This window comes from Amaranthus tricolor, chromosome 11 (assembly GCF_026212465.1).
Source record: "Amaranthus tricolor cultivar Red isolate AtriRed21 chromosome 11, ASM2621246v1, whole genome shotgun sequence".
Lineage (NCBI taxonomy): Eukaryota > Viridiplantae > Streptophyta > Magnoliopsida > Caryophyllales > Amaranthaceae > Amaranthus > Amaranthus tricolor.
The window spans coordinates 14,239,198-14,311,286 of NC_080057.1; the positions used below are offsets into that span (position 1 = coordinate 14,239,198).

The following is a 72,089-nucleotide window of genomic DNA, read 5'->3' on the forward strand; positions in this document are numbered from 1 at the left end:
CTCTCAGGCAAATAGACCTCCACGATATCGAAACAGGTGATACCACCGATATAGGAGGTACGTGGGTGCTCGTTCAATAAAGACCTATCATAAGTCATGTACGGAGTCTACTCCACCTGCTCACAACGAATATAATACATAATCAACATAACATCTCTGCCCTTGTCATGTACAATTAAGTTTGAGGTCATGTACAAAACCTGTGCCTCTGTCATGGCGTCTAGTATGCTCCTACAGTCTATTAGTCCGCTCAGCTCGCGGATTGGCTTCGGCGGGGACCACATTTCTGCCCTTATCTTGTTCGGCATGTCAGCTTGACGCGGATGGGGGCGGAAGGCTGGAAAGTACTCGTAAATCCATGTCTGCAACAGTGTCAGGCAACCAGCAATAGTCTTGCACCCAGTCCTTGTCGCCATACCCAGTTCGCGATACAAGTGAGCAAGTGTCACTGCACCCCAAGCAATGTCAGCCTGATCAACGGTAACAGTAACAACAGGGTGAGGACTCATTCCGACTCTAGTCTTACCCACGAGCAACGTGGAACCTACTATAGCCATGTAGTAGGCGGTACGTTGAGTATCCATAGACTGAGAACGGTGGCATAGCTGCAACAGTGCACCAACATTAATGCTGCCGCTTGTGAAGTGCCCCTTCGCACGCAGCTCTGACAATGGCATACCAAAGAGGCCGGCCAGGCCAAGCTGCCATTCACTATCAGACGGTTGCACGGGAAGTGAACCGTCAATGCCAATTCCTAAGATGCGTTGCACGTCGTGCAACATTATGGTCATCTCCCCCCACAGCATGTGGAAGGTGTTGGTGTCAAGCTGCCACCTTTCCACAAATGCCGTAATGAGAGCACTGTCGATGTGCTGGTGCATTATATACGGCAGACGACCAAGGGGAGTACCAGGTAACACCCTGTACAATTCATCAGACATGTCCTGAAGTCTAATGATTGAATCCAATGTTTTCTTTCGAGCACGACATTCCAAAATCGGAGGGGTGCGCTCCGATCCCTCAAATATAACCTTTGCTACGTGCCCACCGTAGCTGGGTATTAAAGTAGTATCAACAGGGCCCCCGGGCTGGGGTGATGTGATTAACCAGTCCGTGCCCGCGGACTGCGAGCGCCTCCTCCCCCGTGGAGCCGCATCCTCAGCCTGGCTTACTCCTGCCTGATTAGAAGTGCCACCCCAGCCCTGCCCTCTAATCCTGAACTTACCAGCATGGCCTCTTACGATCGTCCAATCAATAGGATGACATGCAGACTCATCCTGACCAAGAGACTCTTCCCGACTAAGAGACTCGTCGTAATCAGTATCATCGTCACCTGAGCCGACCGTATGACTATGTAGGCTACTCTGGCGCTCAAAGCGACTACGCACTTGCTCTAGGGTACTTGAACGTTGGGCCTGACTATGTATGGCCGCCTGTTCTTGCCTTGCTCGCCTTGCAGATCCCATAACCCCCCTCTCATGGGGATCACCTCTCAGTAAAGTAGACCTAGATCTATTGCCGCTTAATAACCCTCTAAAAAACCCTTTTCCTTTACCTTAATTTCCAGCCATTTACTAGAATTTTCATATTTTAAATTAAGACAACATTCTAAAGTTAATTTAATAAACACTTAGAATCAAATAAATTAAAAACAAGTAACACGAAAAATAATTCACATTTACAAACAATTAAACAATTATTATATTCATAAATATTTAAACAACTCAAATTTAATAAATTAATTACACTAAACAAATTCATTACAAATAAAAAATAAAAAATAAAAAAAAAATATTGAAAAACCAGTCGCACAACCCAGTTGCACATTTTGTGCGACTGGGTTGTGCGACTGGTTTCTAATATTTTTTTTTCTATTTCGAATATGTAAATCAATAACTACTTCTTACAATAACATTATCATAATACATTTTATTACAACATTTACTAAATAACATTAACTAACAACAAACTCTTTCGAAATTAAAAAAAAAAGAAAAAAAAATAAACTTAGTGGATTTGTGCGACTGTGCCGAACCCATTTTAATTTTTTTTTTCCTTCGATTGATTTAAAATAAAACTTACCTCGAATTTTTTTTGACGACTTCGATTCCAAAGTTTTAGCTCCGCTTAATTTTATGTGAAGAATTTGAGTTTATGGAAGTGATGAAAGTGTTATTGAGTGGATTTGAAGTGTTTTTATAGAAGTTTTAAGCTTAGTGGCATTTTCGTAATTTTTTAAATTCCAGGGGTAAAGTCGTAATTTCATTCGAGGGGGGGTGGCGATAAAATGAAAATGGTGGCGACAAATAAGAATCGGGAACAAATATGGTGGGCATGCGGCTACACTATGCCAAGTTTCTTGATGAACTTTCTTGGGTTTTGTTTAAGTATAGAAAATAATACGGAGTATATTAAAAGAAAGAGAACTATTCAAAACAGAAAGGCTAAATTTCATGTTATAACCAAGGGCTAATTTAATTTTGTCCAAATTTTCTATAAATTTTGTTAGTTTTATGGAGTAATGTAATTGAATTAGTTTCTAATTTGGATAGAATTTTGTGGTTTTCAATTTAAATTTTTATTAAAATGTTGAATGTTGTGAGGATTAAATTGTATGTTTGTGTGTTACTCCCTATTTTCATTTTGTTTTTGTTATTTTGACTTTCATGATCAACTTGTTAAAACTTGATTATATTTAATGCCGTTTTTATAAAATTATGTGTTTTTTATTTATGAAAATACAATGTAGTCCAGATTGATAAATGATACTTTATTTTATGTTTTATTACTTGATAGTTGATACATAATTGTTTTAAGATAATATTGATCAAAGTTTTATACATGTGACTATATAATAATACTTAAAATAGCAACAACAATAAGAAAAAGAGAGTATTATCTTGATCGATACGAATTAAGGAAACAAAAATAGTTCCTCCGTTTGAAAAATACATCTTACATCACTCTATCGTTTTACGAGTGATATATATAGCATTTATTAATAAATAAAGAAACTAGCTAAATATTTATCAATCAAGTTATGCAATCCGTAGTTCAATTCCTAGGTCCGTCACTACAATCATAATAATTTAATTTTTGTTTTAAATTAATAAAGCGAAGTATCTAAAAACATAAATTTAAAAATTATATAAAGAATATTATTTCAAAATATTTTGAATTAATTAATATTAGCGACTAATGACTATTTTAAGTGAATGCGAATTATCCTAAATAAAATTTTCTACTCCCTCCGTTATTTTTTTTTCTCATTTACTTTTTGCACAATTCTCAAAACAATCTTCAAAGTTCAATATCTTTTAATGCGTATCATAAAAAAATATAAAAAATATATGATAACAAATTCTAAATTAAAATGAAACTAACGACATCTTCTATAAACATATTTTATGTTCCATATATCTCTCAAAAACCTTAGTTAAATTTTCCTCTCTTTCATCATCATCATCATCATCATCATCATCCCACCTAGTGTATCCCGCTCATAGAAAAACTATGGATAGGGTCTGGGGAGGGAAGGACGGTGGCAACTCATACCCGTAAAGGAGAGCACGGCGAAAGAAATCCCTCGGCTTGAGAAATATAAAGAGACGTAACTACACAGGAAAGATAAATTAAAAGCCTATAAATAAAATAAATAAGTAGAACCATAAAATAAAAGAAAAAAAAAAAACTAATAATAAAAGAAACGAGAGAAGCAAGAGGATAAGAACACCAAAAGGTAATTTAAGAGGACATCAGTAGTCTAAAACATGGATATGGCGCCTCCAACTACTCCTATCCCTAATTAGATCCTCAGAGAGCTTTAACTCATGCAAGTCAACTTTTATTTGCTCATCCCAAGTTCTCCTGGGTCTTCATCGACTCCTCTTACCCTCTACTATAATCTAGAAAACACGGACACGCCCCTGGACCTGCATGTCGCGTGTTGGACACGTGTCGGACACGGACACGCGAAAATCCGTGTCCGACACGCCAAATGAAGTATCCAATATTTTAATATTTTTTCAAAACGTGGACACGGCAAGGACACACGGCGGACACGGCAAGGACACGGAAGGGACATGTGCCCCACGTTTTTCCTACTGTTGAACCCGATTATTCGCTGATGGGTTCCATTTTTCAACGGATCTTGTTGTGTCCGTCGAGAAATGAGACCCGACTCCACTTGCTATGTATAAGGATACGTTAAGTGATCTGGTTGCACACCATCTTCTGGGAACTGAGATGGATGGGCAATAAGTCCAGACCCGTGTAGATGGGTCGAATACCAAGGGTTTCGGTAAAGCGGGTGCTAGATGTTGCGTCGTACCCGCAACTACTGCTAGTTTATCACCCACTGCTACAGACTGAACAGGAAGGTCTCTCGAAATAAATGGCGGATGGCAGAGTAAGAGTGAGAGGGGTGGCGGAGGAGGAGGGAGCGATTCCCATTGAGAAGAAATTAGATCAAAAGAGGAAAAACAAATTGGGGTAAAAATTTGTTGAGGGTTTGAAGAAGATGAGTGGGTTAAGTTATCGGGAGTAAGGATAGTGTAAATGGAGTAAAATGGAGGATAAATTGTGGAGTACATTCATAACAATCTTAAATTTACCTATTTATTTGGTTTTTTTTTATTTGGTTTGTATGATTATTTTTAATTACTCATGTTGTTTATTTGGTACTTATTTGCATTTTATGTGAGTTTTATATTTTTAAAGTGTTTATTTACATATATCAAATGAAAGATTGTAAAATTATCTTTAATTTGATATATTTATTATATTACCATTTTCGTGTCCCCGTGTCCGCCATTTTTAAGTTGGCGTTTTCCCGTACCCGTGTCGTGCCCGTGTCCGTGTCCGTGCCCGTTTTAGTGCAACTTAGACTATAATGCTTTCTGCCCTCCTCACAGGGGCGTTGAAAATCTTTCTTTGCACATGTCTAAATCATTTCAATCTATTTTCGTGCATTTTTCTAGAAATAGGGGCTACCCCTAGTTTGTGCCTAAACTATTAATTCCTAATTTGATTCATCAATGTGTGTCTACACATCCACCTCAACATACATATTTCTGTAATTTTCATCTTATGTTCAAAAATCTTCATTAAGAAAAAGAAAAAAAAGATTTATGATAATGGAGCGGACCAACCGAGGTCGTATTTACCCTACCGTTGGCCAGCTGTTTTTTTTTTTTCATTTTTTAGATAAACTTTCACTCAAATCGATCCTCACCGTTGCTCGAAATCTAAAATTTTGACAGAGTCGTTTCTACCCTTGAAATTCAAATTTAAAAACCCTAAAATCCGTAGTATCCCCAAATTTAAACTAGCCGTTTCTCTCTATCTCTCTCTCCTCCCTATATAACTTTCCTCTTCCTCCTTTACTTTTCCCCACTTTCAAATCCCTAATTCCTTCCCTTCCTCTCAAACCCTTTATCTCTCTTTCCGCTTTCCAAATCAACTAAAGTAATTCAAAATGCGTGAAATCCTTCATATTCAAGGTGGTCAATGTGGGAACCAAATCGGGGCTAAATTCTGGGAGGTTGTTTGTGCTGAACATGGTGTTGATGTCACTGGAAAATACCAAGGTGATACAGATCTTCAGTTAGAAAGGATTAATGTTTATTATAATGAAGCTGGAAGTGGTAGATTTGTTCCTCGAGCTGTTCTTATGGACCTTGAACCGGGTACCATGGACAGTATTCGGGCCGGCCCTTATGGCCAGATTTTTCGCCCGGATAACTTTGTTTTTGGACAATCTGGGGCAGGAAATAATTGGGCTAAAGGTCATTATACCGAAGGTGCTGAGTTGATTGATTCGGTTCTAGATGTTGTTCGAAAAGAAGCTGAGAATTGTGATTGTATGCAAGGTATTTGACGAAATGCTTCTATGTATATTTTAGATATTTTAGTTTCTAAAATTGGTTATTTTTTATTGTACCATTTCTGTTAAAATTCAACCAACATATTTGCGTGATATAAATCAATTCGCAAACTAGTTTTATTTTTAAATTTTTTTGATCTTAGGAGTATTTGATTTGTCTCAAATGTTAATTTGCATTTTCAAATTATTATCTTTTCTAATTTTTAATTATATCCAACTTCTTACTTTAGTAGTTTTCTGTAGAGGTTAAGCCTGACCTGCAAAATAGAATGGTTGGATTAAAATGAGTTGTATGGAAGAAGCAATTTTTGTGCTGGGTGTTGATTTGTTTTTGGTGAATGTTTTTTTTACAGGGTTTCAAGTTTGTCATTCATTGGGAGGAGGAACAGGATCTGGAATGGGAACTTTGCTGATTTCAAAGATACGAGAGGAGTACCCAGATCGAATGATGATGACATTTTCGGTTTTCCCTTCACCGAAGGTTTCAGATACTGTGGTTGAGCCTTACAACGCTACATTGTCTGTGCATCAACTTGTTGAAAATGCTGATGAATGTATGGTTCTTGATAATGAAGCTTTGTATGACATTTGCTTCAGAACTTTGAAGCTTACTACTCCAAGCTGTAAGTTTCTGAATCCGGTGTTAAAGTCTTTGCATTCTAATTCCACGGTTGTTTAGATATGTTTTCAATTCTTCTGCTTATGTGAAATCATATTTAATTAAATAGTTGTTTTAGGGCTACATTTTTGTTTACTGCTGTTCTAAATTCTGTGTTTAGACTTTTTTGAATTCTAATCCTTCACCTGTTGCAGAGTTCCATGTTACTTTGTGGCTTTCTGATTTTGGGATTGTTATGTGAATGCATTTAAGGTCTATATTGATATAATTCCTTAAACTTTCATCATTTTGGCACTTGAAACTCAAATGTTCTCTTATCCAATTTCAATATTTGTTTTAACTTCAATATTTTCATTTGAGAGTTTGGTTAAATTTAAGCTTTAGGTCTTGATTATTGCTTGAATTTGACAGAAATTGTTGAAAATATGAATTCTTATGAAAGTTTGTTGGATACTGCAGTTGGCGATTTGAACCATTTGATATCAGCTACCATGTCCGGAGTAACTTGCTGTTTGAGGTTCCCAGGTCAACTGAACTCTGACCTTAGAAAATTGGCAGTCAATCTCATCCCATTCCCTCGGCTTCATTTCTTCATGGTCGGTTTTGCGCCTCTAACTTCTCATGGCTCTCAGCAATACCGCTCCTTGACAGTCCCTGAGCTAACTCAGCAAATGTGGGATGCCAAGAACATGATGTGTGCAGCTGACCCTCGACATGGCCGTTACTTGACAGCCTCTGCAATCTATAGAGGAAAGATGAGCACAAAGGAAGTCGATGAGCAGATGCTGAATGTGCAGAATAAGAACTCATCTTACTTTGTTGAGTGGATTCCCAACAATGTGAAATCCACAGTTTGTGATATCCCTCCAGTTGGTTTGAAGATGTCTTCCACCTTTATTGGTAACTCAACATCCATTCAAGAGATGTTTAGGAGAGTAAGTGAGCAGTTTACTGCCATGTTTAGGAGGAAGGCTTTCTTGCATTGGTATACTGGGGAAGGAATGGATGAGATGGAGTTCACAGAGGCCGAGAGCAACATGAATGATTTGGTTGCAGAGTATCAGCAGTATCAGGATGCAACAGCTGACGAAGAAGACGAATATGAAGAGGATGAAGATCAGCAGTATGAATGATATTAGCTTTTGCTCAAGAACCAAAATTTATCAACTTAAAAATGTTAGAACTTTGCTTAGCATTGGTTTGTAAGTGTAAACTCAACTTCCGGTTGTAGGAAACTTGATTTCGGTAAGCTGTATTGATACACCCCACAACAATTGTGATTTCTTGGGGATTTGCAGTAATGGTTCTATCTTTTGTTATATTTCTCAGTTCAGGTTGCTGATATTCTTGCTAAATGCCTACCAGTAGGGAAGTGTATGGAAAAAAACCAATTATGGAATCGACTCACAATTGACGAGAAAAGTTCTCTCGGTCCTTGATTTGAGTAGGTTGAAATTAGGGGGCGTTTGGTAGATTAGAATGGGAATTTAGGGATATGAATATGGGATTGGGATTGGGATTGAGATTTTATGGTTGAAAATTTATACTCATTGTGAATTAATTTAGAGGTCCCATTTGCTTGGGCGCAATTATTAAGGATGGTGTGAGGTCCATTAAAAAGGGTAAGTAGTGAAGGGTAGTTGAATAAGTAAGGTATATAGGGGTATATTCGTAATTACTTGTGTGAATTAAGGATATTTAGGTAAAAAAAGATTGACAAAAATAAAAATGAGACAATTAAAAAGACTTTGTCGAATAAGAAAATGGGTTCGGAGAGAGTATAATATACTTTTATTTCCTTATTTGGTATATTAATGGAAATGAGGTAAGAATTGTAGATATATAAAAAACTAAAATATGAATTTACATTTTTTACCCTATTAATATAAAAAAATCTTTTGGAATAAAGGGTATAAAAATCTTTTCTAACAATAACTCGATTCCTCTCTAATATTTGCCCCCTTGATATTTGACTCATAATCTCATTCCCAATTCCCATCTCTAATTCCAATCTCACCTATCGACATGGAAGTTAAGTTTATTAAATTTGGGTATTAAATTTCCATTTCATCTCATTAAAGCTGTTCAAAACAAACCCGACCCGAAAATCCGACCCGGAATCGAAAATTATTCGACCCGAAAAAATGTAAGTTTTTTAGGTTTACCGAACCGGAATTACCCGAACCGATACTTCACTCGAACCGTTTGATAACCGAAAAGGGCAAAATCGAACTCGAACTGCAATCGAATTTTATAATCGACATATAAACCTTAACCGATGTTACCCGAACTGAACAGTGATCGACCCGAGTCAAATCCGACTCGAATTATGCACGTAACCGAATGCAACCTGACTAAAATCGATTAAGATTGAATTGTTTTTAACCCGAATCGATTATTAATCGAAATGTTTTTAACCCGAACTGATACCAACCCGAACCGATTGTTAATCGAACTGTTACAAATCCGAATCAATTTTTCACCTAATTTTAGCAAATTAGGTCCAATTTCAGTTTTCTAATTATACATCCACCAAATATAAATATATAAATATTATACATCCATCAAATTAACATGTACAAATATCAAGTTTTTTGAATGTAACATATGGTTTTTTGAACAACGAAATGGGTGTTTGAATATCCAAAATGTTAATTTTAACTTACAAAATGACGTATTAAATATTAAACAACTTAAAGTGAGAATTTGAAGTACAAAAGTAAATGTTTTGATTAATTAGTTGAGCTATTTAGCTCAATTTAAAACTATCGATACCGTCTTAATGGAGAATTTGCGAAAAGCTAAGTTTTGTTAGTTTAAACCTTTTTTTTCTCAAATCAGAGTATCATATAGATAATCCCTACAATTAAGGAGAAGAGAGAATCAATTCATCTTGAAAAAAATTATATTTTATAACATTTATTTAAAATAATTATCTTCCATTTTTACTAACAAAACTCCACTTTTTTGAAGACTTGTTCTTACAAGAAGTTAGTAAAATGTGGTTATCAAATCTTCAACTTCTATATATGCTTTGATATTTTCTTATTGAAGATGCAAAACACATTAATCATACAAATATACAAGCATATTAATTAATAATCTCGTGAGTTCATCCAACTTCTAATAATAGGTTATGAGGGTAAGTGGCTAGAGTTAAGTCATTAATTTAGAGGCAAATTATTAATTCGAGAGAGGAGATCAAAAGAGCAGAGATGACAGAAAGCTTGGTAGAAGCTAGTGTGTGCGCAAATGGTGGTACTACGGGAGAACTTGAAGAAGGTATAAGCAAGCTGCATGAATTAGGTGTGGAGATCCGCTGGACGGAAAAAGGTGTGCAGAAACCATCACTAAATCCCAAAGAAATTTAATGTAAATAAAGAGTATATATGACAATGAGCGTTGGCATAACGACATCTCCTGATACAATCAAAGAAAACAAGGGTGGAGAAACATTGTAAAGCTTACGTAGCTGAACATTTTCTGTAGTCTCAACATCCTTGGCCCCTATGGACCGCCAAGCATTGCGGGAGCATCTCACCTTTTCTCATATTGAAGGTAAACATCAGCAGTTACAATCTTACAATCAAGTCTCTTATACCAATGATACTGTCTGGTGCGCCACTGCTACGAACTTCAGAAAAACAAATTAATACAAAACTATGTAGCAAAAACTTAAAATGGGATACCTCTGCATCAATTTAGCCTTATCGTACGATTGTCCTAACATTTACATCAAAATTTTCCACCAAACAACAGAGAAGTACTATAAGAAAAGATAAACATAATTGTAAAAAGTTGAACTAAGAAAGACAATATTCTCCAGTAACTCGATTTATTCTTTGTTCAATATTTTCTCAATGATGACAAAGAATAGGAGGTGAAAGAAGGCGCACAACAACAAATCGAAAGACCAAACTTTCTATAGAAGCACCACAAAAAGTGACAGGTTAATGTTATGGCAAAGAGGGATGAGGTTGCTTGTCTGCTTTGCCCCAATTAATCCTGCAATTTTTGCCACACCAAGAACATCTCCCTTGGCTAACTGATTTGCTGAGACCAAATCAAACACCGTCTTTCCCAATAACACTTTGCAGCTAGCAATGGTAGTTCTCTTGGTGGATTCCTTTAGAGAGACATCCACCATCTGTGCCTCGCCTTGTTTACCGATGTGTGTTAATTTACATAATTGTTCAGATTCTTGAGGAGAGGATGAAAGTTGAGTTTCTGAACTTGCGGATTCATGATTACTAGCTTCTGAATCTATTGGACCTGATGATGGAGGTTCACCAAAAATGTCTGCCGGAGATGAACGTGTTCTACCGGCCGGATTGGAGGAGAACAAATGAGATTGTAAGAGGGCCGCCGGTTTCAGTGAGAGGATGAAGAAGAGAGAGTTGAATTAGGGTTTATTGGAGCGGGATTTGGGAATGTTGCTGTTACAGGATGAAGAAAGGAACCAAAATCCTTTTTTATCAAATGACGGTGACGTGGCACGTTGTTGACCGCTGATCTGATATTAGCATTATAATCCAACGGCTAAAACACCTTATCCGTGTGCTATCCAAATAACCAATAACATTTTGTGCAAGTAATGTATCAATTGAGTAATATATTCATCAAATTGGACAATTAGTTATCTTAATCTAAAATAATTTATTTGAGTAATATAAATATTTTATATCAAATATTAAATATTTTTATTATTGAATTTGGTAAAATTTCATAGTTTAGGCTATTTAATTCAAAGTAACAAAAAAGGTGGAGTACTAGTTTCATTTACTATAAGTCTTTAATAGATCGAATTACAACAAGTGAATTACGATCGATTATTAATAGCCTATAAATTACTTTAGAGTATTCAATATTAGTATTAAGTAATAACTAATAAGTAATAGCATTGAGTTAACTGTCAATGATAATCTGTAACTGTAACTGTAACTATAACTCTATAAGATAGTTTGTATTAGTTTCATTCACTCCAATAGGTCTAGTTCCGAACATTATTAAGTTTTAAATTAAATACGATCAACTATTAGTGTAATAGATTTATTATTTTAAAGTATTCAAGGTCACTAATAAGTATAAATACATAATATCATATAAAATGGTTATGATTACTTGATTAATCTAATTCACTTTATTATATATAATAAGTTTCAATTATCAAACTTAGAAAAACAATCGATTATTAGTGTAATAGAGTAATGTATATTCTAATAGCCTATGAGATAGTTTAGATTATTCTTATTCATTCCAACAAATCGAGTTTCGATTATCAAGTTTTAATATTTAATCAATTATCAAAATTAGCAACATGATGCATTATTAAATAATAGTCCGAAACCGACCCGATGACCCGAATGAACACCTCTACATCTCATAATCCCACCTGCCAAACATCGGTATGGAGTATGGACTTAAAAATGTTCAAAACTCACTTAGAATTTTGATATTTATTTAATCATGTAACCGAATTATTTTGTCCGAACTTTTTTTTGAATCGTCTAATCACTAATTGTAACTTTCATAATATTAATTTTTTTATAATTTTAAATTGCGTTAAATTGCGTTAAAATCAGATATAGTAAGTATAATGAAATAGAGGAAGTATTATTAAGAGTACAAAAAAAAGCTGAATAAAGTGCAATTAATTTTTTGAAATTTTTAAGGGAAAATGCTTTTTTTCTCTCCATAAAATTTATCCCTTGACATTTCAGAATTCAAGATCACAAACCTTGTACAAAGCCCCCAAGAAATAACTTTGAACGTTTGAAGAAAATAATTATGATAAATTAAATCCTATAAAAAGATTCTTAGAAAACTTGGCGTCGATTTCAATTCAGATAAACTCAACAACCTTTGATTTTAATTTCGATCACAACATCATCAACCCTTGCTCAGGTCATTAGGCATCAAACGATAATAATTGTGCATTCTTAAATAGTTATCTAAATGAAGAGGTGTAACTAAATCAACCTTACGATTATGAAAATGAAGAATTTCCTAACCACTTTTTAGTTTAGATATAACCGTTTATGGTCTAAGACAAATTCTTACGCTTGGTATAAAAGACTTACAAACATTTTTATTTTTTTAACTGAATCAAGTGCGAATTACAGCCTTAAAGTCTAGGCTTTTGCGAATTACAGCCTTCATGTTTTTTTCTTGCGAATTACAGCCTCGAAAGTATCAAAATGACTACCATTCAAGCCAAGTGACCGTTGACCAACCTACATGGCCTATGACCAGCATAAATGACTATAATTCTTCAGAAAAAAAATTATTGAGGCTATAATTCGTAAAAGCCCTAAACTTGAAGGTTGTAATTCACAATTAATTCTTTAGGTGCTACTACGGATTTTTGATGGTGTTTTATTAGGTGCTATGAAGGATTTTTTTCGTAAGGCTAAGTTGATGAGAAAAGAATTTGAATTGAGCATGATGAAAGAATTAACATTTTTCCTTGAACTACAAATAAAACAAGAAAAAGAAGGTATAATCAAGAAAAATGTGTAATAGACCTTTTCTACGATTCTATCCAAAAACTATATCAAGGTGTGATTGATAATATCATGATAAGTGTTGCTATATGTGCTAGGTTTCAAGCTAATTCTAAAGACTCTCATCTCACCGCCGTGAAGAGAATCTTTATATACTTGAATGGGACAAAAGAGCTTGGTATATGGTATCGCAATATAATAATAATTTCTCGTTTGTTGGATTTCCGATTCAGATTTTACGGCTTACAAAGTAGATAGAAAAAGTACCACTGGGATATGTCAATTTCTTGGATCATTCTTAATCTCTTGCTAATCTAAGAAAAAACTTTCAGTTGCACTTTCAACTATCAAATTGTATGGCTACAATAACTAAAAGACCTTGGTTTAAGCTACAAAATTGTTCCCATTAAATGTGGCAACACATGTATTCCCATTACATAGAATTTGGTATAACACTCTCACACTAAGCATATACATGTGAGACAATTTAGTGGTGGACCTAAGATTTAATATACGGGGTTGCGAAACTTAACATACGTAGAATACTATCTAAAATAAAGATTGAGCAAACAATGAATATTTTCCCTTATTATTGCGATTTATATAAAAACAATTCCCATGGTGCATCGAAGGGAAAATCAATTCCCTGAATACAGTCCACGTAGGATGGCCTCTCTTTTTTTTTTTTTTTTTAAATGTAGTCAACTAAAACCGCTATTCTAGGAAGCGGTTTAGGGTTTAATATAAAACGCCTTTCCAATAAGCGGTTTAATGCTTGAGGTTTTTTATTAGTTTTTGAAAATACCAAACTGCTAGTTTAAGTGGCGGTTTGCCCTTGGAGCTACAATACTAAACCGCTACTCTTAATGGCGGTTCACCTTGGACCTGTATTTTACCTAAATCGCCACATTAAATGGTGGTTTTGATTGGAAAATTTACATATAAACCGCCACTTTGAATGGTGGTTTTGTCTGCAGGATTTTTCCAACTTACATCAAACTTGTGTACATTAAACGTTTCACAACCTGCATTAAAATAATTGAACACTCCATATTACATAACAAATGAACCAACAAGCACCTCCAATACTCAAAAGACCTCATCCACAGTTGCTTCAAATAAAAAAAGGACAAATGTACACATTAATTATGAAAATAATGCATATATATATATATATATATATATATATATATATATATATATATATATATATATATATATATATATATATATATATATATATATATATATATATATATATATATATATATATATATATATATATATATATATATATATATTACATAACGACCATCCAAAATAATACATAAGTTGAATATGTACACATTAATTATCGAAGCCAGTCTTGAGATGGAGCACCATCCCTAATCGCCGCATCTAGAGCTTCTCTTTTTTTCATCTTCCTCTTCTGGATCAGAATCAATATGCTCATCCTCCTGGTCTAGAGAGTCAACCTCATTGGCATTAATATTACCCACTTGAGCTGGAGAAGTAAACTCATCAAAATATGCTCATTCACTTCATTTGGGTTTGTTAACATGTCTATAAACGTTTCATGGTACACACTAGGACCTGATTCTGGAAGTTCCATGGTAGTCATGATTTCCCTCCCATTACCCAAGTTTGCAACCATTTCGACATAAATCTCCATTGCCGTTCCAAAGGCTTGTTATGCCGCATAAGCAAGACCACTTATGCTTTCATCATTCTTAACCGGGACTAACACATTTTTCCCAATAACCGGATATTTCATATCCATTTTTAATTCATAAGAGTTGCGATCACAACCAATAACATCATACACTTTGCTGAGAAACACCTCAAAAGTCGTATGTTGACGATGGATAAACATAACTGCATTCAATCCTCCATTATACACCATATCAACTCCCTTATGACTGATTTTCCCACCCCAATAAACAATAACGGGATAATGACTGCACACACAAGCATGTTACTAATATGATACAACACACACTTTTTTTTTTATACAAGCATGAATATGTGAAGTATCAATGTGTATTATTGATTGAATTACTTGAAGTATAACAACTCTAATAGGATGAGTCAAATCAATTACAACAAAACTAATAACATAAATATATACTAGAGACATTAAATTAACCCAACAAAGTGATAAACTTCTCATTCAAGCATTTCAACAAACACTTTATGTGCAACAAACTACATAATGTAATTGAACTCTAAAGGTATAAAACTAAGCTTAAACCAAGTAAATTAGCATAATGCCAAAACTAATAATTCATTACAAAACAACAAGCACAATCATAATCATAAAAATGAAATTGCAAAATTGAAAAACGAATTAGGGTTAATGTTTACCTTTAATTGATGAAGAAATGGAGAAGTAATCAAGAACTAATAATTAAAATGTAGATGATTAGAAGCAATTGGGTGAGTATATAAGTAAGTATGTGAGTGATTGAGATTGAGAGTGAATGTAACAGGGGCGCAATCTCGATACATAATTAACATTTAATAATAATGTTTAATACAAGAATATTGCGGAAGTCTCAAAATGCCGAACTATTAAAAACTTTAAATCATAAAAACTGAAACTGTTTAAAACAAAAGTAAATATTACATTTGATAAGAAAAATTATTTGCTAAAAATGGGAAAAAATACATCATCATTAAGTCACATAAAGATACAAAAAGCAGCTAAATTCTCGGTAAATAGTAATTGCTGCGTCTTGATCGGAACCTGAACTAAATCCTGCAAAATGCTGCCATCCATGATACAGATGACAGTCGATTGAATCGGTCAGCGCTTAATGCCGAGCATAACTTTCTATCCAGCTCAAAGTACGACATTACCTTACTATCAGCGTCATTCAATCAATATTCATTCACACAAGTACATCACTTTTTTATTACTACAATTTGACATTGACTTTGACTTTGATCAACTTAGGTGATTACCTCTTTTATTTAATAAAATACTAAATCATAACGTAAAATTAACTTTTATGTCTTTATACATTCGTTATTAAATTTTTACACATTAAATTTTTTATTTAAAACTTTATTTTTAATAGTTTGCTAAATTCACACTAATAACTTAATAATCTATCAATAATCTCCAAATTAATATTTTTCACAAGTAGCTACTAAAATCTATCTCTCTTTAAATAAGTTCCCAAAATTAACTTTTTCAACTTTACAATAAATAAAACTTTATTCTCTTTAAAAAAAAATCAAATATTCTAATTAAAATTCAAGTTTCGTGATTATGTCTTGAAATCAAATAACTTAAGCTTACCTTAAGGTTGAATTTTTAAGTCTTGAAATTAGTTTCAATGTCTTGAAGGTGATTATGTTTATAATAAGGTTAGTTTCGTAATTATCTTTGAAATAATAGGTCAAGGTTTATTAAAATTATCTTTGAAATATTTTAATAGGTCAAGGTTTATTAAAATTAACTTTGAAATATTTTAATAGGTTAAGGTTCATTAAAATTAATTTTGAATTATTTCAATAGGTTAAAATATTGAAATTAAGTTTGTTTATACGTTTGTTATCAACGTTTAAATATTTTATTTGAATTTAAAATATGTGCTTAAAATATCTGGATGATCATGTTTTGTTATTATTAGTACACATTAAGATTTGAGTTTAAAATGTGTTGTTAAGCTAATTAAAGAGTTTCCTATAAATAAGGAGATATTTTAAATTGATACTAAAAATAGAAAATGACAATTTAAATTAATGCTTAAAATAGGAATAATTTTGAATATAATTCTACACGTTATTTTATTTGGTTTTTGCTGAGTTTTCATTAACTTGTATGAGTTCTAACGTGGTAGCACAACACTGGTTATTAAAAACAAATTATAGCACACAATGACAAAAATAGATGAGCTGTCAGTGCAACGTCAGTTTGAGATAAAGCTCAAGGTCTTGAAGACTGGCATAGAATATCCAGATCAACAAAATTAACAGATGAAGCTTTTTTGCTCTTCAAGGATATGTTGAGGCGTAACATCTATGTATATAAGGCTTCATTTCAGAATTAAGGATGCACCTCTTCTTACAATTTTCTCTCTTGACTTAAGATCTAGTATTCTCTAAGTTTTTAAAAGAGTTGTAATTCTTAGTTCATCTAGCTCTTACAATTTATAATAGGCTTAAGTGTTAAAAAGAGTTAGATTATTTCATAGTTTAATACGCCCAACTTAGAATACTTTTCAAAGTGTTCAACTTGTAATCTCTATTGTGAAATTGAGATTTTCTTTTATTAAAGGGACTTGTAAGACATTTCTTCAAGGGCAAGAACGTGGTGAGAGAAGATAGTGAGATCTTCTAGTTTGTCTTAAAGTCCATTAATAAAAGGCATTGAATTCATACGGAGAGAAACCAAAGGCAAGGAGTAGGTTGTTTAGAACCGAACCTCGTTAACATATCGTGTGTTATTCTTTAAGTTTATTTTCCGCACACCCGTTATAGTTTTGCAAATCGACCTAAAACTGTCTCAGAAAACAATTTTGAAAGGTCACTCAATCTCTTGAGATATTTTTCTAGACAAAAATTTTAAACGCTCATACTTTCTATTCACCCCCCCTCTAGAGAGTATTCTACCTCCTATCAGCTTTCAATCATTTTACATAAATTTTGGTCAAATAGTTAGCAAATAAAATATTTTGTACTAAATAGTGCTTAAAAGTTACTTTTATTATGAAATTTCATGTATTCAAGAAAAACACTTCAACATTTAATAACTTATAAAAATTTCTCAAAAATATCTTTTTAAATTGTTATCCTATTATTATCACAAAAATAGTTGCAATAATTTAAAATAGTAAATCAAACTCTTTTTTTTTATTATATAATAATGGTCGAATGGCCTATGAGTGTTTAGGCCCTTTTCACATAAAAAAAACGACTTAATTTAAGTTATCATACTAAATCCTAGATTTAAATAATTAACATACCACTTACAAAAATAAAAACTATACGCAATAACATAGAAATTTACTATAACTTTAAGGATAAACTTAAATCTCAAAATAAAGTATAATAACAATATTCTTAATATAATCATACTTAGTAAAATACGTTCATAAAATAACTTACTACCTTATAAACTAGTTTGAAGGCTAACATAAATATTTTAATAAAAATTATTCTAACATAAAATAAATAATAACATTCCTAATGTAACCCTTAACTCATAAACATACTAGCACTAGTTTATAACATAAATCATGCTTAATATCACTAGAATATAATTTTGCACCCATCTTCCTAAACTTGTTCAAAGATTATTAAATTAACATACTAAAAATACTTTTAGAATACACATACTTAATATAATCTTGATCATAATTTCATTAAACTTCCTACTAAAATATATTAACATATTTCATACTTTGCATATTATAAAGTAAATATAATGTAAAATTCCACAAAAAGAGTAGGGTAAGAAGTTATACCATACTAACACCAACGATTAGTACTTAGTACTAATTAGGAAAATAATAGTAAGAAATAAGACCTTCCAAGATAAATAATAATGCTTCAAAGATAATTAATCCAAACTCCCAAAATAATGATGATCTTATAAGATCCCAAAATAATTAAATCCAAACTCCAAAAATAATAACACATTAAGTACCCAAAGTAATAACCCAATAATGCTCCATAATGATAATGATGATTTAGCTAAATAAAGAGTGTTCTAAGCTCCATCGTCTTGAATTTCTTCAACTAATAATAAAGGTATTAAGATATAAGATTTAAATGAAGTGAAAATATAAGAATTAATGTTAGAAAGATTTGATGATGGTGGTGTAAGTGATCTCATGGATAAGGGGGGGTATTTATAATGGGTTAGGACAACTTTGTAGTTCATTACATTGTATAAAAAGTATTTTAGGAGTATAGAAGAAGGTTAGCTTGTGTAAGTGATTTAGAGTGTGTAAGTGAATATGTATGAGTTTGGAGTGTAGAAGAAGGTTAGCTTGTGTAAGGAAATGGTAATAACTTGTGTAAGTGATGAACATCATGGGTTACTATAGAAAGAATTTTGGTTCATCAAATTTTTGTTCTAATATGTACAAGTAAATATACTTTAAAGTAATGGGTAAATTTGATAATGAAAATATGTAGTTTGCTTAGAAAATTTTGCTTAAACTATACTTAAAGTTAATAATAAAAATACGACTCATTTTTATATAAAAAATAATTAAATCAAAGTTTTAAGGTTAAAATAATAAGTAGTAATGTTCGTTTAAGGAAGAAAGTTAAAACGTAACGTTTTACAAAACCGTGAATATAATAACAAAATTTTACTTTTCGTACTATAAAATAATAAAATAATATTTTAGTGCTTATAAAAATATTTTAAATAAAATAACATTTTTTTAAGTTTAATATTTGAAAGGAATTACAAAATCGGAAAACGTTTAGGAATTAAAGATGGTTTGAAATGGATAACCAAAGGATTAGAGATTTGAATTGAAAATTCAGAATAATTAATCGGAAGATTATAATTAACAATTTTGAGTTTGTTACAGTGAAATTTATTTTTGACTCGAATGATGTCGAACAGCAAGAGAGGATGGAGTTGGGCTGTGAAGCAGTATTTAAAAAATATACACAGGCTAAACCGGTACTTAAAATGGCGGTTCTTTTAAATATTTTTAAAAATATTATTACTAAGTTGCCATTTCAAGTGGCGGTTTCATGGTGGAAATCAATGTAAACCGTTATTTGAATGAGCGGTTTATTAAAATAAAGGAAAAAAAAGGAAGAAAGGTTTGGTATTAATGAGGAGATTGAAGATCCTTCAAGAGCTGTTAATGATTCACCTAAGACACTAGAACCTACTCCAGCTTAGGCCTTTGAACATAAAGTAATCCTTTGCTTGACCTCCTCTTTTGTCACACAATTAAAAATTCTGTTTTTCTAAAACCTTTTCAAATTATTTGTTATGGTTGTAAGGTATTTTAAAAATGTTTTTGCCGAAGCAAATATAACATTTCTACTACCTTCTTCCACTAGTGGAAAAAATCTTGTTTGCTGCGGTTTTTTGGCCATATTATGCTGCGATTTAGACCCCAAGCATTAGTGATAGTAGCAGATGACCTATTTTAAATGCTGCGGTTTAAAGCTGCTGCATAGAAGTGCACTATATGCTGCGGTTTTATAGGAACCGCAGAATATAGTGTAAGACTATATGCTGCGGTTCTCCCAAAACCTCAGCATATAGTTTTTTTTTTTAAATAAAAAATACACTATATGCTGTGGTTTTGAAAGAACCGCAGCATATAGCATATATATATATATATATATATATATATATATATATATATATATATATATATATATATATATATATATATATATATATATATATATATATATATATATATATATATATATATATATATATATATATATATATATATATATATATATATTGTAGAAATACTAATGGATGATCGAATGCAACAAGAGGGGGGGGGGGGGGGTGAATTGTTGTGTAGTAGGTTTAAGATTTTTGCCTCTAATTTTTGCGGAATTATATTAAGTAAAGGACAAAACTTAAACTTAAAAACGAAAAGAAAAATAATAAAGGAGACAAGGATTTTTACGTGGAAACCTTCTTGGCCTAATAAGAAGGAAAAACCACGACCCCCCGGGATTTCAAAATTCTCACTATGTTAAGGCAATCAATTACAATTACACATAACAATGTTTTGCTTCACTTGAAGCTTCTCAATTCTCTAAACGCTTTACTCAAAGCTTCTCTACTTAGGCCTACTTCTCTTCTCTTCTCTTCTCTTCTCTTCTCTCCTTCTCTTTCTCTTCTCTCGATTCTATTCTCTATTCCCTTAGACTTCCCATAAGTCTAATTACAACAAAACACTCAAATACCCTTTACAAGGCCATTTCTCAAGAGGATAAGAATTAAAATAATTACTTAAGAAAAATATAATAAATTAATTGGCATTGGAAAACTGAAAATATTTTTCTTAAGATGATCTCCCTTTAATGGACACTCTTGAATCCTAAAAGGATTGATTTTTGATTCGAGCAAAGTCCTTTCTATTTATAGAGGGAACAGCCAGCAGTTACCATAAGCATAACGTCCACTATCTCACACATACCTCCACTACCCCCACGTTCTCAAAACAAAAGGTGGTGGAATTATGCGTGTCCGGCTGTTATTTGCTCAAAGAAAAATCAGTTTCCTTATGCTAAAAATAGCATAGGAGTTTAAAACATAAGATCCTAAAAAATAGGAGATCTAAATCTAATTAAGAAAAAGTCTTGGGCTATTTTTAAAAAACCTAAAAATAGATTTGCCAATTAACTTACTAATTAATTTAAGCAATTAAATTAATTCTAAACCATTACATCAACTTAAAAACAGAAAATAATTAATTCGCAATTTTTCAGTCGATGCTATTCTTCAGACCTGCTACGTAGGAACAGTGCACTGTCTCCATCTACAACATTCGTCAGAACTTTAACTCTAGGAACAGCAGTCTGTTTTCCAGAGCAATTTCCCAACTTCTTGGATATTTGAGACATGTACATCTTCCACGAATCAAGTCATAGGCTTCATCAACGATTCACATTAAATCGGATATATACCTACAAAACAATCTCTAAAATATGTTTGTTTATTTAAAAGTAAAGTCATCATCAAAACCTTAAGAGGCCAACAAATTCCCCCTTTTTGATGATGGCAAACTTTATAAACAAACTTAAGTAAAATAGAGTAAAACAAAATTCATAGAGCATACTAGAGATTAAAGTAACTCTAATTAACTTAGCAAATCAACTTGTTAGAATATAATTTACCAAGTATTCATAAACAAACAGTTTATTCTAAAATATCAAATATTTTTCAAAAGTTTTCAAAATTAATTAACTTAAAACTTAAATGAAATAAACTAAGTTAAACGAAAATAAATAAAAACTAACATAACGAAAATAAATAAAAACTAACATAATAAAACTATAATAAACCTAATAATAATAATAAACATAACTTATTAAGTATTTTCACAGAATCAAATATTCATGAGGACTTCAACAAACACAGATGATCACTTAACTAGCATAAACACAGCAAGCACACATTATATCCATAAGAATCAATATAAATCAACGAGGATATGTAACTGTGTATTCACTTCTCCTCTTAAGTTTGTGCATAATCTTCCCCCTTTTGTCATCAATCAAAAAGAAGTGGGAGTTATCAAATCTCAGCACAAACCATATAGATTTGTTAGTGATGAAACAACAAACAACAATTATAAAAGCAAGTGCTATGAACAATGATTAAACCTGCATAGAGTTAATTTTCACAGACCATAGAAAATAAAAACAAAGAAAAGTAGCAATTGTTCAAAGTTACAACACCCATGTACCTCTGATGGTACAAAGTAAAAAGAGAAATTGTTTGATAAGTAATACAGCCAGCAAATTTTAAATTTTTGAGTAGAGGGATCAAGGGTCAGTCTCTTCATCAATGTACTCAGTCTGCACCTCCACTGTGTCCAGCTTGGCACCAAGGCGTTGTTCCATTTGGTTTAGCTGATCCACACTAGAAGCAAGCGAGACACGAGTTTCATCCTGAAATGCAATGAATTGAGACTGTAGATCAAGGAGCTTGGAGAGAATGGAGTCAGAAGATGCTGTAGGAGTAGGGTCAGCACAACCAACACCAGGAGAGGATGGAAATGGTGGTGGTGTGAAGTGAATGGGTGATGGAGGTGGTGATAAGGTTTGAGTTGGTGGTGAAGTGGTTGGCTTGTTAGAGGGAGGTTCATATGATGTAGGCTCAGGAATGGTTTCTGAAGTAACATCATCAACCTTTACTGCCTTACCTTTTGAAGCAAGCCTCCTACTCTTCCTCTGAGTGACTTTACCCTTCCTCAGCTTTGCAATTACGATCTCCTCATCACTAGAATCTCCTAAAGCTTCTCCTTGTTCCCCCTCAATTTTTGTCTCCTCTTCCTGTTCCCCCTTATTTTCTGTTTCATTGGGAACATGCCCTTGTTTTTCTTCTTCTTTTTCTTCTTCTTCCTTTTCTTTTTCTTTCTCTTTTTCAATTCCTTTTTCTTTCTTTATTTTTACTTCTTTTTCAATCTCTTCTTCTACCACTTCTTCTTCTTCTACTTCCTCATCATCAGAACCAACAAAACTACTTCTTCTAATTCGTTTATTAATACCCCCTCATCAGTTACTTTCAAATGCAAATTTTTCAAACAACGTGCACCAATCTTCATATTTGGTCCCATTGGGAACTCAAGCCCATCCAATGGAACCTCAAATTTTCGAAAAATCCAAGTTAACAGCCCCCCATACCCCACAACATTCTTTTTCTCTATACAGTCGGATAAATGTGATATCATTAAAGATGGAAAATTGATTTTGATTTGATTGTCCATGCAGTAAATCAGAGTTGCATCACGCAGACTCACCTCACTCCTCTTGGAGTTTCGGGGCAAGATAAATGTTCGTGCTACATTATAAAGTAATTTATGCAATGGGGACAACACATTGTGACTGATTTTACCCCTTTTCTGTTCAACCCCTAAAAACTTAAAGATTGTTTTTTCATTTATCCCAGAGAAAACTATCTTAGCACCAATACTGTATGTATCAAACCCTACATTCGAAATTTTAAACCATTCTGCCAACAAAGCGCTGTTAAACTCTATTTTAATGTTCCTAACCACACTGGAACACATACCACAGTCATTTGAAAATTTTGAAATAAACTCTCTCATGATGTTTGGGAAGATGGAATTACAACTATATTCAGTCATTAAAACCTCCCATTCTTGAAATTTCAAAATGTTATGAAGTTGTGGAAAGTAAGTAGAGTCATACCAGTATTTGTCGACCCCAAATCCAACAGACATCTCCTTAGCAACCTCCTCGGCACAGTTAGGGTCAACTTGCTTCAAACGTTTGGCAGTTTGGGATGATGATTCACTTTTTGGTGTGAATGATTTGCGTTTTGGTCGAATGTTGTCAGAGGTTTCTTGTGGCTTTTTGTGAGGAAGGAGAAGGATGACGGTTTGAGTAATTGTGATGTAGTAAGGGCTTTTTAAAGAGAGTTGACGGTTACCAAACGTCCCATCTCATCAAAGCCTTTTCATCAATGCATTAGATATGGAAGGATTGTGTGTTTTTTAAAAAATTTCCCATTATTTTTAATTTTAAGTTGACTGTACAAATTCCAAACAATGTGATGATATAATATAAAAAGATGTGAAATCAAAATAAAATAAAATAATTTTTCAAGAACAAAATGAATTATGATATTATGAAATATTATGGAGAAAATAATGAACATATTGCTTTGGTCTGTTCGAATTAACAACATGCAAACGTAAGAACATTCATAGTACAAACTTTATTATGTGTTTACCTGATCCATGCAATAATTGATTTTCAATCAAGATTTTGAGATTGATTCCTGACCTCTTCATTTTCATGATGCTTCAATGGGAAATATATGCAACTAACTTTAGTGGAGCTTGATCATACCAAGTTCCAATCTCATCTTTTCATATTGTTCCCTAGGAAGTGGTTTGGTCAGAATATCAGCAACTTGTTCATTTGTGTTAACATGCTTCAATACAATATTTTTGTGTTCTACGTTATCCTTTAGAAAATGATGTCTAATGTGTATATGTTTAGCACGTGAATGATGCACTGGATCTTTAGATATACATATGGCACTAGTATTATCACAATAAATAGGAATGTATTCAACTTTAATACCAAAATCTCTAAGTTGCTGTTTTATCCAAAGCATTTGGGAACAGCAGGCTGCTGCTGCTACGTATTCAGCTTCTGCAGTGGATAATGCAACTGTGTTTTGTTTCTTGGAACTCCATGAAACTAAACATGAGCCAAGATATTGTACCATACCTGATGTACTTTTTCTATTAACAAGATCACCTGCATAATCTGCATCACTAAAACCTTTTAAATCATAAACATCACATTTAGGATAAAATAGGGACAAGTCGTCTGTTCCCTTCAAATATCTCAAAATTCTCTTTACTGCCGTGAGATGTGATTCTTTAGGACTTGATTGAAATCTAGCACATAAACCAACACTGAAAGAAATATCAGGTCTACTTGCAGTTAGATACAATAAAGAACCTATCATTCCTCTATACATGGTTTGATCTACGTTGGTCCCATTTAGGTCTTCATCTAGTCTAACATTGGTAGCCATAGGTGTATGGTTGGTTTTAGCATTGTTTAGTCCATATTTCTTAAGAAGTTCTTTGATATATTTTTGTTGATGAATAAAAATACCATTTTCAGTTTGTTTAATTTGCAAACCAAGAAAGAAATTTAATTCTCCCATCATGCTCATTTCAAATTCTGTACCCATAAGGTTAGCAAATTCTTTACATAACAAGTCATTAGTAGCACTAAAAATAATATCATCAACATAAATTTGAACAACCAAAATATTAGAACCTTTATTCTTAAAGAACAAGGTTTTGTCGATTTTTCCTCTTACAAAGTTATTTTGAATCAAAAACTTTGAAAGTCTTTCGTACCATTGTCTAGGAGCTTGCTTCAAGCCATATAGGGCTTTGTCAAGCTTGTAGACATGATTAGGACAAGAGGTATTTTCAAAACCTGGGGGTTGTTCCACAAAAACTTCTTCATCAAGATAACCATTCAAAAAAGCACATTTCACATCCATTTGATATAGTTTAAAATTCATAAATGCAGCAAAAGAAATTAAAATTCTAATGGCCTCTAACCTTGCTACTGGAGCAAATGTCTCGGTATAATCAATACCTTCTTGTTGATTGTAACCTTTAACCACAAGTCTAGCTTTATTTCTAACAATTATTCCATGCTCATCAAGCTTGTTCCGAAATACCCATTTCAAACCAATAACTTTCTTGTTTTTCGGTTTGGGTTCCAAGTGCCACACTTTATTTCTTTCAAACTCATTTAATTCATCTTGCATGGCAACTATCCAATCGGAATCCTTTAAAGCTTCCTCGTGATTTTTAGGTTCAAGTGATGATAGGAACGCAAAGTGTGCACAAAAGTTTCTCAATTGAGATCTAGTTTGTGTCCCCTTATTTATATCACTTACAATTGAATCAAGAGGATGATATCTTTTATACTTCCAAGGTTTAGGCACAAATTCTCTTGAAGGAACAGTAGCATGTTCTTGTTCAGCAACTTGATTGACATTTTGTTCAGCTACTGGATCATTTTGCTCATCTGTGGGAACAGCTGGATTGGGAACAGTCTGCTGATCCTGTTGTACTGGCAGTTCCTGGAATTGATCAGTTTCTTCTGCCTCTTCTTGTATCGACTGTTCACTTGCTGTTCCTTGATCTTGCACTTTGATTCCTTCATCTTCATCTTCCAAATTTGCAAGACCTATTTTAATATTACTTGTTTCCTGTTCACTTGTTGAAAAGTTAGTTTCATCAAAGATTATGTGAACTGACTCCTCTACACACATTGTTCTCTTATTATAAACTCTGTAAGCTTTGCTTTGTGATGAATAACCTAGAAATACTGCCTCATCACTTCTTTCATCAAATTTACCTATGTTTCGTTTTCCATTCACATGAACAAAACATTTGCATCCAAATATACGAAAATAGGAAATATTTGGTTTAACACCTTTGAGCAATTCATAGGGTGTCTTTGAAGTGATTGGTCTAATTAGTACACGATTCAATGTATAGCATGCATTATTAACGGCTTCTGCCCAAAAATTCCTAGGTAGACCACTAGCAATCAACATGGTCCTAGCCATTTCTTCTAAGGTCCTATTTTTCCTTTCTACCACACCATTTTGTTGTGGTGTTCTAGGTGCGGAAAAATTGTGATTTATACCATGTTCATTGCAATAATTCATGAAGTTTGAATTTTCAAATTCTTTCCCATGATCAGACCTAATGTGAACAATTTGATTATTGGTAGATTTTTGTGTTTTATTAGCAAAGGAAACAAACTCATCAAAAGCTTCATCTTTGCTTGCCAAAAATAAGGTCCACGTGAATCTACTATAATCATCAATCAACAACAAACACATACTTTTTGCCACTACGGCTTTGTGTTCTCATTGGTCCACATAAATCCATATGAATTAATTCTAATGGTCTAGTGGTAGTCACAACGTTCTTTGATTTAAAGGATGACCGCACTTGTTTTCCTTTAGCACAAGGATCACAAACTTCATTTTTAAGAAATTTTATTGCAGGTAATCCTCTTACTAGGTCTTTTGATCTTAAGGTGTTAATCAATGAATAACTAGCATGACCTAGACGCTTGTGCCAAAGAAGTGGGTCTTCTTCAATAACACTTAAACACGTTAGACTGTTTCTGGGAACAGTGTCCAGGTCCACCACATAGGTGTTCCCTTTTCTGATTCCCTCCAGCACAGGGTCTCCTGTACTGTTCCTAGAAATTATGCATTTTTCAGAAGTAAACTTAACAGAGTTACCTTTGTCGCAAAATTGAGAAATACTTAACAAATTGTGTTTTAAATTCTCAACTAAAAATACATTATCAATGGCATGGGAACTAGACCTTCCAACCTTTCCTTTGGCGATTATCTCACCCTTCATGTTGTCACCGAAGGTTACTGTTCCCCCATCATAGGCTTCAAGTGAGAGAAATTTAGATTTATCACCCGTCATATGCTTGGAACACCCACTGTCGAGATACCATGAGTTGTTCCCCCTCACTTGAACCTGCAAAGGAAACTAATGGTTAGGTGCAGGAACCCATTCATCCTTGGGTTCCTTGTCGACAATATTTGAATCACATTTCTTAATCCATATTCGTTCGACATAATTTTTATTTGCTTTGACATGATGTTCCCTCTTTATACATTGATGTTTTAGGTGTCCACTTTTACCACAGAAGGAACATATTTTGCTACTAGGGAGATCTACATAGAACTTTTTCTTTTTATCATTCCTCATATAGCCTAGACCTTCTTTACTTTTGGTTTTAGCATTTAGAATCCATTTGGGAATTTCATTGATTTTCCCTTTTCCTCTTAAGTTTATTTTATTTTTCAAATATTTATTTTCAATTTCATAGGATTCTAATTTTGATTTCAACTTTTGAAATTCAGTGCTAACCATGTGAGTAGATATGTTGTTTGCATATTTACTTAATCCTAACAATCTATTTTGATTCATTTCAATATTAAGAAAGATAAATTCCTGTTTCAATTTCTCAATTGTCTCTTTTAAAACAACATTCTGATCTAGCAAATTAAAAAATCTGTTTTGTACATCTACTCTAAATGAATTTAGATAGGATATATGATCCTTGTTTGAGTTGAGGTCTTTCTCGATTTGGAGACACTTGGTATTCTGTTTTTCTAATTTTTCATGTGTCTCCAAGAGCAATTTAATCAATTTATTCTTACTGAGTTTAGACAATTGTTTAGGGAGTGAGATAGAAGACATTACCTCTTCCATGCGCTCGTTCATCTTCAACATCTTTCCAGGGAACAGGATACTGCTCTCAGGGTTTCCTGATTAAATGAGGAACAGGGCTCTGATACCAATTGTAGAAATACTAATGGATGATCGAATGCAACAAGAGGGGGGGGGGGTGAATTGTTGTGTAGTAGGTTTAAGATTTTTGCCTCTAATTTTTGCGGAATTATATTAAGTAAAGGACAAAACTTAAACTTAAAAACGAAAAGAAAAATAATAAAGGAGACAAGGATTTTTACGTGGAAACCTTCTTGGCCTAATAAGAAGGAAAAACCAGGACCCCCCGGGATTTCAAAATTCTCACTATGTTAAGGCAATCAATTACAATTACACATAACAATGTTTTGCTTCACTTGAAGCTTCTCAATTCTCTAAACGCTTTACTCAAAGCTTCTCTACTTAGGCCTACTTCTCTTCTCTTCTCTTCTCTTCTCTTCTCTCCTTCTCTTTCTCTTCTCTCGATTCTATTCTCTATTCCCTTAGACTTCCCATAAGTCTAATTACAACAAAACACTCAAATACCCTTTACAAGGCCATTTCTGAAGAGGATAAGAATTAAAATAATTACTTAAGAAAAATATAATAAATTAATTGGCATTGGAAAACTGAAAATATTTTTCTTAAGATGATCTCCCTTTAATGGACACTCTTGAATCCTAAAAGGATTGATTTTTGATTCGAGCAAAGTCCTTTCTATTTATAGAGGGAACAGCCAGCAGTTACCATAAGCATAACGTCCACTATCTCACACATACCTATACTACCCCCACGTTCTCAAAACAAAAGGTGGTGGAATTATGCGTGTCCGGCTGTTATTTGCTCAAAGAAAAATCAGTTTCCTTATGCTAAAAATAGCATAGGAGTTTAAAACATAAGATCCTAAAAAATAGGAGATCTAAATCTAATTAAGAAAAAGTCTTGGGCTATTTTTAGAAAACCTAAAAATAGATTTGCCAATTAACTTACTAATTAATTTAAGCAATTAAATTAATTCTAAACCATTACATCAACTTAAAAACAGAAAATAATTAATTCGCAATTTTTCAGTCGATGCTATTCTTCAGACCTGCTACGTAGGAACAGTGCACTGTCTCCATCTACAACATTCGTCAGAACTTTAACTCTAGGAACAACAGTCTGTTTTCCAGAGCAATTTCCCAACTTCTTGGATATTTGAGACATGTACATCTTCTACGAATCAAGTCATAGGCTTCATCAACGATTCACATTAAATCGGATATATACCTACAAAACAATCTCTAAAATATGTTTGTTTATTTAAAAGTAAAGTCATCATCAAAACCTTAAGAGGCCAACATATATATATATATATATATATATATATATATATATATATATATATATATATATATATATATATATATATATATATATATATATATATATATATATATATATATATATATATATATATATATATATATATATATATATATATATATATAAAATTGGATATGAGGTTCTTGATTTAATTATGTGATTCTTGGAAATATTAAAAATGATGAATTAAATTGTCTATATTTTTGTAGTAGTTGGAAATACAAAGGAAACTAAGGAAGTAATGGAAGTTATTAATCTTTAAGAGAAATTGAACAAAAGCATGGTAATAAAATCTTGAACACATATTGGAGAATTAGATTAAAATATGAATAAATTTGTAATGATTTTGTAATGTTAGGATAGAATCTGAGTTAAGCTATGGTCTTAGGAGGAGATGTAATAAGTTATATGTTAGATTAGTTGTGTCGAACACTCTAGTGTGATGTTGTGATTTTTTTATGCTCTAGGAGACGTTTTCGCTAAGGATCTCTTCTAGTTGAAAGTTGTGGTTGGACTCGACTCGTTAAAGCAAAGTTCTAGGTGAGTAGTAGCAGTCCCATAAAGAGGGTATGGCCAAACTATTGTTTGAAATATTTTTATCAAAGTTGTTTTGAAATTTATAATTATCGAAGAAGATTTTTGGTTGATGATTATGTTGATATTGTTATATGGTCAATGGATCGGGCTCACGAGCTGGTCATTGATGGACTAAAGTAGCGTTGTCTATCTACTTCCCTATTTTGAGGTGATTTATCATTCACATATTGATTAGCCTCACCCGAGAGTGACATAACCTTAAAGCTATGAATGTTCCTCTCAACTAGACTCCTAGTGCGCACAAAGATCTAGGTACTGATGTTTCTTTTAAATCTTCTATTTTGATTAATCATGCTTGTTTGTTTTGGATTGCTTCTGCTCATTCAATCAAATCTGACTCCTTATTGTTTCTATCTTTTAGACTACTTACAGATCGGTACCAGTAGGGAACAATGGGGTTGAAGATTTGATTAGAGTATGCTCATAGCTACATTTTATCTTTATTTTTACCCCTATAAGTGGCTTGTTTAGTGTGAGGAAACTACATGTTATCGCATTGGTTTATTGGATTTTACGCTTGTTTTGTTGCATTGGTATTTTATTTCATTTCAGGATCTAATCATCTACACCAAGCACAAACTAGCCCTTTTGGTTGCATACATTGCTCACCTAAACACCAAGGGCTCAAAGAAGTGAAACATCATGAGCTAAGCCACAAGAACAAGCCCCAAAGAAGCCAAAATAGATCCACTCGACCAGAATAGACTCAAGCCAAGGTGGTTGGAGCAGCATTGCCCGAGTCAGAAGCTGAGAATTACACATCTGACGCTCGCTTGACCGGTCGAGCAAGTTGGCTCGGGTCGAGCAAAATGCATTCACATTTTCAAAAGCTTCTAATCAACAGCAGGATTTAATTCAAGAGCACCGTACATCCGCTCGATTGGTTGAGCACAATGGCTCGGATCGAGCAGAGCTGAATTTTACATTATGTCCAATTTTTAAAGTTTTTGATGTTGGACCTGATGGTGGCTCGACGGGTCGAGCAAGATTCGCTTGAGTCGAGCGAAATGGACGGCAGCAGCATGTGCGATCTTTTTAAAGCATCATTTGAGGTAGTTAAGTATGTTTAGGAAGCTTTTGTTTCTCGGGAGAGAACATTAGTACTTATGATACGTTCTTCCCTATGATAAAATATCCATGACCTTAAGTTAACGTTTAGTAAACACTACTTTGGTGAGAGAGCCAAGCCTATGCCTCTTAGCTTATTGATCATTTTATCCTTGCTTTTAGTTCATTGTATCCTTATTTACTTTTATGCTTTAAGTACTTTTAATTGCTTGTTTTAATTATTTCTATCTCCAAACATCATATTATACGTTTTTGAACACACTAATCGATCGAGAAACTATTAAGTTAACCCCCACTCCTTGTGAATTCGACCCGTACTTGCCGACGTACTACGCTACGCCGTGCAATTGCGGTATTACTATTGAAGGACGTACTGGAAGATATGTTGGATTTGTGTATGTATTGAAGTTGTAGTGTCCGTATTGGGCTTTAGTAAGTGTGTAGTAGATTTGATTAAGTTGACTATTTTGGACTTTGGTTTAGATGTTTTGTTTTGAGATTAGTTATTACAATTAAGTTTAGGTCTTGTGATCCTTTTTACGAGTAATTATTTGTGATATAAGTTCTTTGGGCTAGTAAACCCCGTGATGACCTGTCTTATTTGGTGAACCGATAAGTCGGGTTGTTACAATTGGTATTAGAGCCAACCTGCGACCGTGGCTAATCCTTAGGGTTAGTTCACCTAGTGGGCATACAATCTTAGGAGGAAGGAAAGTGCGATTTAAGGACAAAGACTCTAGGATATGCGATCATGAGAAGACTAAACAATAGGTGATGCTTGGACCTAGGTGTTTAAGTTTGGTAGCTTTTTCTAGGACATATAGGAAGTGAGGTGAGAGGATTAGGGGATAAAACAAGGAACGCTTTAATGATTAATCGTGTTGGTAAGAAGACTTTGTTCATCGATGCTATGTTTGAAGCGTTATGTGACAAGTTCTTTAAGCTTATTATTGTTTCTTGTTGGTTGTTGCTTGAGTATTTATGTATTTATGATCCTCGATTGTAAAATATGCATGCCACCCTTCTAATCAATATTGTGTCTCTATTAATTATTGTTTGTTGATCAACGATGAGGACTATATATTGATACATGAATGCGAGGACAATATAGTTGCAAAGTATCTAGTGCTTTTGGTTTAAGAGAGTTGAAGTTTGATGATGTGCTATCGTAGTAGAAGGTTTAGTGACGACAAGGTAAATAAGCGTATTGTTTGGAAAGCCTAGGTAAGAGTATAAAATAAAGAATTAGTGCTAGATAGTGAATAAACTCTAATAGGACAATGGATTTTTTTTATTATTGGATCTTGCCTTATATTGAGGAATTAGACTAGTTCGTTTGGAGAAATTAAGTTTTATAAATAAAATGTTGGAGATTATCGTTAAGAATGTATGAAGCTCTTTTGCATGTTGGATGGACTAAACACAATTTACAGATGGAGTGCCATGTGAAAACTTGAAGTTCTATATTATGTACAATTTGGTAATCAAGCATTAGGATATATGTATAGGAATTAATCGGAGTTGTTTTAAAGAATTTGGAGTTCAATTGTGATTGCTGATATTTTATGGTTTTTACATTATTAAGATGGTATTCGATATTAATGATGTTGGGCTATGTTTAATTGAGGTTGTTAAACTAAGGAAGTCATTTAGTAGTATAGTGAGTACCGTATATATGACTTTAGTGGTTACATTTTGATGTTTAGTAGTATTGGAGATGATATTAAGCAAAGAGTTGTGTATAATATATGTATCAGAACCTTGTGGAAAAAGGAATCTTTTAACAATAAGTGAATATAATAATTCTAAGGGTTCGTGTCTAAAAAAAAAGGGAAGAATACACGGTTAAAGATTGACTATGATCTAAAGTTAATTTAATGATTTGAGGAGTAAGATGGATATTGTTCGATAAGGATAAGTTTTGGGGTTCCATAATGTTCTTATTAAAATCGGTGTATATTGGTTGACTTTGGTAAGTAGCAATTTTGTGTAGTGCGATTATTATCAAATATTGGGTTTGGCATTACTTTATATAAGGTTTATTATGATTATAATTGTCTGGTAGGAGGGTATGTTAAGTGTTATGAACCTACGTGATCCTTGAGCGCATCGGAGAGGTAGCCTATCGTCTCGCTTTACCAGCATCCTTTGATCAAGTGCGTGTCGTGTTCCACTTATTTCAACTGAGACAATACATCAAAGATGACTCACACGTTCTCCGATCCGAGTAGTTAACCTTTGATGACACCTAGTTGTAATAGCCCTATTTTTAAACCTCTTTTAATCTTGGCTTAAATAGCCTTGAGTATGGATTAGTGCTAGTAACTTATCTAGTTATTTATCCTTAAGTGCCAAGCATAATGAGAGTTTAATTTTTAAAACTCTTAAGTTTAAATAAACTAAGTCTTGTTTTGTTAAATGTTATATTTAAAATAAAGATTTCAATGTACTTAATTTTATCAAAGTTAACTTTATCCTTCTAAACTTGGTTGATTTGATAAATATATTAATTTGATTTATTATTATAAAACTTTATATTATTCGCAAATGTCTTCACAAACTATGTTGACAAAAGCTTATTTTAGTTCTTTAATAAAAGTACTTATATTTGAATCTAAAGAAAATATATTCATCTAAATAAAAAGATTATGAAAACGCTTTTATAATGATATTATAGTCTTTTTGGTATTTAAAAAAAAGTTTTGATTATGGTTTTATATTAGTTTTAAAGCAAATATATCATTTCCTAAAAACAAGGATTTTAGATTTTCACTTGAAACTATTATGTGACTTCTAAAATTATTTTAAAATAGTAAATGAGTATATTTTGATCTCATCTTTTATCATATCATCCACATGCATGTTATTGAAGATACCAAACCATTAGATTGAGGTAACTTGTGGTATAATTAAAGAAAAGAGTGTAGAGTTTTACAAAGGTCAGGTTTAGTGACAGTTTTGCAGGGTATGAAAGACACCCTAATTTACCTAAGCTATACCCTATATAATTGAGTGCTACCACTTGAAAACGTTTTCTAACACTTTAAGCTTTCTATAGGTACTTGCATGACCTTATATTCTTCCAGAAATGAGAGATTCATCCCCATCTTTCTACCCCTTCACCTCAACAGTTTTTGGCAGCTTATATACCATCAATAAATCATCATTTCTCCCAAGTTCTCTCAATAAGTGCCTCATATTTTTATACATAATATTGTAGACATCCTAAACTTTCCATTGAGAACTATTTTGGGTTTAGGAACATCATTAAGTACTTAAACATAAGTGTGAAATATAAATATTATAAAGTCATTTTGGGTTAATGAATTAGTATTTTTTTTTTTTGATTTTTTAGCCTTCCTCCTTTTTCCTTATTCTTTTATTTTGGTCACATAAACCAAAACCCATTTGCATTATCTACTCATTTGAAAGAACTCAAACAAAGTAGCCCATGTCTTCTTCTTTGTCTCGCAATTTTTTCTCTGAAAATGGCTAATCAATGTTGAAATTCTTCAACAAACAATCATTCATCTTCTACATTTGAGTTTCGTAAGCCTTCGATTTTGAGGGAACAAGACAGGTATAACATGTCTCCTTCTTTTCCTCTTTACGTTTATGTATAATAGCAATAGCACCAATTCTTTCTATCCAATTTCATTCTTTCTTCTGAAAGTTTTGAACCCTTACAGCAGCACATGATATGTTTTATGACTCAAATGAATACAACAACACAACCCCTGGTTTGGCTCGACAACAACGGGTTTCTTGCCTTCTCTTGATTCGAAAAATCAGCAATTGTTTTTGGTCTCTAGTTACTAAAAATCTATAGAGGTATTAACACTTTTCTCTCCTCATTCAATTAATCCTTGTTTTGGCATATATATATATATATATATATATATATATATATATATATATATATATATATATATATATATATATCCTCTATCACATTTTATTACCTTATTGTGTCTTACCTGGTTCTCATCAAAGAATCATCATGTTATAACATTAATTGATTGATTTCAAATAATTGTATACTTGTTTCAATTAGAATCGATGGACCTTTTGATGTTAAGTATTGATTTGGTGGATCTTGAGATGATTGTGTTGGGTTAAAGAAATGTTGGGATTATGTATTTGATTTGAAGAATAGTTATAAAGATTAATTGTAGATAATTTAATATTTTTAGATGAAGTATTAGATTTTTGTGCACTTGAGGATTGTAGATTAGAATACTTATTTTTGTGGTTAATAAAATTTGCATATTGAAAAATAAGGATTGTGGATAAAATACTGTTAAATATAGGCTTCGTTAAGAAATATTTGAATGTGATGAAGTATTGAATAATTGGAGTTCTTTATTTAATTATGTGATTTTTGGAAGTATTGATAATGATGAGTTAAAATGTCTATATTTTTGCAATAGTTGGAAATACAAAGGAAACTAAGGAAGTTATGAAAGTTGTTAATCTTTAAGAAAAATTGAACAGGAGCATGGTTATAAAATCTTGAACACACATTGGGGAATTACATAAAAATATGCATAATTTGTAATGATTTGAAATGTTAGGATAGAATTTGAGTTAAGCTATGGTCTTAGGAGGAGATGTAATAAGTTATAAGTTAGATTAGCTGTATCGAACGCTCTAGGGTTATGTTGTGATTTTGTTATGCATAGGAGACGTTTTTGCTAAGGATCTCTTCTAGTTTAAAGCTATGGTTGGACTCAACTCGTTAAAGCAAAGTTCTAGGTAAGTAGTAGCAGTCTCTTAAAAAGGGTTTGGCAAGACTATTCTTTGAAATATTTTTGTCAAAGTTTTTTCGAAATTTATAATTATCGAAGCAAATTTGTGGTTGATTGATTATGTTGATATTGTTATATGGTTAATGTATCGGGCTCACGAGCTAGTCATTGACGGAGTCGAGTAGCGTTGTCTCTCTACTCCCCTATTTCAAGGTGAAATATCATTTAAATATTGATTAGCCTCACCTGAGAGTGACATTTCTTTACAGCTATGGATGTTCCTCTAAACTAGACTCCTAGTGCGCATAAAGATCCAGGAAATAATGTTGCTTTTAAATTTGCTATTTTGATTAATCATGTTTATTTGTTTTGGATTACTTCTGCTATTTTGATTAATCATTCAGTCAAATCTAACTCCCTGTTGTTTCTATCTTTTAAACTGCTTACAGATCGGTACCAATCGGGAACGATAAATGAAGAACTGATTAGAGTATGCGTGGAAGATATGTTGGATTAGTGTATGTATTGGAGTTATAGTGTCCGTATTGGGCTTTAGTGTGTTGTAGATTTGATTATGTTGACAATTATGGACTTTGATTTAGATGTTTGGTTTTGAGATTAGTTATTACAATTAAGTTTAGGTCTTGTGATATTTTTTACGAGTAATTATTTGAGATATGAGTTCTTTGGGTTAGTAAATCCCGTAATGACCTGTCTTATTTGGTCAACCGATAAGTCAAGTTGTTACATTTGCAGCCTTTGAAAGAAGGAAAATAATGGCACATAATCAATTAGAGGAAGAACTCCAAAGGGGATATAATCAATTAACGACGGATAATTACAATGCATATATGCGACAGCCGACAAATAGCACAAGAAAGAAAACAATTTGTGTTAAGTTTCAATCACATTTTAATCAATAGCACAAGATAGATACAACCAAGGCTTAGAGCAGATGAGGTGTTCTATCAAATAGGTGCAGCTGAAGCTCAGTGCAGATGAGCTATGCTATCCTGTTTACACCTACAACTACAACCAAGTCCAAGCTTCCAATTCACACAAAAACAATTACATCAGAGTATTTTGTTCTCATGTTTGCAGATGTCATGAGGAACACGTGCTTATAGTTAGTTGTGCAATAGGAAGGTTGTTAGTCTAATCAGATTGTATAAGTTGTTAGCAAAGTTGTTAGGAGGTAGTTATAGGTGTAACTAAGTCTTGTATTGAAGGGGTCTGTCTATATATAGACTTTCCTTACCTATTGTAAAGATTAATCTTTCTGTACTGAATAAAATGAATTTCTTCTTGATCTTCCGATTCTCATTCTTTTCACAGAAATTTAATATGGTATCAGAGCTTTTATGCTCATCCAAGAATCGATCCATTTTCCTTTCCCTTTATTCATCTCTTCTGAGTAACACAGAGGCAATATCAATAGTTTGTTTTGCTATATGCACCTGTTTTTTTTCTATTCTGTAAAGAAAAGAGATGATTAATTAAAGCAGTAACTCACAAAACACATAGATTGTTAACATTGTACTTTCTCCATCTGTGTACTTTCTCCATCCCTTTGACAGTAGCCAAAAGATTGTTAACATTGTGTTTTCTGAAAGGGGCTTTTCAAATTGGAAAAGAGTCATAACTATTGCTCTTTCAAGAAGAAACAAATTAGGGTTTGTCGATGGCACCCTAAGTAGACCAAGTAGTAACTTAGCAGCAAGAACATGGGATAGAGTAGACAAAGTTGTTATAGGATGGATTATAGGGGTTCTTAAATATTCAATTGGAAACAGCATTTGATCATTAAAGACTTCTAAAGAAATATGGGATGAACTAGGAGAAAGATAAGGTCAGAGTTTCAAATGCACAAATGTTATCTGTAAAAGAAGACTTAAATGCACTGGTTCAGACACCAAAAATGAGTACATTAGAATTCTTTACCAAAATCAAAACCCTATAGGATGAGTTTAATGGATTAAACCCTATTCCTAAATGTACTTGCACTACTGCTAGGTAACTAATCGTGATGTGGCCAAGAAAATGTTTAAGATGCAACAGAATAACAAAGTTATTAGTTTTCTCATGAAGCTTGACAAGAGGTATAAGCAAGTCAAGAGTAACATGCTTAGGATGCCAGACTTACCCACAACAACACAAGCCTATAGAATTATATTACAAGAGGAAAGATCACTTGCAATTCAGCACTAGTGGAGGTAGTCTAAATGAGACTATGGCATGTAGGGAAGACAAAAGGAAATATTATGAAAGAGGGAACAACAAAACCAGTACTCAGAATGTCACAAAAACAAGAAACTAAATCTTTGGTGTGATCATTGCAAGATTAAAGGTCACATAAAAGAGAAATACTAGAAGATCATTACTTACCTTGTAAACCATACGTCTAGTACTTGAAAAAGGAAAAATCACAAAATTAGTACACATGCAAATGCAGATAGCGCACAAGAAGAAACAAAAGGATATGTTAGTGCTAAATTTACTCATGATCAGTACCAACAGTTCCTAGACATAATGAGCAAAGATGAGCCTAAAGCTAGTATAACTGATGCTTATTCTAGTCAACTAACAAGTACTTTATGTTTATTAGCACATAGTATAAACTTAGGATTATAGATAGTGGAACTTCAGACCATATGTGTCATGACATTCACCAATTTACTAACTATAGTTTTATTGAGAAAGGAAATATGAAGTAACAATACCTGATGGCACAAGATTGAAAATAAGATATAAAGGCACAGTCATATTGCATAATGGAATAACCTTACATAATATCTAGTTTTTACCAAAATTCAAGTATAATCTCATATTGGTTAGTAAATTGTCATCATATATAAATTGCAAAATTTTCTTTACTCTACATGGATGTTATATTGAGGAAACCTTGATGAAGAAGCCTTGGCTTCTTGGTGAAATTGTCACACATACCTATACTACCCCCACGTTCTCAAAACAAAAGGTGGTGGAATTATGCGTGTCCGGCTGTTATTTGCTCAAAGAAAAATCAGTTTCCTTATGCTAAAAATAGCATAGGAGTTTAAAACATAAGATCCTAAAAAATAGGAGATCTAAATCTAATTAAGAAAAAGTCTTGGGCTATTTTTAGAAAACCTAAAAATAGATTTGCCAATTAACTTACTAATTAATTTAAGCAATTAAATTAATTCTAAACCATTACATCAACTTAAAAACAGAAAATAATTAATTCGCAATTTTTCAGTCGATGCTATTCTTCAGACCTGCTACGTAGGAACAGTGCACTGTCTCCATCTACAACATTCGTCAGAACTTTAACTCTAGGAACAACAGTCTGTTTTCCAGAGCAATTTCCCAACTTCTTGGATATTTGAGACATGTACATCTTCTACGAATCAAGTCATAGGCTTCATCAACGATTCACATTAAATCGGATATATACCTACAAAACAATCTCTAAAATATGTTTGTTTATTTAAAAGTAAAGTCATCATCAAAACCTTAAGAGGCCAACATATATATATATATATATATATATATATATATATATATATATATATATATATATATATATATATATATATATATATATATATATATATATATATATATATATATATATATATATATATATATATATATATATATATATATATATATATATATATATATATATAAAATTGGATATGAGGTTCTTGATTTAATTATGTGATTCTTGGAAATATTAAAAATGATGAATTAAATTGTCTATATTTTTGTAGTAGTTGGAAATACAAAGGAAACTAAGGAAGTAATGGAAGTTATTAATCTTTAAGAGAAATTGAACAAAAGCATGGTAATAAAATCTTGAACACATATTGGAGAATTAGATTAAAATATGAATAAATTTGTAATGATTTTGTAATGTTAGGATAGAATCTGAGTTAAGCTATGGTCTTAGGAGGAGATGTAATAAGTTATATGTTAGATTAGTTGTGTCGAACACTCTAGTGTGATGTTGTGATTTTTTTATGCTCTAGGAGACGTTTTCGCTAAGGATCTCTTCTAGTTGAAAGTTGTGGTTGGACTCGACTCGTTAAAGCAAAGTTCTAGGTGAGTAGTAGCAGTCCCATAAAGAGGGTATGGCCAAACTATTGTTTGAAATATTTTTATCAAAGTTGTTTTGAAATTTATAATTATCGAAGAAGATTTTTGGTTGATGATTATGTTGATATTGTTATATGGTCAATGGATCGGGCTCACGAGCTGGTCATTGATGGACTAAAGTAGCGTTGTCTATCTACTTCCCTATTTTGAGGTGAATTATCATTCACATATTGATTAGCCTCACCCGAGAGTGACATAACCTTAAAGCTATGAATGTTCCTCTCAACTAGACTCCTAGTGCGCACAAAGATCTAGGTACTGATGTTTCTTTTAAATCTTCTATTTTGATTAATCATGCTTGTTTGTTTTGGATTGCTTCTGCTCATTCAATCAAATCTGACTCCTTATTGTTTCTATCTTTTAGACTACTTACAGATCGGTACCAGTAGGGAACAATGGGGTTGAAGATTTGATTAGAGTATGCTCATAGCTACATTTTATCTTTATTTTTACCCCTATAAGTGGCTTGTTTAGTGTGAGGAAACTACATGTTATCGCATTGGTTTATTGGATTTTACGCTTGTTTTGTTGCATTGGTATTTTATTTCATTTCAGGATCTAATCATCTACACCAAGCACAAACTAGCCCTTTTGGTTGCATACATTGCTCACCTAAACACCAAGGGCTCAAAGAAGTGAAACATCATGAGCTAAGCCACAAGAACAAGCCCCAAAGAAGCCAAAATAGATCCACTCGACCAGAATAGACTCAAGCCAAGGTGGTTGGAGCAGCATTGCCCGAGTCAGAAGCTGAGAATTACACATCTGACGCTCGCTTGACCGGTCGAGCAAGTTGGCTCGGGTCGAGCAAAATGCATTCACATTTTCAAAAGCTTCTAATCAACAGCAGGATTTAATTCAAGAGCACCGTACATCCGCTCGATTGGTTGAGCACAATGGCTCGGATCGAGCAGAGCTGAATTTTACATTATGTCCAATTTTTAAAGTTTTTGATGTTGGACCTGATGGTGGCTCGACGGGTCGAGCAAGATTCGCTTGAGTCGAGCGAAATGGACGGCAGCAGCATGTGCGATCTTTTTAAAGCATCATTTGAGGTAGTTAAGTATGTTTAGGAAGCTTTTGTTTCTCGGGAGAGAACATTAGTACTTATGATACGTTCTTCCCTATGATAAAATATCCATGACCTTAAGTTAACGTTTAGTAAACACTACTTTGGTGAGAGAGCCAAGCCTATGCCTCTTAGCTTATTGATCATTTTATCCTTGCTTTTAGTTCATTGTATCCTTATTTACTTTTATGCTTTAAGTACTTTTAATTGCTTGTTTTAATTATTTCTATCTCCAAACATCATATTATACGTTTTTGAACACACTAATCGATCGAGAAACTATTAAGTTAACCCCCACTCCTTGTGAATTCGACCCGTACTTGCCGACGTACTACGCTACGCCGTGCAATTGCGGTATTACTATTGAAGGACGTACTGGAAGATATGTTGGATTTGTGTATGTATTGAAGTTGTAGTGTCCGTATTGGGCTTTAGTAAGTGTGTAGTAGATTTGATTAAGTTGACTATTTTGGACTTTGGTTTAGATGTTTTGTTTTGAGATTAGTTATTACAATTAAGTTTAGGTCTTGTGATCCTTTTTACGAGTAATTATTTGTGATATAAGTTCTTTGGGCTAGTAAACCCCGTGATGACCTGTCTTATTTGGTGAACCGATAAGTCGGGTTGTTACAATTGGTATTAGAGCCAACCTGCGACCGTGGCTAATCCTTAGGGTTAGTTCACCTAGTGGGCATACAATCTTAGGAGGAAGGAAAGTGCGATTTAAGGACAAAGACTCTAGGATATGCGATCATGAGAAGACTAAACAATAGGTGATGCTTGGACCTAGGTGTTTAAGTTTGGTAGCTTTTTCTAGGACATATAGGAAGTGAGGTGAGAGGATTAGGGGATAAAACAAGGAACGCTTTAATGATTAATCGTGTTGGTAAGAAGACTTTGTTCATCGATGCTATGTTTGAAGCGTTATGTGACAAGTTCTTTAAGCTTATTATTGTTTCTTGTTGGTTGTTGCTTGAGTATTTATGTATTTATGATCCTCGATTGTAAAATATGCATGCCACCCTTCTAATCAATATTGTGTCTCTATTAATTATTGTTTGTTGATCAACGATGAGGACTATATATTGATACATGAATGCGAGGACAATATAGTTGCAAAGTATCTAGTGCTTTTGGTTTAAGAGAGTTGAAGTTTGATGATGTGCTATCGTAGTAGAAGGTTTAGTGACGACAAGGTAAATAAGCGTATTGTTTGGAAAGCCTAGGTAAGAGTATAAAATAAAGAATTAGTGCTAGATAGTGAATAAACTCTAATAGGACAATGGATTTTTTTTATTATTGGATCTTGCCTTATATTGAGGAATTAGACTAGTTCGTTTGGAGAAATTAAGTTTTATAAATAAAATGTTGGAGATTATCGTTAAGAATGTATGAAGCTCTTTTGCATGTTGGATGGACTAAACACAATTTACAGATGGAGTGCCATGTGAAAACTTGAAGTTCTATATTATGTACAATTTGGTAATCAAGCATTAGGATATATGTATAGGAATTAATCGGAGTTGTTTTAAAGAATTTGGAGTTCAATTGTGATTGCTGATATTTTATGGTTTTTACATTATTAAGATGGTATTCGATATTAATGATGTTGGGCTATGTTTAATTGAGGTTGTTAAACTAAGGAAGTCATTTAGTAGTATAGTGAGTACCGTATATATGACTTTAGTGGTTACATTTTGATGTTTAGTAGTATTGGAGATGATATTAAGCAAAGAGTTGTGTATAATATATGTATCAGAACCTTGTGGAAAAAGGAATCTTTTAACAATAAGTGAATATAATAATTCTAAGGGTTCGTGTCTAAAAAAAAAGGGAAGAATACACGGTTAAAGATTGACTATGATCTAAAGTTAATTTAATGATTTGAGGAGTAAGATGGATATTGTTCGATAAGGATAAGTTTTGGGGTTCCATAATGTTCTTATTAAAATCGGTGTATATTGGTTGACTTTGGTAAGTAGCAATTTTGTGTAGTGCGATTATTATCAAATATTGGGTTTGGCATTACTTTATATAAGGTTTATTATGATTATAATTGTCTGGTAGGAGGGTATGTTAAGTGTTATGAACCTACGTGATCCTTGAGCGCATCGGAGAGGTAGCCTATCGTCTCGCTTTACCAGCATCCTTTGATCAAGTGCGTGTCGTGTTCCACTTATTTCAACTGAGACAATACATCAAAGATGACTCACACGTTCTCCGATCCGAGTAGTTAACCTTTGATGACACCTAGTTGTAATAGCCCTATTTTTAAACCTCTTTTAATCTTGGCTTAAATAGCCTTGAGTATGGATTAGTGCTAGTAACTTATCTAGTTATTTATCCTTAAGTGCCAAGCATAATGAGAGTTTAATTTTTAAAACTCTTAAGTTTAAATAAACTAAGTCTTGTTTTGTTAAATGTTATATTTAAAATAAAGATTTCAATGTACTTAATTTTATCAAAGTTAACTTTATCCTTCTAAACTTGGTTGATTTGATAAATATATTAATTTGATTTATTATTATAAAACTTTATATTATTCGCAAATGTCTTCACAAACTATGTTGACAAAAGCTTATTTTAGTTCTTTAATAAAAGTACTTATATTTGAATCTAAAGAAAATATATTCATCTAAATAAAAAGATTATGAAAACGCTTTTATAATGATATTATAGTCTTTTTGGTATTTAAAAAAAAGTTTTGATTATGGTTTTATATTAGTTTTAAAGCAAATATATCATTTCCTAAAAACAAGGATTTTAGATTTTCACTTGAAACTATTATGTGACTTCTAAAATTATTTTAAAATAGTAAATGAGTATATTTTGATCTCATCTTTTATCATATCATCCACATGCATGTTATTGAAGATACCAAACCATTAGATTGAGGTAACTTGTGGTATAATTAAAGAAAAGAGTGTAGAGTTTTACAAAGGTCAGGTTTAGTGACAGTTTTGCAGGGTATGAAAGACACCCTAATTTACCTAAGCTATACCCTATATAATTGAGTGCTACCACTTGAAAACGTTTTCTAACACTTTAAGCTTTCTATAGGTACTTGCATGACCTTATATTCTTCCAGAAATGAGAGATTCATCCCCATCTTTCTACCCCTTCACCTCAACAGTTTTTGGCAGCTTATATACCATCAATAAATCATCATTTCTCCCAAGTTCTCTCAATAAGTGCCTCATATTTTTATACATAATATTGTAGACATCCTAAACTTTCCATTGAGAACTATTTTGGGTTTAGGAACATCATTAAGTACTTAAACATAAGTGTGAAATATAAATATTATAAAGTCATTTTGGGTTAATGAATTAGTATTTTTTTTTTTTGATTTTTTAGCCTTCCTCCTTTTTCCTTATTCTTTTATTTTGGTCACATAAACCAAAACCCATTTGCATTATCTACTCATTTGAAAGAACTCAAACAAAGTAGCCCATGTCTTCTTCTTTGTCTCGCAATTTTTTCTCTGAAAATGGCTAATCAATGTTGAAATTCTTCAACAAACAATCATTCATCTTCTACATTTGAGTTTCGTAAGCCTTCGATTTTGAGGGAACAAGACAGGTATAACATGTCTCCTTCTTTTCCTCTTTACGTTTATGTATAATAGCAATAGCACCAATTCTTTCTATCCAATTTCATTCTTTCTTCTGAAAGTTTTGAACCCTTACAGCAGCACATGATATGTTTTATGACTCAAATGAATACAACAACACAACCCCTGGTTTGGCTCGACAACAACGGGTTTCTTGCCTTCTCTTGATTCGAAAAATCAGCAATTGTTTTTGGTCTCTAGTTACTAAAAATCTATAGAGGTATTAACACTTTTCTCTCCTCATTCAATTAATCCTTGTTTTGGCATATATATATATATATATATATATATATATATATATATATATATATATATATATATATATATATATATATATATATATATATATATATATCCTCTATCACATTTTATTACCTTATTGTGTCTTACCTGGTTCTCATCAAAGAATCATCATGTTATAACATTAATTGATTGATTTCAAATAATTGTATACTTGTTTCAATTAGAATCGATGGACCTTTTGATGTTAAGTATTGATTTGGTGGATCTTGAGATGATTGTGTTGGGTTAAAGAAATGTTGGGATTATGTATTTGATTTGAAGAATAGTTATAAAGATTAATTGTAGATAATTTAATATTTTTAGATGAAGTATTAGATTTTTGTGCACTTGAGGATTGTAGATTAGAATACTTATTTTTGTGGTTAATAAAATTTGCATATTGAAAAATAAGGATTGTGGATAAAATACTGTTAAATATAGGCTTCGTTAAGAAATATTTGAATGTGATGAAGTATTGAATAATTGGAGTTCTTTATTTAATTATGTGATTTTTGGAAGTATTGATAATGATGAGTTAAAATGTCTATATTTTTGCAATAGTTGGAAATACAAAGGAAACTAAGGAAGTTATGAAAGTTGTTAATCTTTAAGAAAAATTGAACAGGAGCATGGTTATAAAATCTTGAACACACATTGGGGAATTACATAAAAATATGCATAATTTGTAATGATTTGAAATGTTAGGATAGAATTTGAGTTAAGCTATGGTCTTAGGAGGAGATGTAATAAGTTATAAGTTAGATTAGCTGTATCGAACGCTCTAGGGTTATGTTGTGATTTTGTTATGCATAGGAGACGTTTTTGCTAAGGATCTCTTCTAGTTTAAAGCTATGGTTGGACTCAACTCGTTAAAGCAAAGTTCTAGGTAAGTAGTAGCAGTCTCTTAAAAAGGATTTGGCAAGACTATTCTTTGAAATATTTTTGTCAAAGTTTTTTCGAAATTTATAATTATCGAAGCAAATTTGTGGTTGATTGATTATGTTGATATTGTTATATGGTTAATGTATCGGGCTCACGAGCTAGTCATTGACGGAGTCGAGTAGCGTTGTCTCTCTACTCCCCTATTTCAAGGTGAAATATCATTTAAATATTGATTAGCCTCACCTGAGAGTGACATTTCTTTACAGCTATGGATGTTCCTCTAAACTAGACTCCTAGTGCGCATAAAGATCCAGGAAATAATGTTGCTTTTAAATTTGCTATTTTGATTAATCATGTTTATTTGTTTTGGATTACTTCTGCTATTTTGATTAATCATTCAGTCAAATCTAACTCCCTGTTGTTTCTATCTTTTAAACTGCTTACAGATCGGTACCAATCGGGAACGATAAATGAAGAACTGATTAGAGTATGCGTGGAAGATATGTTGGATTAGTGTATGTATTGGAGTTATAGTGTCCGTATTGGGCTTTAGTGTGTTGTAGATTTGATTATGTTGACAATTATGGACTTTGATTTAGATGTTTGGTTTTGAGATTAGTTATTACAATTAAGTTTAGGTCTTGTGATATTTTTTACGAGTAATTATTTGAGATATGAGTTCTTTGGGTTAGTAAATCCCGTAATGACCTGTCTTATTTGGTCAACCGATAAGTCAAGTTGTTACATTTGCAGCCTTTGAAAGAAGGAAAATAATGGCACATAATCAATTAGAGGAAGAACTCCAAAGGGGATATAATCAATTAACGACGGATAATTACAATGCATATATGCGACAGCCGACAAATAGCACAAGAAAGAAAACAATTTGTGTTAAGTTTCAATCACATTTTAATCAATAGCACAAGATAGATACAACCAAGGCTTAGAGCAGATGAGGTGTTCTATCAAATAGGTGCAGCTGAAGCTCAGTGCAGATGAGCTATGCTATCCTGTTTACACCTACAACTACAACCAAGTCCAAGCTTCCAATTCACACAAAAACAATTACATCAGAGTATTTTGTTCTCATGTTTGCAGATGTCATGAGGAACACGTGCTTATAGTTAGTTGTGCAATAGGAAGGTTGTTAGTCTAATCAGATTGTATAAGTTGTTAGCAAAGTTGTTAGGAGGTAGTTATAAGTGTAACTAAGTCTTGTATTGAAGGGGTCTGTCTATATATAGACTTTCCTTACCTATTGTAAAGATTAATCTTTCTGTACTGAATAAAATGAATTTCTTCTTGATCTTCCGATTCTCATTCTTTTCACAGAAATTTAATATGGTATCAGAGCTTTTATGCTCATCCAAGAATCGATCCATTTTCCTTTCCCTTTATTCATCTCTTCTGAGTAACACAAAGGCAATATCAATAGTTTGTTTTGCTATATGCACCTGTTTTTTTTCTATTCTGTAAAGAAAAGAGATGATTAATTAAAGCAGTAACTCACAAAACACATAGATTGTTAACATTGTACTTTCTCCATCTGTGTACTTTCTCCATCCCTTTGACAGTAGCCAAAAGATTGTTAACATTGTGTTTTCTGAAAGGGGCTTTTCAAATTGGAAAAGAGTCATAACTATTGCTCTTTCAAGAAGAAACAAATTAGGGTTTGTCGATGGCACCCTAAGTAGACCAAGTAGTAACTTAGCAGCAAGAACATGGGATAGAGTAGACAAAGTTGTTATAGGATGGATTATAGGGGTTCTTAAATATTCAATTGGAAACAGCATTTGATCATTAAAGACTTCTAAAGAAATATGGGATGAACTAGGAGAAAGATAAGGTCAGAGTTTCAAATGCACAAATGTTATCTGTAAAAGAAGACTTAAATGCACTGGTTCAGACACCAAAAATGAGTACATTAGAATTCTTTACCAAAATCAAAACCCTATAGGATGAGTTTAATGGATTAAACCCTATTCCTAAATGTACTTGCACTACTGCTAGGTAACTAATCGTGATGTGGCCAAGAAAATGTTTAAGATGCAACAGAATAACAAAGTTATTAGTTTTCTCATGAAGCTTGACAAGAGGTATAAGCAAGTCAAGAGTAACATGCTTAGGATGCCAGACTTACCCACAACAACACAAGCCTATAGAATTATATTACAAGAGGAAAGATCACTTGCAATTCAGCACTAGTGGAGGTAGTCTAAATGAGACTATGGCATGTAGGGAAGACAAAAGGAAATATTATGAAAGAGGGAACAACAAAACCAGTACTCAGAATGTCACAAAAACAAGAAACTAAATCTTTGGTGTGATCATTGCAAGATTAAAGGTCACATAAAAGAGAAATACTAGAAGATCATTACTTACCTTGTAAACCATACGTCTAGTACTTGAAAAAGGAAAAATCACAAAATTAGTACACATGCAAATGCAGATAGCGCACAAGAAGAAACAAAAGGATATGTTAGTGCTAAATTTACTCATGATCAGTACCAACAGTTCCTAGACATAATGAGCAAAGATGAGCCTAAAGCTAGTATAACTGATGCTTATTCTAGTCAACTAACAAGTACTTTATGTTTATTAGCACATAGTATAAACTTAGGATTATAGATAGTGGAACTTCAGACCATATGTGTCATGACATTCACCAATTTACTAACTATAGTTTTATTGAGAAAGGAAATATGAAGTAACAATACCTGATGGCACAAGATTGAAAATAAGATATAAAGGCACAGTCATATTGCATAATGGAATAACCTTACATAATATCTAGTTTTTACCAAAATTCAAGTATAATCTCATATTGGTTAGTAAATTGTCATCATATATAAATTGCAAAATTTTCTTTACTCTACATGGATGTTATATTGAGGAAACCTTGATGAAGAAGCCTTGGCTTCTTGGTGAAGAACAAAGTGGTTTATATGTCATACAAAGCAAAGATGCTAAGCCAAAATTTGTCATCAATCCAAGTAGCTCAAGCATGACAACAAACAATAATACTCTCCATAATAAGGCTAAGTTATGGCATCTCAAAATTGGACATATGCCCATGCAAAGGCTAGAGTGCATCATTCCAGAATTGATGAATAATCTGGTCAAGAATCAAGTATTCTGCACTATATGTCCTCTTCCAAAACAAAGAAGAAGCACATATCCTTTGTCTTTGAGCAGAACAAAACACCCTCTGGAACTTTTGCATCTAGATATATGGGGGCCATTTAAGCCCCCTCTAGATCAAATTATAAGATGTTCATCACAATTGTAGATGACTTTAGTAGAATGTGTTGGATTTTTTTAATGACGAACAAATCTGAGTATTGAAAAATCTTTATACAGTTTGTGAAACTTATTAAAAATCAAATGTCCCTCAAAGTGAAAGTTGTGAGATCAGACAATGCAAGAGAATTAACTAAACGGAAAGCTCTGAACTTCTACCTTAATTATGGTATAAAATAGCAAATTAGCTGCACAGACACTCCTCAACAGAATGGGTAATGGAAAGAAAACACAACCACATTTAGAAACAACAGTGCTTATTCTTTCAGTCAAATCTCCTTATGAAATTTTGGGGGAACTGCATTCAATGTGCAGTTGATTTGATAAATAGGATGCCTCTAAGTGTCCTAAAAGACATTACACCATGTGAAAAATTTCATGGTACCGAACCAGATTTAACACACCTAAAGGTGTTTGGTTGTTTGTGTTTTGTCAGCACATTAAAGTAAGGTAGACACAAATTTTCTAAGAGAGTACAAAAGTGTGTGTTCCTTGGTTATTCATCAAATAAAAAAAGGATATAAGGTATATAATATTGAAAGAAACATTGAAATAATATCAAAGGATGTTGTGTTTCATGAAATACTGTTTCCTTATCAGTTATTGAAATCTCAGAACAACACTAATGAGATCAGAACATTCTTTTTACCTGAACATCCTGAAACAGCAAATTCCAACACACAAAACAACAGTGTGTATGATTCTGATTATTCGCAAGAATATACTTATGATACTTCCACCAATTTAGACATTGATGTTGCATCAAAACAAAAAAAATACAAACAAAAACAATGCAATCAAGAATTATGAAAACTCACCACCTCATCAAAGAAGGTCTGAAAGAATCTCTTAAACCACCTAAATATTTAGAGGACTATCATTGCAATGCTACTAAGCATTAGTGTGGCCTTGTTCAATACAAAGACATACATTGTGCTACTAACACAATAACATCAAAATCTGAATTCTTTGAGCCAAGATACTTTAAAGAAGCTATTAATATTCCTCACTGGAAGAAAGCTATGGACAAGGAAATACAAGCCTTAGAAAGCAACCAAACTTGGGACATAGTTTCTTTACCCATAGGCAAAAAGGCCATAGGGTGCAAATGGATCTTCAAAGTCAAACAAAAAGCTATTGGCACCATAGAAAGGTACAAGGAAAGGTTGGTGGCTAAAGAATATAACCAAAAATATGGCATAGACTATGATGAGACATTTTCGCCAGTAGTAAAAATGTCAACAATTAGATGTCTCATAGCCACAACAGCACATAAACATTGAACTTTACACCAATTGGATGTAAACAATGCATTCTTGCATGTGGAATTGAAGGAAAAAGTATACATGCAACTACCACAAGGATATTCAAGCATTAAAAAAAAAGTTTGAAAACTCAAAAAGTCTTCGTATGGCTTGAAACAAGCCTTAAGATAGTGGTTTGCAAAACTTGTTCAAAAATTGATTAATCAAGGATATCATCAATCCAAGAATGATTACTCACTCTTTACAAAAACGGAGGCAAACAACATAACCTTTCTAGCCACTTATGTAGATGATAGAATCTTGACAAGAAATAATGCTCAAGAAATCAGTGAGATGAAAACATCTTAATAATGTGTTTAGTATCAAAGACTTAGGTAAATTACATTTCTTCCATGGGATAGAAGTTAACTACCTACAAGATGACATTGTTCTTTCCCAACACAAATTTACAAAGGATTTCTTAAAAGAGTAACGGAAGAGCTTTAACTCCTCTTCCTATTCACATTAAACTTTCTGCCCTAGATGAAGAACTCTTAAAAGATCCTACACCATACAGAAGCATGGTAGGCAAGCTTAATTTTTTGACAAATACCAAGCCTGACCTACCATATGCCATACAAACTTTAAGTCAATTCATGCAAAAGCACATAGACTCTCACTGGCAAGCTCTTCAGCACACTCTATCCTATGTCAATCACAAATGTGGACAAGGTATTTTCCTCAAAGCTTCAAACAAAATTACCATCCAAGCCTTTTTAGATAATGATCGGGGGTTATGTATTGATTCTAGAAGGTCTGTACTGGATATTTAATCATGCTTAGATAATCACCTATATTATGGAAATCTAAGAAGCAATGGACTATAACTAGATCAAGTTCTGAAGCAGAATATAGGACAATGGCCTCTACTACTGCAGAAATAACTTGGATTGTTAGGTTACTTGAGGAACTCAGTCTCATAAACCTTAGACCCATCACACTTCATTGTGATAACCTGTCTGCTATATACATAGCAAAGAATCATGTTTTTCATGACAAAACTAAGCATATTGAAGTGGATTGCCACTTCACTAGAGATTAAGTGTTTGAAGGATTAATTCAACTCTCTTATTAACCAACAACACATCAACTAGCTGATGTGTTAACCAAAATCCTACCTTCCACACAGTTCAATAATCTTCTTAGCAAACCGGGAATGGTAAGTCCCCATTCCAGTTTAAGGGGGGATGATAAGGATAGATAGATGTAGCTAAGGCTTAGAGCATATGAGGGGTTCTATCCAATATGTGCAGCTTAAGCTCAGTGCAGATGAGGTGTGCAATCCTGTTTACAGCTATAACTGCAAGCAAGTATACTAAGTCAAATACAGAAGAATAACCAAAAACGTAAGATAGAAAATTTGCTAGTGTATTTTTTAGATAAAATCAGCTATGATAAATACAGTAGCAAATTAGTATTTTCAACAGAAGTATACTACGATTGAAAAAATCGATTGAAAAAATAACTCAATAGAAGAATAACTCATTAGTATTGTCAACAAAAGTATACAACAGAAGAATAACTCAATAGTATAGTCAATGGAGTCTAAAAATCGATTGAAAAAATACACAAATAAAAAAAAACAGAACCAATCAAAGTAGATAAAGCATAAAAGGATGAATCAACTACAAAATCCTTCAAAAATTAACATTAAAACTTTATCAGCATAAAAATAAGAAAGATAATGATAAATAAAAAAGAAAAACAAAAAAAAATTAAACTAGAAAAGCAAGCAAATGAAAACGAAGCTGTTAATCACTTGGATGATAGCAAAAATTGGATCTAATCAAGATAAAAATAGATGAAGCACAAGATATTAACCAGATTTTGCTACGATTGCTTTGAATCCACTTATTTTGCTATGAAGAAATCTAGGGTTTAAGAGGGAGGAGGGAGGAGGGAGGAGGGAGGAGGGAGAAGGGAGATTTAGGGAAAATATATGTTAGAGAGAGAAAGGAAATGAGATGAAATGAGTAATGACTCAGACTAATTTTTTAATTCTACGCCTATCATTCAATCCCGTAGTAACAGTGCATTACCATTACAGCCTAATATCAGGGTGTTTGATGGTAATAAAAAAGTCAATTTTGATAAATTCATTACCATCAAATTGACAAAAATATTGCAAAAATATCTATCAGTATGCCCAAGATAGATTTCGTAGCTTTGAAAAGGTATTATCAATCCTAAGGGTCCAAAACGGGTCCTTAGAATCCAGGGATCTAGGTCCGGGCATTTTTGAAATCCGAATCCAGATTCGTCAATTACAAACAGATTCAGACCCGATCCAGATCCGACGGGTTTAAAATTTTAGGACCCAGACCAGTGAAAACGGATCCACGAATTTGAGCCAGGTCCGGGATCCATTGCCATCGCTGTCGATGATAATAAGAATAGTACACGCATGTGCCAAATGAAACCACGCCGGGAAAAAAGGCTTTAAGTTTGGTTCCCCATCCTCGATAAAACGCTGATGACTATTGAACAATGGCATTAGCAAAAGAGACTTTACTTTGAGATGAAATGGCAGTCAATAGAACCTTTTATATGAATTTATGTTTCTAATTACGCAAATAAAACTCACAACTGAGAAATTTCAAATAGATACAATATTTATGGAACCTTTTAGAAACCCAGAATATAAGAAAGTTCTATACAAATTTAATGTTTCTTCCATTTGGCCTCTAAGGACGTTCCATCTTTGAGAGTTTCTTTGGCATCACTGTCCATTCCAAGGCTGAAAAGAGCAGCCGCTTGGAGATAAAGTGCAGTCGGCCATTCAGGCGATACTACTTGAGCTTGCATGGCATCTGCTAGCGCTTCTTGCGACATATTACTCATCAAGTAAGATAAGCAGCGTCGTGCAAACACAGTTGGCAAAACCATCGTCCCATCATCAATAAACTACAAATAGACGTTGACACAGCGTAAATGTGACTAAAAATGAGAGAAGTTGATATGCCGTAGCATCAAACCAAGAGCCACAGCTTTCATTAAGAATGAATTGTAGATGGAAAACAATTTACCTGAGTGTAACACTTGATTGCAGTAGCAAAATCTTTAGCATTGAAAGCAGTGTCTCCATGTTTCTTGCAGTTAAGTGTTTCTTGAATTTGATTCGTCCAAACTTGGAAGGAAAGCTGAAAAAACATTTGCAATCTCATCAACTACAATTCAGGAACAAATTTCATATGCAGATGAGACATGAGTCACTGTATTGTGCTACGTTTTCAAGAACACAATCTGCGGAAATTTGGAATAGAAAATCATGTGCTAGTTCCGCCATGAATATCTGGGATGCTATCATGCTAATAACGTATCTGTTCAGGACTTGTTTATAATAATCCATAGACAGATGACCATATGTTATGTTGTTCATAAAATTTATTTATAATTGTATGTGTCTGGGTCAGAATCATCAAATCATGATCCGGATACTAAATAATAAATCAATGGTAGGAGCTCGCGTCATGGGTTGTAGCTGCTTTACAAGGACGGTGCCTTGGAATTGATAACGACACACTTAGAAGGACATTGGAGACGATCCTAGAATATCAAATGATGAGATATAAAACCCCATTACCACACTATTTTTCAAGTATCTAAAATCCAATATCTAACACCCAATATTCAATATCAGTTATTCAATAGCTAAAGCACTATGCTCTCTAATATTTATTGATCTTTAAACAATATTTATAGCGAAAAAACTACATTAATACATTCTTCAATCATTTTCACATTGATGAACTCATTTATTCTACAAGACAAACAAGAGTTTGTTAATATTACTTAGGCCTCACGCCGCAAACAAGCCCTAATATTAACTCTCCAAGCAAAGAGCCATTTTGTACTTAGGCAAGGGTTTATTAGGAATACACTTGGAACTCTCACTGACTTGGGCGTCGGAGAAGATTTCCGGAAAACCATTTTGGGCCCTCTTACCCCTTGTTACTTGTGCAGGTTAAAGGGCATCAGAGTGGTCTTATTGCAAGAATGGCAAGATAAAAAAAACAAACCAGCAAACTAGCATAAGACAAATCTTGGACTAATTTTGATTTAGTCCCCTAATTAATTGATCATGCTGCACCCATTTCTAAGAAACAAAATATTTCAAATGACAGCAATTGGAGAAATATATGATTACACAAAACATTCGAAGGTCCCATTAGCCCTAGCTAAGTGGCTGAGTTCTGGGATGAAGACTGGCACCGCTAATCAATGAAATGAAAAGCAAATATAAAATCCAAGACCCAAAAGCTGTCCAGTCACCCCATGCGCAAGCGCTCTCTCACAGACTAGTGTTTTGACTGTAAGACAAATATACTCAACTGGTAGAACAGCATAAGAAGTCCATGCACACACAGGAAAAATATCGTATAACAAGTATTTATCCTATCTCTTCTCCCAAACACCCATCAAAAAGGATGATATTAGTAAGGGACAGAAGGCAAAAGAATTTACCTCATTTGCAATTCCCTCATCGTCCTTGTATCCAATATCTTCTAATATTTTATGTATGGCTGTAAGATCCTGTCTAGAACAAGCATCACCAAGAGGTGATAATGAAGGTGAATCCTCTGCTGCAGTGCCATCTGAAATACCCATCAAAACATGAGAAGCAACCTGCAAAATATTGTCGAAAAACACTAAAAGAAGTGAGAATTCTGCTGTTTCTCTAATTTTTTTACCTATAAGACTATGGTGTCAAAACGCAAGCTTATTTTAGAAAGCTATGCAAAATAATTGTTGTCATTTCAGTGGTGATAAAACTGATCTTTACAAAACTAATATTGTTAACTTAAACTAGAGGATAATAGTAGGCAAGGGAAAAGAAGATTGTCTCAATACTGGAATGCAAAAATGGCGCACACCTCGGTTTCTTTCTGAAGCGGAAGGAGTGCTGTCACGAGGGACTTAGCATTCGGCCGCTCACGAGGCTCATACTGCAAGCAACGTGATGCCAATCGTACTAATTCAGTTCCATCATTATCTGAGATATGGCCCTCCAGATTAGAGTCAATCAGCATCCTAAAGTTTTTCACTCGTGTGAGATCAAGTGCCTAGGGAAATCAACAGAATGAATAATAGTCAAAACGAACTTCTAAAGAACTATACAAAACTAAATAATACATGGGGACGGTCACTATACATGTCCTAGGCTTGACTTATAATGTGTATTTGTAGGTTTCGGTCACGGTTGCGGTAACAGTCGGGAAACAAAGTTCCCGGTTATTGCGGATGATATAGCGGTCAATGCATCATACATTTTGATCACAGTAAAATCAAAAATTCTAAGATATTGTAGGTATGTGTTGATACGACCTTGTTTTTACACTATGAGGCTTTTAGCTCACACAAAGAAAATTTCATCAATTCATTCAAGGAAAATTGAAGGCAAAATAGCTGTTTCACTGAAATTGAAGCTACAGTAATAATTTGGTATATACTAAAACATTTACAGTAAAGACATTTTTGAACTAAAACATGATGACACATGTTGGTGGTTCAAATTGAATAAAAATGAATATTTCTAATGAGATAGAGAAGTTTACATGACTTGGTGGTATATGTTTCCCACTGAGCAGGTCAAGCAGTAAGGTTCCGAAACTATAGATAACACTTTCAGGGGAAATTCTACCTGCCAATCAGAGAGAGAGTCACTTGTACCAAGTGCCAATTATGTGTAGATATATAACAGCTCCAATGCAAAAGATTTAAATGTTCTCGACGTGAACAAGAAGGTATTTCCATTATTGAACAAGTCCATTAGCAACTAGATGACTAGAATGAGCCAAAATTTCTGACTTAAGTATCAAGAACGATTAACATTTTGAACAAAATGAACTATACAAAAAGAGCCGGTCACCTGTCCTCATGTACTCGGGAGGAGTGAAAGCCAAATTCGTACTATAGCTTTTGCCATCTCGGCTGTTCTTCATGAGGCCAAAGCATGAAAGCCTAGGGTTACCTTCCTGTCAAAAGCCGAGTCACAACACGAAGTATATAGAGAAAATACGACGATAAAAGAAAAAGCCAAATAATAGATTGCCTTATTATACCTGGTCAAATAGAACTCTATAAGCATTAAGATCATGGTACAATGACCTTCCTTTACTGCTACAATATTCCAAAGCTTGTGCTAGATACAATGCTACTCTTAGTCTCATAGCCCATTCTAAAGGATGATTTTCCCCTACATCAAAACAATTTGAAACCTTAACATAATACAGTAAAAAAAAAGATCAACACAACAGTTTATTTCCTTCGAACTTTTACATGAAAACAAACCAATCATTCATGACCTTCACCCAAGAAGCCGGATCAACTTCACGTAGCCTTTATTGCCAAACTACTTCCCTAATTATGAATATTTATACAAACAAGTTTTACATTCCTTTTTGGATAACAATGTGCTCTTTATATTCCAGTAAAATTTCACATGATGTTTGTTACCAAGTATCTTTGTTATCACCAACAACAGCAAGGTTGCATGCGTCCGACCCTAAAACCCTACACAGCTGGGAACCATAAATAGCACTTGGGTAATAGAGAACAATGTAAACCTTCTTAGACAGATTTCCCTGCAGTAATATCATTTATAAACATCTATGACACCTGAAAAGGACATACTAAATGCATTTATTGATAAAACAACCCAAAATGCTAACAGAATGTCTCCAACACCATATATACTAAACCATTTCTCATTGCAAAAATGTTTTCTTATCATCAACAAGTTGCATCTGCGCATGTGCAAGTTGTCCAACCGCACAGGGCCCCTCAATCAAGGGGCCTTACAATATTTGTTTACATTACTTTTGATTTATCTAATTGTTTGTTTTTAGGCCCCAAATAGCCAAAAATTTAAAATTTGTAGGAAAATCAAGAACAAAATAAACTCTGATATTATAACATCTCTTTATTTTATGAAATATTGTGTTACAATAGGATCCCTCTATTTTAGGAATTTAAGAAATTGTGTTATTTTAATTTCTATGTTTAAGTTCTTGAGCTTTTGTATAAATAAGTGTGTTTTTCCTCTAATTATGAATAATACAAACCAAGTATTCAAAACTCAAATCAATCTTATTTCCGCATTATGATTTTCTACATGGTATCAAAGCCGTAAGGTTTTCCTGAATGGAAAAACTCTATCGGTATTTTATCATTGATCATAATAGACCAAAATCGATCCAAACAAAAAGAAAATCAAAACAATACCAATCAAATCAAACCAAATCAAAAACAAAACCAAACCAGGACCATGAGTTCCATGGCACAAATGGAACAAATGTTCCAACTTTTTCAAAAAATGACCAAAAAACTTGAACAACCAATCCAAATTGAAAAACTAAACTACCAAAATTACACCACGTGGTGTAAACAAATAAAAGCAGAAATCGGTGATCGGGGGAGGCTCAACCATATCACCGCCATCTGTCCATTCACCACAAACCCACAATGGGTCAAGAATGATTGTATGGTGATCTCATGGATCATCAACAATATTGACCGCGACCTTGTAGAATAATTTTTTGACTACACTACCTCCACTCGACATTTATGGACAAGAATCCAACTTCATTCTCAGATTCGTTCCGCTACCTCCCGTTGATGAGATCCCGTTGATGAGACCATTCAACGTGAGGTCGCGAGGGGGGGAAGTATTGTAGAAAAGATATCATCGGGATTTAATCCCTCGGAAAATCAAAACCCAGATTTAAAAACAAGCCCAGAAAATTTGAGACAAGCAAACCTAGAAAACCCAGATTCAAAATCAAACTCAAGTAATAATGGCCCTCGCCGGAATTTCGAAAACAATAGTAAAAGGGAACGAAAAATTTGATGTTAAAAGGAGATGAGGAAAAAAAAATGAAAGTTATGAAGAGACAAATGGGGTTGGAAATAATTGGAGCAAGTAAGAAATTTCAATTATGGAAATCCAAATTAACGTGGCGGAATAAAAATCCAAAGTCCAAATTTTTGACCCAAATAATAAAATAAATCAACTTAATTTGTTTCTTGAACCTTTATCTAAACCCAAAAAATGGAAAATCAATCATGAAGAATATGCCGAAGAGATTATCAAAATGTTATTTGTAAAATCAAAAGATCAACTAGCAGACCTTCTGTTAAAGTCAATTGGCTCAAAAGCGTTGAAGAATATTTTTGCAAGTTTGGTTTCGGTCATCGCGATACCAAACATGAGGGGAGGGTAGAAAAATACAAACAAAACAAACTCTGATATTATATCATCTCTTTATTTTAGGATATATTGTGTTACAATATTATCCCTGTATTTTAGGAATTTTTAATATTGTGTTATTTTAATTTTTATATTTAACTTAAGCTTTTGTATAAATAGAGGTGTCTTTCCTCTAAAATAATAGAAACCAAGTATTCAAGATGGCATCAAATATTATTGAGCATTTTTCTATGCCCATGAGTCAAACTCATAAAATTTCCAACGTAAACAAGAAAGTAATGATTAAAAACACTCACAGTGAAACAAATGTTTAGAAAGAGTTTCATTAGGCATGAACTCAGCAACTAACAATCTCTCTTCACCATCACAACAACACCCAATTAAGTTTGCCAATTTTTCACTTCTTAACAGCCCCACTGTTCTTGCTTCCTCCTGCATTTTTAATCATTCAAATCAACCAGCCAATAAATTAGTATTTAATAACCATTAATTAATTGATTAACTAATTACACTAGGAAAAACAATCATTGATTACAACTAAAATACTACACCATAAAAGTTTTTTTTTTTTTTAAAAAAAAGTTAATAAGTACCAGAAATTGCCTGGTGTCAGGCCAGGCAGACCTGTGAAACCGTTTGATGGCGATCCAACGGCCATCATTAAGCTTCCCTTTGTACACAAAATTAGGAGCTTTTTCACCATGTTCAGAAACAATATTTTCTTGTGAAAATCCAGAAGCAGCTTCTTTTAACTCGTCCAATTTGAACTCAATAAAACTCGGTTGTGACTCACTTTCTTCTTTCCCTCCCTTTTCTAAACTCACCCACCCACCAAACAAAACACAAAAATAAAAAAATACCCATCAATAAAAACACAAAAGCAAAAATACCCATCAAATAAAAACCATCAATAACATGTTTTACTGATTAAATCTTTAAAAATGAAAATTTGAGAGCTAAAAAGTGTTAAAAATATGAAGTTTGAGAAGTTTACCAGGATCAATAGAATGTGATTGATTGAACTTACGGTGAGAATGAGACCAACAACATAAACAAAGTTTTGAGCAACGAATTCCCATTCTTCTGCTCTGTTTTTGGATTATTTAGAGAGAGAAAGAGAGCTGGATCAGTGTAGTGTAGTAGTAAAGTTTAAGGTTGGGTCTTACTTTACTGGGTTTTCAGTTGCTAGTTTTTCGTTTTTTTTTTTTTTGTTTTTTTCGTTACGGAAAGTTTCAGGAGTATGATTTGGAAGAAATTTATAGTGAAAAAAATTGAAACGGAAATCAATAACGCAGAGAAAGAGAAGAAAAAAAAAAGTGAGAGATTGAAAAGTATGCCTAATCTCGAGTCTTGATTTTAGTACTCTTACTCCCTCCATTAGTGCTCTTATATAGTTTTATGTAAACTTATATTGATCTTGCATTCAATTTTCATATTTTTTATTTTGGTTAATCTTATTTAATTTGTATTATTTTTATTTTTGATAATGGTATATCACTTTTTTTAATCTAATCTCCACAATTTATTTTCTCTTTTTATTTATTATTATTTTTTTAAAACTTACCTATTTTCTTTGTGATGCAATTTAAAGAGGACAGATGAATAAATGCTACTTTTTGCTTTTTTTTTTCATTTTTTTATTTTTATTTATTGCCTTATATTTTTGATTGATTTAATAGTACAAAAGAAATTATTGGATATCATACGAAGAGAGTGAAATTATTACTCCTTCCTGTTTCCTCCAAGTAAATTTTTGTGCAAAATCAAAGAGTAAGGGAGACATTTAGGTAAAAAAATACATCATGAAGAAGCAACATAAATAACTGGGTCATAAAATAAATTAAACATGTGAATAAAATTTAAAGAAAAATATTTATATGGCCTAAAATCAAATTGAAGCAATGTTCATAAAACGGACTAAAAAGATGTGCAAACCATATGTGATAGGAGTTATAAAAAAATGGTACTCTTATGGTGGGATGGTCGTGTATTTTTTCTTTTCATTTCTTTCAATTTCTCATCTTCAATCACTTGTTCTTTTTATCTATTCTTTCATAATAAATTAATAAAATAACTTTGTAATATTAGTTGAACTATTTAAGGAAATTATTAATTTTTGGGTTAAATTTGTCATTTTATATAATTTAATTTAATATAAAAACGACAATAAAAGCGATTAAGTCAAAAAGAGAAGTTTTTTTTTACCTGCCTAATGATTATATTGTTGAAGGATCACGAGATTTTCATGGTTGTTTCATAGTGTAATTGAAAACAGTTGGTATTTTTTAAATTGAAGAACCGTTTGTAATACTTCGTTGAATTGTATTAATTTGAAATTTTCCTTTTGAAAATTTAATAAATATTCCAAATCTTTATTAAATTTTAATTAAATTTAGACTTCTATTGCATTTCTTTTCCATGGTTTATGAGGAATATAAAAAAGTAAATTTATTAAAATATGTAAAGAAATTTTTAAATCTATGCATTAAAAAGAAGTGTCAATCATGCAAATTATTATGTTATATTTGAGAATAATGATTTCATTTAAAAATTTAGAAGTTTCTAAAATTTAGTATTTGGCAAAAAAAAACAATTAATTTTAGATATACGCCATTACCACTATTGTTTTAAAAATTATCAAAGTTGAGAAGATGACATAACTTTTCATGGTTGTTATTCTCAAATCTTTTAATAATAATTTCATAATTAAAATCTACAATTTAAAGTAAAATATTTGTTGTGCTTGAGAAGTCCTATGAAAACGTAGAGGAATTTACTAATTATTATAGACTATGAGAATTGAACCCTTATAACTATTACGAAAGGAAAACTCTTTAACTAATAGGCTAATTTATGATTATCATAAATATTTAGCTTTGATGTTGTATAATTAATGTACTTATCCTACACCTTGTTGCATAGCTAGAAAAATTCATGCCAGAAATCTAGCGTGTATTGTTTGCAAGTCTACATGTTCGCAACTATTCCCAAAAAATAAGTAATAAAATTTAGAAAAGATTATCTAGAATAATCTAATTTATTCATGATTTTCCTATAATAATTTCATCCACTACAAAAATATGGCATGTACTCACATTTGTTTAGCCATGCTTAATCAAGTGTGACCGACTATTTTACTATTAGGCACACTTTTTGTATTTTAGACACGCTTATTAAGCGTGATACTAATAGTACCACTTATTAGTGTGGCTAAACTGCAGTTAATTTTTTTAAAAATGTAACAAATTAATCCACACTAATAAGCGTGGCTAAAAGGTCAAAATTATAATCTGTTCAGCTACACTTATAAGCGTGACTAAAGTTAAATTGAAAATATAAAATTGATCCATTCAGCCACATTACTAAGCGTGGCTAAAGTTAATTGATTTTTTTTGCATAAAGTTTTCGAGGGCAAATTTGAGAGTATATGGAACCGACCTTTCATTATCCGTAACCCTGCTTACCCTATTATGACAATACTATTCTGATCATAACTTCCTCATTCCCTAACCTTAATTTCGATTTGGCTAGCTTCATCTTCTTCCCCTTCTCATCAGTAGGAGGCTTCACTCAATCTTTTGGCTTCATCTACAATCCAACTTGTGGCTTCATCTCTTCTAACGTAAGTGTATTTTATTATTTTTTTTTTCTGCAGTATGTGCTTGTGTAGTTTTTGTATGATATTTTTGTGATATTTTCGTTTTAATCTGAAATTTTCAAACATTTGTATGATAGAATCCAAATACCCTAATATCTTCAACATATAAGTACAATCCATATACCCTAACATTTTCGGCAGTGTCTTCTTCCTCATTTTTAAGCATTTTTGGTTTAATCTCTTCTTCCCCTAATTTTTGTATGATATTTTCTTTTAAATCTGGAATTTTTTTTGACAATTTAGAAACATTATGAAATTTGTGCTGTTTTTTATTATTTGATGAGAAAATTGGATTTAATATGTTGGGCAGTATCCAAATTTTTTTGCTCTACAGAGATTATTTCATACATGGATTATCAAATATTATGAAGTGACAATAGTTAATGTTATTTCATACAAAATTTAAGAAATAACATTTTCAGAATTATGTGTTTGTGTTGTCTGTGTAGTTTAAGCAATTGTTGTCAGCCATTGAATTGAATTTGTGTTGTTGAACGCCATGTGCAATTTTAAATATTATGATATTTTTCTAACAATTTTGTATCTTTAAACACCTAACATATACCAAGTAATTTAATATTTTGACCCCTAATTTTTTAGAGTCCTGTGCGGTCGAACATGTTAAACATGCTCAAAATCTCTCATGTGTCTCTCAGATTGGTCTGGTCCACAACTTCTCATGAGCATATCTCCTCATTACTCCCTTCAACCTCAAAGTCTAACCATTCCTTGTCAATCTTTTTTCTTGAGAGAGCTGCCTCTCCTTTGGTTTATATGATCTCTTTATAGAGGAAGCGACACCTTTCATGCATTTTATCCAAGAAATGGCGACTAAAGTTCATAACTGATCTTTCTTGATGATCTGTTTAACACAAGTCGAATACTTCATACCTAATGACTAAAAATTATGACCCATGTTAATAAGGTTTAACACAAGAGGAGTAGATGTAAATTAAGTAGATAGGAGCAATACATAAAATTGTTCATGATGTTAGTGGTTATGTGTAGTTTAAGAAATAAGAATATCGGTCACTAAAGTAAGAAGATAATAATAGAAATTACAAGTTGTATTTTCTCGCTTATAACATTTACATCCTCCATATAAGTTATAAACGAAAAGCATATAAGTTATAAATGAAAAGTGTATAGCGTGTCTTGTTGTATAACTTGTATACTAACATTTATATTCTTGCATATAAGTTATGAACGAAATCCTTATAACATTTATATTTACAGAGTGTCGACCTAACATTTTTAATTTCAAATTGTGAAATTAATAGGTTGAATTGGTGGTTATTTTGTTAATGAAATGCTTGGACTTTTTTTGTTATGTACAAGTTATTAATGTTTGACAAATATTTGCTATTTTAGGAGGGGTAGGCTGTTTATCTTTATTCAGCTATAGTTTAAGAGTTTGTTTAACAGATAAAAGTAACAACTGTTTAAAGACAATGGATAAAAGTTAGATAAATATGCATCGAACCTCTGATGAATACATAAAGGTAGTAGAGACATTTCTTGATTTTGCATTTGAACACACTTTGGATCCGAAGGTGATAATATGTCCTTGTACTAAATGCCAAGTTAGAAAAAAATGCATGGTTTAGTAGAGATATTGTGACACGTCATTTGATGTTTAATGGATTTAAGCGTAACTACAAAGATTGGGTATACCACGGGGAAACAATTTACATGCCAACATCTTCTAATCTCAATTCTTCTAGAACTAGCATGATCCATATCGATCGTGAGAATTCCGATCCTGTTGATACAACATTATTGAATGATATTTTTGAGACTATTGGACAAGATTGTGTTGAGAATAACGATCTTAGTCATGATTTTGAAACGGGAGATCCTAAAGAGGGGGAAGATGATGATATTAATAATGGTTTTTATTTTAACAGTAGAGTAGGTCAGAGAGAACATCATGAGGATGCTGGATATGAAATGGTCAAACAACTTTGAGGAAGAACTATATCCGGGATCAAGTTATTCGAAACTTTCTTTTATTTTGCACCTATTTCATTTGAAATCAATGTATGGTTGGTCTAACAAGTCATTTGATCAATTATTGACTTTATTAGTAACTGTTTTTCCTAGTATAATTCCTATCCCATCATCATGGAATAATTGTAAGCAGTTGAATAAGGATTTGGGCTTTCAATATGAAAAAATCTATAGTTTTCCAAATGATTGTATTTTATATTGGGATGGAAGAGAAAATCAAGATGAATGTGACAAGTGTTATACCTTACAATGGAAGGATAAAGATAGAAGATTACCATGTAAAGTCTTATGTTATTTTCCTTTCATACCAAGGCTACTTAGGATGTATAAGTCATCTAGAATAGCTAAGGATATGATTTGGCACCATAAGGATAGGACTAATGATGGAATTCTTAGGCATCCAACAGATGGTAAAGCATGGAAAGACATTGATGAGCGATACCCTAATTTTGCAAGAGATCCTCGAAATGTTAGGTTAGGGCTTGCAAGTGATGGATTAATCCTTTTCGTGTCATGAGTAGCACACATAGTACTTGGCCTGTGTTATTGATTCCTTTTAACTCACCTCCTTGGCTTTGCATGAAACAATCATTGATCTTAGTATCAATGGTAATTCCTGGGGAAAAAGCTCCTAGTAATGATATTGATATGTACTTGCAACCACTTGTTAAAGAATTGCTGCAGCTGTGGGAAGGAGTTGATGCATTTGATGCATACAGCAAGACAACCTTTAAGTTAAGGGTAGCTCTTCATTCTACCATTAATGACTTTCCTGCATTGCAAACTTGTCTGGTTGGAGTACAAAGGGTCTTTATGCATGTCCATCATGTGCTTACCAAACGCATTCTTTGTGGTTGGAAAATGGACATAAATTTTGCTATATGGGGCATAAAAGATGGTTGCGTTATGACCATCCATATCGTTATGATGATGTTGGATTTGATGGTAATGTAGAGCATAGGTGTGCTCCAATACCCTCTAGTGGTAGTGATGTTCTTTTTGAGCTAAATAGAATAACATTTACATATGGAAATTGTGTCTCATCTAATGAGCTTGATGAAAAGAATAAGAAACAATTATGGAAAAAAAAAGTGTTTTCTTTGATCTGCCATATTAGGAGTACAACAACCTTAGGCATAATCTAGATGTAATGCATATTGAAAAGAATATATGTGATAACTTTTTAGGAACTTTATTGAACCTAGAGGGGAAATCAAAAGACAATTATAAGGCACATAAAGACCTTGAAGTTGTGAAGATTAGGCCAGAGTTTCATTCTAGTGCATTGTCTAATGGTAAATTCCAACTTCCTAATGCTCCTTACACAATGTCATCTGAAGAGAAAATGCGATTTTTAAGGGTGTTGAAGCATATCAAGGTTACAGATGGGTATGCAAGTAATATTTCTCGTTGTGTTAACTTGCAAGTTATTCAATATGAAAACCCATGACTGTCACATTTTGATGCATAATTTACTTCCTATTGCCTTAAGAGATGCAAAAGATACTGATATTCTAGATATAGTTTCTAGTTTATCACAATTTTTTAAGGAATTATGTGCGAGAGAATTGTCGGTGGAGAAGCTAGATGAACTTGGAAGTAATGTGGTGATGGTATTGTGTCAGATGGAGAAGGTATTTTTGCCGAGCTTCTTTACTATTATGGTTCATCTTATTGTACATTTAACTGAAGAAGCAAAGCTTGGAGGACCAGTCATATATAGATGGATGTATCCCATTGAAAGGTTAGCATTTATTCTAATGGTTAATTTACCTTTTAAGTACATCAAGTGAGCATGTTTATATGAATATTGTAGGTATTTGGCATCTTTAAAGGCCAAGGTGCGTAATCGAGCACAACCAGGGGATCAATGGCAAAAGGATATATTGCACTGGATTATATAACCTTTTGTTCAAGATACTTTGATGGAGTGGAAACTGTCTTCAATCGACCTAAGAGAAATGAGGATACCCTAAATGATGACGATATCTATTTATTTGGTACATCTGGTCGACCAAAAAGGAAGATGTCAATGGTTGAAATTGATGAGTTAAGCCTTCAACAAGCTCATCGATACATACTTCTTCATGTTGATAACATTGACCAATATCACAGGTTTTGAAACATGCCTCCTCATGTACCGTTTTAGACATATAAATTATGTTTGGCTAATGTGATTTTTTAGGTCTTTTTTAAATGAACGTATGGTTGTTTATGATCAAGAGATGAGTGATAAAGTTAATTAGAAATGGTTGGTTGAAGAATTTCCTACCTGGTTACAAGAAATGGTAACCATATCTTTTCAAAGTTAAGATAACTTGTGGCTTAAGAATATATAATTTATTCTAACCATAGTGTATATGTCCTCAACGAACAATGTAGGTGTCCAAGCTTGATGATTACACGTTTGACATGAGTATGATAAGGATAGTAGGGCGTGGTCCTAATGCAATAGTTAAGAGGATGAATGGATTTATTATCAATGGATTTCGTTACCACACTCAAAGCAGAGATAAGTTAAAGAAAACTCAAATTTTTGGAGTGATGGTCGAAGTAGAATGCAAGGCATATTATGGAAAGATAAATGATATAATTGAGTTGGATTATTTTTCAGATAATAGGGTGGTATTATTTCGTTGTTATTGGGTGAATGTGAACTCTAGGGGATTGAAGAAGGATAAAAGAGGCTTTACTCTTGTAAATTTTGCATATCAAATGCATGAGGGATCCTATTTAAAAGATGATCCATTCATTTTATCATCTCAGGCACAACAAGTTTTTTATGATGAAGATGAGAAAGATAAAGGATGGCAACATATCATTCGAGTCAAACCAAGGGACTAATATAAGTTATGATATGTAAACAATGATGATGATTTGCACCCTCAGTGTATGCCTATCAATGAACAATGAGTTGTACTCTTTTACGGGACTCTTATAAAATTTTATTGTGTGGATTTCGCTTTTTTTTTCTTCTTATATTACATTATTTAAATATTATTGTGTGGTTTATATTACATTAGTCTAAATTTTGCTTTGCACTTTTTATAATGATTTATACATTATTTTTTCCTTTGTCTATATAGTCATATTTCGGTCCAAACGTACGTATGAAGAGTATTTGAACTCTTTGCAAAATGAAGTGGGAGCCCATCAAAATGCTTTTAACTTCGACATTGAAGAAAATGATGAAGATGATGTCATGTGTAGGCAGAAAGTAATAAACTTCAATTACACTTCAATCCGGCCCTTGTGCCTATTCAGGAAGGCTTGAATGATGAACAAGTTGGTGAAAGGTTAAGATGGTATAAACGATGTCTGAGGATGAAATATATCAATGAACAAACAACAAAGGAGGATTTATATAACTTACCATCGGCAGATGAAGGAAAAGAAAACGAGCTTACTCGTCCAAAAGAAGTAGGTGATGCAATGTAACATGAATTTGTGGATTGGTGTTTTTCAGATAAGTTCAAGGTAATAGTTTACACATTTACTAATAAAGTTTACACATTTATTTGTTGAATAATGAACTTAATTCTATACATTTGTTGATAGAAATAATCTAAAGTTGGAAAGTGTTTCTAGCAGGCATTGGATTTGAGAATTGAAATGTCTCAGGAATTGAAATTTGTCCCATCTTAAGGTTTTTGCTGTAGAAACTATTGATTTAGTATTCTCAGCATGAACCTCTATAAAAATAGTTTCTTCTTTTGAAGAGGCCTCATGTATAAATTTTGGATTAACGGTGGAACTCATTAATCTAAAATAAATACGAAAAACAATTGCAAAATTTCTATCAAACTCTTTAAATTTATTATTTAAAATTTGAATATCTAAAATTAATGAAGATATAATTAATGGATCTTGAAGATCCAGTGTAAAATTTGGGAGACAATTGAAATATATCGGGTCATTACAAATATTTGTTTGAACCATAACCAAAACAAAATCTTTATAATTATTAAGTCGATCGTCTCTAAGGGCTAGGAAAATTTGACAATCAACTCCTTTATGAACTAATGGTTTATTTCTATTTGAACAAGGCCAAAATGAATGAATCTAAATTTGTGTTTGAGATATGCTTTGCTGCTAGACTCTGAAAGTAAATGCATAGTTTCAGATTCTTTTTGAATGCTTCTAGTTTTTCATGGGTTTTGATGCTAAATGCAGTCTTAAAATCAGTAATGCCTACATGATAAATTTTTATAAGATTTTCTTTTGGAATTTTCTAATTTGAAGAATCTTTTTCTTCATGAATTTCACTAGTTTGAATTATATTATTGGATGATCCTAAACTAATGGCTTTTCTTAACCAATTTGCCATTAATAAATTAAATGATGCATTAACTAAATATGTCTGAGTTGAAGGGGAACAGTGGGACCACCTAATTGGGAACACCAACACTCAAATGGCTTACCAACAACTTAATTATTGAGGAATTTTCCTAGCCCTACTGAAACACAAAACTATGGTTTTGGGCGAAACATCAACTTCAAAAACCAAGAAAGTATTCCAGTTCCACAAATTAAACCTTCAATATTTCAAAATTATTAGTGTTGGTTAGCCATTAGAGTGTTGGTGTTCCCAATTAGGTGGTCCCACTGTTCCCATTCAACTCAGACATATTTAGTTAATGCATCATTTAATTTATTAATGGCAAATTGGTTAAGAAAAGCCATTAGTGTAGAATCATCCAATAATATAATTCAAACTAGTGAAATTCATGTAGAAAAAGACTTTTCAAATTGGGAAATTCCAAAAGAAAATCCTACAAAAGTTTTATCATGTAGGCATTATTGATTTTAAGACTGCATTTAGTATCAAAACCCATGAAGAAACTAGAAACATTCAAAAAGAATCTGAACTATACATTTACTTTCAGAGTCCAACATTAAAGCATATCTCAAACACAAATTTAGATTCATTTATTTTAGCCTTGTTCAAATAGGAATAAAACCATTAGTTCATAAAGGAGTTGATTGTCCAATTTTGCTAGCCCTTAGAGACGATTGACTTAATAGTTATAAAGATTCTGTTTTGGCTATGGTTCAAACTAATATTTGTAATAGCCCGATATATTTCAATTATTTCCCAAATTTTACAGTAGATCTTGAAGATCCGTTAATTTTAGATATTCAAATTTTAAATAATAAATTTAAAGAGTTTGCTAGAAATTTTGCAATTGTTTTTCGTATTTATTTTAGATTAATGAGTTCCACCGTTAATCCAAAATTTATACATGAGGCTTCTTCAATAGAGGAAACTATTTTGATAGAGGTTCATGCTGAGAATACTAAATCAATAGTTTCCACAGAGACATCATAATGCCAAGGAAGAAGAATCAGCAAGAAAAACTCAAAGGGTTCCAAAGTTCAAATGCTTACGAAATGGAACCAGATCCAAAACCAAACAAGACAGAACAAAATCAATTGACATCCTCAAACTACTCTATCCATTTCAAAGAAATTTACTCAACTAAGTAATTTTCCCCCACTTCCATGTTCAAAAATTGTTCAAGAGCCTACTTCACAAGATATTATTCCGAACTCAAAAGAAAAAGAACCAATTACAAAAACACCGACAAAAGGCTTTACCAAATCTGCATACATTACAAAAACCGAAGTAGAAAATGTATATCTCACTAACTTAACAATTCCTCAAAGTCCACAAATTATTCATTCGATCAATCAGAAAACTTCTCAAAAGGTTGCGAATGGATACCAGAAAATCATTTTAAAATCAAAGGTTTTATGAATTTATTTTAGTAGATTAAAACTCTGTTGAAATCCAACATATCAAGGATTCTTTAGAAAAAATAATTTATTGAAAATGTATTTTTAAGAAAATTATTTCTTCTGCAAAATGGGGAGACTCTTATGCAAAACGCATTTTTTCAAAAAGATTTTCCCCACAAAAATTACTTATACTATGATTACAAAATGGCCTGGTATAGAGCATTTTTATTCAGACTGTTTAATTATTCATGGTTTTTTATATTTAACAAATATTGTCCAAAGAAATATCCCATGTGGTTTTATCATTGGTGGTATTTATTTGGATCAACTCCTCAAATTTATCCAAAAGAATGCAATGAGGGTTTCACAACTTTTGTTGCCAATTCAAATAATCAAGTCAACGAAACTCCAGTCATGTTTCATGCAGAATTTAAAATTCCATGGATTCTATGTTGGAGTTACTGTCTCAAACAACACCTTCCATATCCATATCCATATTCATTAATAAGAGAATTCAAAATTAAATGGTGGGACAAATATACCTGAGAAATGTTCTACAAAAAATGTTATCTCCTTTTTTAAACTAGTATAAAAATGGAATATCAGTCCCTATCAACCTTAAACAAACCTTCACCCTCAAAAGCAACATCAAGTTTAAACTCTCCTCAATACAATAAAAACCCCAAAGTAGAAAGTCTAGATTCATTATCCAAAGCCTAGAAAGCCATCCTCAAAAGAATTTATGAAGATCCACAGTATGCAAAGAAATTATTATCTGAAGATTCTTTTGATGAGATATTATTTGAGTTTTTAAACGAGTCTTATGATCCAATATTTGGTGGCCCATGTGCTCAAGATCCATATGACTTTTAATATTGGGCTTACAAAGGTTCAATTCAAAAATAAGTCCATCAACTCAAAATAATTCATCCAGAAGCACAAACGTAACCATTGACATATTCAAAGGCATCTTCAATAGTAATTCAACTAATTCAAAGCATCTTCTACAACATTATAGTGTAACTTTAATAATTATGTTTGTACTATTTATCTTTGCCTTTAGTTTCTTATTGGAAGAGCAGATTACATCTTATCTCTTCCTTGATGTATAAATTAAGTGTTTAGTTTTCGTTTAAAGAGCATCTTGTAATATTCTTTTGCTTAAGTCTTAGCTCAAAAATAAAAACATACCTCCTTCTGTACTTATCTTTCCATTATCAATAATATTGTAAGATTTTACTCTCTAAATATGTTTTATTTCTCAATTTTATTATATTACAATCGAAAATGTTGATGAAAAAGTTGTAAGCATTGTTGGTGAAAGGTTAAGATGGTATAAACGTTGTCTGAGGATGCAATATATCAATGAACAAACAACAAAGGACGATTTATATAACTTACCATCGGCAAATGAAGGACAAGAAAACGAGCTTACTCGTCCGAAAGGAGTAGGTGATGCAATGTGCATGAATTTGTGGATTGGTGTTTTTCTGATAAGTTCAAGGTAATAGTTTACAATTTACTAATGAAATTTACACATTTATTTGTTGAATAATGAACGTAATTCTATACATTTGTTGATAGAAATAATCAGAAGTT

The 72,089-nt window shown here is 32.6% G+C and overlaps 4 protein-coding genes and 3 long non-coding RNA genes across 12 annotated transcripts in view; 5 read left to right on the forward strand and 2 right to left on the reverse strand.

The window, feature by feature from the left end:
• The first annotated feature begins 5,319 nt into the window (after positions 1 to 5,319).
• LOC130826800 (tubulin beta chain-like) lies at positions 5,320 to 7,831 on the forward strand. Its single transcript, XM_057692391.1, has 3 exons — positions 5,320 to 5,870; positions 6,238 to 6,507; positions 6,963 to 7,831. Exons 1-3 carry the CDS (start codon positions 5,477 to 5,479, stop codon positions 7,634 to 7,636), a joined length of 1,338 nt encoding a protein of 445 aa, XP_057548374.1. The 5' UTR covers positions 5,320 to 5,476; the 3' UTR covers positions 7,637 to 7,831.
• Positions 7,832 to 10,425: 2,594 nt separating this feature from the next.
• LOC130826527 (cyclic pyranopterin monophosphate synthase, mitochondrial-like) lies at positions 10,426 to 14,678 on the reverse strand. The gene is made up of 2 exons (XM_057692109.1): positions 14,506 to 14,678; positions 10,426 to 10,822 (listed from the first exon to the last, which is right to left on the reverse strand). Exons 1-2 carry the CDS (start codon positions 14,676 to 14,678, stop codon positions 10,426 to 10,428), a joined length of 570 nt encoding a protein of 189 aa, XP_057548092.1.
• A 20,211-nt stretch (positions 14,679 to 34,889) lies between these two features.
• LOC130826801 (uncharacterized) lies at positions 34,890 to 37,593 on the forward strand. Its single transcript, XR_009047118.1, has 3 exons — positions 34,890 to 35,116; positions 35,226 to 35,367; positions 36,734 to 37,593. It is a non-coding gene; the product is annotated as an uncharacterized LOC130826801 (long non-coding RNA).
• Positions 37,594 to 44,848: 7,255 nt separating this feature from the next.
• LOC130826803 (uncharacterized) lies at positions 44,849 to 52,611 on the forward strand. Its single transcript, XR_009047119.1, has 3 exons — positions 44,849 to 45,075; positions 45,185 to 45,326; positions 46,717 to 52,611. It is a non-coding gene; the product is annotated as an uncharacterized LOC130826803 (long non-coding RNA).
• A 633-nt stretch (positions 52,612 to 53,244) lies between these two features.
• LOC130826802 (serine/threonine-protein kinase BSK5-like) lies at positions 53,245 to 60,460 on the reverse strand. The gene is made up of 10 exons (XM_057692392.1): positions 60,078 to 60,460; positions 59,677 to 59,897; positions 59,380 to 59,515; positions 56,937 to 57,070; positions 56,744 to 56,849; positions 56,430 to 56,515; positions 55,749 to 55,937; positions 55,339 to 55,500; positions 53,901 to 54,014; positions 53,245 to 53,778 (listed from the first exon to the last, which is right to left on the reverse strand). Exons 1-10 carry the CDS (start codon positions 60,160 to 60,162, stop codon positions 53,536 to 53,538), a joined length of 1,476 nt encoding a protein of 491 aa, XP_057548375.1. The 5' UTR covers positions 60,163 to 60,460; the 3' UTR covers positions 53,245 to 53,535.
• Positions 60,461 to 62,524: 2,064 nt separating this feature from the next.
• Positions 62,525 to 72,089, forward strand: part of LOC130826805 (uncharacterized) — a 12,176-nt gene continuing 2,611 nt past the window's right edge. For 3 of the 6 annotated variants that reach the window (XR_009047121.1, XR_009047125.1, XR_009047122.1), the window contains exons 1-3: positions 62,525 to 62,705; positions 67,838 to 71,994; positions 72,075 to 72,089. The exon at positions 72,075 to 72,089 is cut by the window's right edge. This is a non-coding gene — a long non-coding RNA (uncharacterized LOC130826805). The remainder of the gene's footprint in view (positions 62,706 to 67,837; positions 71,995 to 72,074) is intronic. The other 3 variants (XR_009047120.1, XR_009047124.1, XR_009047123.1) reach the window with 3 other exon arrangements.
• On the forward strand, positions 66,874 to 67,822 carry LOC130826804 (uncharacterized). Its single transcript, XM_057692394.1, has 2 exons — positions 66,874 to 67,039; positions 67,134 to 67,822. The coding sequence occupies exons 1-2, from the start codon at positions 67,037 to 67,039 to the stop codon at positions 67,593 to 67,595; spliced, it is 465 nt and encodes a 154-aa protein (XP_057548377.1). The 5' UTR covers positions 66,874 to 67,036; the 3' UTR covers positions 67,596 to 67,822.

Bases quoted from the DNA above. Each gene is read 5' to 3' on its own strand.
- LOC130826800 (XM_057692391.1), top strand. From the start codon at position 5,477: ATGCGTGAAATCCTTCATATTCAAGGTGGTCAATGTGGGAACCAAATC. The intron at 5,871-6,237 runs GTATTTGACGAA...TTTTTTTTACAG, and splicing joins GAATTGTGATTGTATGCAAG to GGTTTCAAGTTTGTCATTCA. The intron at 6,508-6,962 runs GTAAGTTTCTGA...TGGATACTGCAG, and splicing joins GAAGCTTACTACTCCAAGCT to TTGGCGATTTGAACCATTTG.
- LOC130826802 (XM_057692392.1), bottom strand. From the start codon at position 60,162: ATGGGAATTCGTTGCTCAAAACTTTGTTTATGTTGTTGGTCTCATTCT. The intron at 55,501-55,748 runs GTGTGCGCCATT...AATATTTTGCAG, and splicing joins CGCTTCAGAAAGAAACCGAG to GTTGCTTCTCATGTTTTGAT. The intron at 53,779-53,900 runs GTAAATTGTTTT...GTCTATTTGTAG, and splicing joins CAATCAAGTGTTACACTCAG to TTTATTGATGATGGGACGAT.
- LOC130826527 (XM_057692109.1), bottom strand. From the start codon at position 14,678: ATGGAGATTTATGTCGAAATGGTTGCAAACTTGGGTAATGGGAGGGAA. The intron at 10,823-14,505 runs GTGGGTAATATT...TCCGGCCGGTAG, and splicing joins AGTTTACTTCTCCAGCTCAA to AACACGTTCATCTCCGGCAG.